This window comes from Salvelinus alpinus, chromosome 23 (assembly GCF_045679555.1).
Source record: "Salvelinus alpinus chromosome 23, SLU_Salpinus.1, whole genome shotgun sequence".
NCBI classification, from domain to species: Eukaryota; Metazoa; Chordata; class Actinopteri; order Salmoniformes; family Salmonidae; genus Salvelinus; species Salvelinus alpinus.
Genome location: NC_092108.1, coordinates 43,957,219 through 44,010,469, shown reverse-complemented (window position 1 = coordinate 44,010,469; position 53,251 = coordinate 43,957,219). Strand labels below are relative to the sequence as shown.

The following is a 53,251-nucleotide window of genomic DNA, read 5'->3' as shown; positions in this document are numbered from 1 at the left end:
AAAAACTGAATATACTAGGTGCATGTAGAATTGTCCACATACTGTTGATAGGTATTTTAAGCATCCCTGTGTTATGTTGCTGTATTAGCATGTACAATAAAAAAAAACATGCAATGAGTGTGGAATTGTATGTATAGGCTACAATATATCTGCTCACAGTCCAAGCTAAAGAGCTAAGGCATCAGAGGACAGAAGCCATGTGACAAAGCAGATGACTGCCAGAGTGCCGGGATTGGCTCAGCGCAGGTGTGACATCAGCAAGCAGCATACTCACTCCCTCCATTGCTCTCTATCTCTCTCAGTCTGCCTCTCTCGCTAGCTTTGTGTTTTTCTCCTTTGCCTCTCTAACTCAGCATCCACCTCTCGTTGATGGCGTGTGTCAGTGCTGTTGGGGCGACTGAGGCCTAACGCGCTGGGCCCTTCCCCCGATTCTCTACACCTTCCCTGGGCCTCTGTCTCTGCCTCTTCCGTCGGCCCGACAGCCTGCCTGGCTACCTCCCCCACCCCCCGTGTGCTGGTGTCTGGGCTCAAGGGGTGGAGGAGGAGGGAGCAACGACGTTCCGCTTCACTTGGGAGCCGTTCGGCAATTAGCAATGCCCTAGACCCGGCATCATTTAGCCACTTGGAATATCTCGGGTTTCTCCATCCGCCTGTCTGTCTCTCTATCCATCTGCTGGTCTCCCTCCATCCGTGGAGGGGACAGAGGAATGAAAATCTGCAATCATGATGGAAGGTAATTATTTGTGCCCCCCCCCCCCCGCTCCTCCTTTTTATTCTCCATCTCCTCCCTCTCTTTTATGCCCTTCTGCAAGGCGGTATTTTGGGAGCTATTGCTTGGTAATAAGCTCTAGTGGGTTTCTAACTATCTGGAGCATCTCTGTGTTTTGGTGCTTAGGCTACCGTACGTTTTTTTGTATCTGTAGTGTGACGTGGCTCTGTCAGATGCCTGTGTGTGTGTGGATTGATTTGTAAGGGAGGGATAGTTGTTCACACCACAGCTGTGTAGCACAATGAGGCAGACGTCCGGCTCGGCAGGGTCGTGTGTGTGTGTGTGTGTGTGTGTGTGTGTGTGTGTGTGTGTGTGTGTGTGTGTGTGTGTGTGTGTGTGTGTGTGTGTGTGTGTGTGTGTGTGTGTGTGTGTGTGTGTGTGTGTGTGTGTGTTTCTCTCTCTCTCGTGGTGGGTGTGTAATTAGTTAATAGACTTGTCTCAAGGTTATACCTACTGAGGTTGTGGCTGATACTATCTGTGCTAGAATTCGGTGAGCTCCAGTGTATTCTATTCAAGTCTTTTGTGTTGGCTGAAATGATGCCAGCTCATTTCAGAATGTGTTTGAATCAGTGGCCCATTCACTGATCACCTATCATATTAAGAGGACATTATCAAAACATTCTGTATGGCGCAAATTAAATAGTGTTTTCATTGTGACATGAGTTGGTCTATTCTCTGGTTGATATGTTTCTTTAAACATTATGTCAACACGGTAGGCGTTGTTAACAAAACACAAAAGCATACATGGTCTAACAATACTTGATTGCGTATGTTTTGTGTTGTCAAACAAATACTGTATTATACTGTATGTTGCTTAGGTTTGCTGAATGAATGGCTCACATTAGAAGTGTACAATGGTCTATTGATACAGATTATTTGGGAAGCTATCGACTGAATCATTTGTAGACGTGCATGCCAAGCTGGCAGCTCTTAGGCTCTAATACAATTGAGATGTTAGGCTTTCTCTCCATTCCTCATTGAGAGCCATGGTAGCGTGAGCCTCAGTGCCCATGTGAATAGCAAGGTGCTCTATGGGATTGAAAGGTCTTAGGTAACAGATAGGCACGCTGGCCAGAAATAGAGATGCTGTGAGATGCATTCTGAAGTAGAGAGAGAGAGAGAGAGAGAGAGAGAGAGAGGGTCTTGCCTAGGGTTTCTCTGAGGCCAGTTGACTGCTATTCAGTGCAGTGTTACTGTACAATGTTTTATTAAGTTGTCCATTAAAGAATCTTGAGTGGAGCGGGTAAGGGAAAACTGGGTGTGTCTCAACAGTCTAAAGCAGCTTCATCCCCATGTGCCCTCACTTTTTTTCACTGGCCTTAAAAAACATTGGACTACTGTGATTATTATTATTTGACCATGCTGGTCATTTATGAACATCTTGGCCATGTTCTGTTATAATCTCCACCCGGCACAGCCAGAAGAGGACTGGCCACCCCTCATAGCCTGGTTCCTCTCTAGGTTTCTTCCTTGGTTTTGGCCTTTCTAGAGAGTTTTTCCTAGCCACCGTGCTTCTACACCTGCATTGCTTGCTGTTTGGGGTTTTAGGCTGGGTTTCTGTACAGCACTTTGAGATATCAGCTGATGTACGAAGGGCTATATAAATAAATTTGATTTGATTTGACATTGGTGAACGCAATGGTGTAGACGCCCAATTCGCCCCACGTGTCCAGCTCTTTCGTGTCAGTGCAAATGAAGGAAAAGAGACAAAGAGAGTAAGCCATGGTAGACTATTGAGATGCATCCCAGAAGTGTCCAAGGTCTGTCCAAGGCTGTTTATGTCTACTTACTGTGCTTGGCATAAATGAGGCCTACATCAAAACAGCTGAATAAAATGTACCTCATGATTCAGTAATACTGTAGTTAAATGATTCATTCCGTTTCCATGCTACTACAGTACTGTCTGCCTACAGGCCCTGTTAAGTCAAACTTGGTTACAGGGTTTTCAAACACAAACACTTCGTCATCGGCTGCATTTGGATTCAATGCACTTAACAAAACTATATTTAGAAGGTAAAAAATAAATATATTAACATGTTACTGGGTGGGACATGTTTTTAACTTCTCCATGAGACCCAGTTACAGGTCACGATTCATAATAATCCCTTAAAGTAACTGTCCAGTCTTTCCAGATTTCTATAAAATAAATGTATTAGGCATGTTAAAAAGCAGCTTTTCTGTGTTGGAATAGTTTGTGTGTACCCCAACAACAGAATGGTGTGGGTGTATACCGGTCATAAAAAAGTATTCATGCAAGTAGACTGCTGATTGGCCAGCTCAGCCAATGAGCCAACATGACATGTTCTATGAGGAAATAGTAAGCATTTTTGAAAAGGTCTGTTTGAGATACAAGTCTGAGTTGGGTTTTTTTTAAGTGGTTTTTTTTTCTACAATTTTGTGCTTTGGCAACAAATACGAGTATAGTCAACAACATTATTTGAAGATGTGTTTGGGTTTTATATAATTTCAGGAAGTAATTTTGAAAGTAGCGCTCACGAGCCAAAATGGGTTCCTGAAAATGGTGCTGATTGAAATCATCAAAGCCTTTTGAAGAGTTGATTATTTGAATCAGCTGTGTAGCGCTAGGGCAAAAACAGAAATGTGTACCCTTTTGGATCCCCAGGACCAGGATTGAGAACCAGTGGTGTAGAACATAATCCATTTCCAATGATACGTTATGTCCTGCAAATATATATATTAAAAAATCCCCCTGCAATTCCAATTCGTACATTCTCGTTAACACAACTTTTACAGCATGGGCCCTAAATGAGAAATTCGGTATTTTCCTGGGACCCAAGCGCATGAAAGCATGCCTCCTTTGTTGGGGCGGGCCTCCATTTCGCAGGCAAAACATTTTTGTTGCCCCCTTCTTGATATCAGTGTAACGATTGTTCTCCTCCTCTTCGTCTGAAGAGGAGGAGCAGGGATTTGACCAAAACGCAGCGTTGTGAAATGACATGATATTTATTAAAGTAAGACGGAAAAACACGAAAAACACTTTAACAAACTACAAAACAACAAACGACGTAGACTGACCTGAACATAAGAACTTACATGACACGAAGAACGCATGAAACAGGAACAGACTACATAAACCGAACGAACAAACGAAACAGTCCCGTGTGGTGCAAACAAACACAGACACAGGAGACAACCACCCACAACAAACAATGTGAAACCACCTACCTTAATATGGCTCTCAATCAGAGGAAACGTAAACCACCTGCCTCTAATTGAGAACCATATCAGGTCACCCATAAACCAACATAGAAACACATAACATAGACTGCCCACCCAAACTCACGTCCTGACCGACTAACACATAAAAAATAACAGAAAACAGGTCAGGAACGTGACATAACCCCCCCCTCAAGGTGCGTACTCCGAACGCACCACCAAAAGTCTAGGGGAGGGTCTGGGTGGGCATCTGACCACGGTGGTGGCTCAGGCTCTGGGCGAGGTCCCCACCCCACCATAGTCAATCCCAGCTTACGTCTCCCCCTCCAAATGACCACCCTCCTATTACACCCACTTAATTTACAGGGTAACATCGAGACAAGGGGCAGCACCGGGACAAGGGGCAGCACCGGGATAAGGTAGCTCAGGACAGAGAGGTAGGTCAGGATAGAGAGGTAGCTCAGGATAAAGGGGCAACTCCGGACTGAAGGGCAGCTCCGGACAGAGAGACAGCTCTGGACTAAGGGGCAGTTCAGGATTAATGGCAGCTCTGGGCTGAGGGGCAGCTCATGGCTGGCTGACGGCTCTGGACGCTCATGGCTGGCTGACGGCTCTGGACGCTCATGGCTGGCTGACGGCTCTGGACGCTCATGGCTGGCTGACGGCTCTGGACGCTCATGGCTGGCTGACGGCTCTGGACGCTCATGGCTGGCTGACGGCTCTGGACGCTCATGGCTGGCTGACGGCTCTGGACGCTCATGGCTGGCTGACGGCTCTGGCAGATCCTGTCTGGTTGGCGGCTCTGGCAGATCCTGTCTGGTTGGCGGCTCTGGCAGATCCTGTCTGGTTGGCGGCTCTGGCAGATCCTGTCTGGTTGGCGGCTCTGGCAGATCCTGTCTGGTTGGCGGCTCTAGCAGATCCTGTCTGGTTGGCGGCTCTGGCAGATCCTGTCTGGTTGGCGGCTCTGGCAGATCCTGACTGACGAATGGCTCTAGCGGCTCCTGACTGACGAACGGCTCTGACGGCTCGGGACAGACGGGCGGCTCTAATGGCTCGGGACAGACGGATGGCTCAAACGGCGCTGGGCAGACGGATGGCTCAGATGGCACTGGGCAGACGGATGGCTCAGATGGCACTGGGCAGACGGATGGCTCAGATGGCGCTGGGTAGACGGATGGCTCAGATGGCGCTGGGTAGACGGATGGCTCAGATGGCGCTGGGTAGACGGATGGCTCAGATGGCACTGGGCAGACGGATGGCTCAGATGGCACTGGGCAGACGGATGGCTCCGATGGCCCTGGGCAGACGGATGGCTCCGATGGCGCTTGGCAGACGGCCAGCTCTGGCCGGATGAGGCGCACTGTAGGCCTGGTGCGTGGTGCCGGAACTGGAGGCACCGGGCTCAGGACACGCACCTTCAGGCTAGTGCGGGGAGCAGGGACAGGGCACACTGAACTCTCAAAGCGTACTTTGGGCCTGGTGCGTGGTACCGGCACTGGTGGTACCGGGCTGAGGGCACGCACATCAGGACGAGTACGGGAGAAGGAACAGTGTGTACAGGGCTCTGGAGACGCACAGGTGGCTTAGTGCGTGGTGCCGGAACTGGAGGCACTGGGCTGGAGACACGCACCATAGGGAGAGTGCGTGGAGGAGGAACAGGGCTCTGGAAACGCACTGGAAGCCTGGTGCGTGGTGTAGGCACTGGTGGTACTGGGCTGGGGCGGGGAGGTGGCGCCGGAAATACCGGACCGTGCAGGCGTACTGGCTCCCTTGAGCACCGAGCCTGCCCAACCTTACCTGGTTGAATGCTCCCCGTCGCCCGACCAGTGCGGGGAGGTGGAATAACCCGCACCGGGCTATGTAGGTGAACCGGGGACACCATGCGTAAGGCTGGTGCCATGTAAGCCGGCCCGAGGAGACGCACTGGTGGCCAGATGCGTTGGGCCGGCTTCATGACATCCGGCTCAACGCTCAATCTAGCCCGGCCGATACGTGGAGCTGGAATGTACCGAACCGGGCTATGCACGCGTACAGGAGACACCATGCGCTCTACTGCGTAACACGGTGTCTGCCCGTACTCTCGCTCTCCACGGTAAGTACAGGCAGTTGGCGCAGGTCTCCTACCTGACTTCGCCACACTACCCTTTAGCCCCCCCCCCCAATAAATTTTTGGGGTTTACTCACAGGCTTCCTACCGCGTCGTCGTGCTGCCTCCATTCGCCGGTATCCCTCCTCGCACTGCGCCAGAGAATCCCAGGCGGGCTCCGGCATTCGCCCTGGGTCGATCGCCCACCTGTCGATCTCCTCCCACGTAGTGTAGCCCAGATCCTTCTCCTGCTTCCGAGCTAGCTCCTCAAAACACCGCCTCTCTGCTTTCGCTGCCTCCAGCTCAGCTTTGGGGCGGCGATATTCTCCTGGTTGAGCCCAGGGTCCCTTTCCGTCCAATATTTCCTCCCAAGTCCACGAGTCCTGTTTTTTTGGCCGCTGCTGCTGGTTCTCACGCTGCTTGATCCTTGTTAGGTGGGTGGTTCTGTAACGATTGTTCTCCTCCTCTTCGTCTGAAGAGGAGGAGCAGGGATTTGACCAAAACGCAGCGTTGTGAAATTACATGATATTTATTAAAGTAAGACGGAAAAACACGAAAAACACTTTAACAAACTACAAAACAACAAACGACGTAGACTGACCTGAACATAAGAACTTACATGACACGAAGAACGCATGAAACAGGAACAGACTACATAAACCGAACGAACAAACGAAACAGTCCCGTGTGGTGCAAACAAACACAGACACAGGAGACAACCACCCACAACAAACAATGTGAAACCACCTACCTTAATATGGCTCTCAATCAGAGGAAACGTAAACCACCTGCCTCTAATTGAGAACCATATCAGGTCACCCATAAACCAACATAGAAACACATAACATAGACTGCCCACCCAAACTCACGTCCTGACCGACTAACACATAAAAAATAACAGAAAACAGGTCAGGAACGTGACAATCAGAGAGAAACATTTTAGTTTTATAGTTAATTTCATGAAATTCTACACATTTGTCACCGACCGGCTCGATTCGGTCTTATGTAGCAAAATTTGAAATGGTGTTTTTTACATTGGATAAAAGTAGAGAGTCAGAGATAGAAAATTGTATATCATACACTACAGTTGAGGAACAATGGGAAAGTAATTGGAAGTTGATAAATTTGTAACACCACTTTGGAGAAAATGGTCCTTGAATATTTTGGTACACCTACTGGAGAACTCTTCTTTGTCTACACCCATTCAGCTTCGTTTACACCCTCTTAAGCATTAGCCCCACCCATTTCTTTAAGGATTCACATGTGAGGCCATGTGCTGATCAGTGAGTATGATAGTGTACGAACAAAGATTTCAAGACTAAAGGCTGGTTTATACTACCTTTATCAACATGTCTGTATGCAGTTGTCGCAGTGACATCATGTACATTCTATTGTCATCCGACATTAAACTTGTCGTTGTCGTTATGAAAAGTATAAACACAAAAACGTCAGACTTCATGACGTCAGTAGCCTGGTGATCCAAAATAGCATTTTAACACCATTAAACCTGTCCCTTTAAAAATGTATTTACTATATGTCAATCTAGCAAACCAGGCAACTAAAAGCAACTTTCTAAACAATGATTTGTTTCGTTTCTAGCTTGTTAGTTAGCTAGCTAACTTTAAGTTAGCTGGCTAGCCAGTTCAAATAATGACCATGTCACATAGCTGACAACATCTTAACTTTAGCTAATTTGTGTTCAATATTACAGGAAAATAAGCTCACAACAAGATCCTTATTTACAAGTTAATGGCGAGCTAATTACAGAAAATATGGTTGCGAGTTTGACGTAATAAAAGCAGGGCATTCTACCGGAGAATTGTAGAACTTGGACAATATCTCGTTGGCCTAACGTTACATCCTAATCTGACTTTGGTGCCGGTCATGTTGTTCTTCACATTACCTTTCTGGGTTATGAATTTGAAACATGTTTTTGAGCACTTATTCATGAACGTGGCCGAAAATACATTTTAGGCCCAATCCGACATGACGCTAGTTCAGCATGACGGCAGACACCGTTTCTGGGTTACGAATTTGAAACCTATTTTTGAGCACTCTTTCATGAACATGGAGGATTTTCTATTTTTTTAGGCCCTGTCGTAACCCAGAAATGTTTGTTTCTGGTATACACATACTATATCAAACAAAATCAAAGTTTATTTGTCACATGCACAGGATACAGAAGGTGTTCAACGGTACAGTGAAATGGTTACTTGCATAGTGGAGTCATTTGTTTTCGACATGTAGCTTGCTAGCCAGCTTTAACTTGCAATGAAAATGACTTTCGGACAAAATTAGAAACGTATAATATCTGAAAATGTAGCTAGCGAGACTATCTTACCCACATACATGAATGAACGCTTCTCCCTCTCTGTCACGGATACCACGGTTGCCCTTAGTTTGAAGATATAATCCGGAGACAGGTGTTTTATACAACAGCCTTCAGTGTTCTCTTTTCAGCTCCCTCCGCATATTTGCAAATCAATCTCAGTCCTCCAGGAAGTGAAGAGCATTAGCAGTTCTTCATGATATCTTTAAAAAAAAGCTGCGTTAGAAAGGATCACCTATTGGGCAGCTCATGTTATAGACACAAGCGTGCTACATAGCAGACCAATCCAAACTCATCTCTCTGCATGTCCAGCCCAGCCATTATCTCAGCCAATCATGGCTAGTGGCAAGGTTCCTGTCTTCCTTTTTACGTTAAAATGCATCTCCTGTGAAATAGTGACACGCGACATATGCCTAGTTTCCTGAAACGAGTCACGTTTTGCCATGAGACTTAGAGAAAATGTTGAGGTTTTAAAGCATATTTCCTGCAATTCTACGCATTATGCCATGAGGCAGAGAAATAGTTTTAGTGGTTTTACAGCTAATTTCCTGCAATTCTACCCAGAAATAGAACTAAAAGGTTCTGTACTGACTCTACTGAGAGAAAAAACACAGAGACCTACTATTCCAGGCCTACGTCTATCATTTACATTTTCATATATTACATTTACAGTCAGTAGCATCAATCAGTACATACACACAATATGATGTCTGAGTGAGAAATCAATGGGGGCCCCCTGGAGGTCAGGGCACCTGGGTCGGCATTAGGCCATGATAGCTGGCTAGACTAATTTACCTACCTTAAAATTGTTAGCTGACATGACTAATTAAGTGACTATCAGTGACTGACATACTGTAACAAGAGAGAAACTGCTGATATACAACCACATTTCGAAAACTGCAGCTTGTGTATTCTACAATTCCCAACAGTAAGTACACTATATACGCTACCATTCAAAAATTTGGGGTCACTAAGAAATGTCCTTGTTTTCCATGAAAACATACATGAAATGAGTTGCAAAATTAATAGGAAATATAGTCAAGATGTTGACAAGGTTATAAATGATGATTTTTAATTGAAGTAATAATTGTGTCCTTCAAACTTTGCTTTCGTCAAAGAATCCTCCATTTGCAGCAATTACAGCCCTGCAGACCTTTGGCATTCTAGTTGTCAATTTGTTGAGGTAATCTGAAGAGATACCACCCCATGCTTCCTGAAGCACCTCCCACCAGTTGGATTGGCTTGATGGGCACTTCTTACGTACCATACGGTCAAGCTGCTCCCACAACAGCTCAATAGATTTGAGATCCGGTGACTGTGCTGGCCAGAATATCAGCTGACTGCTTCTTCCCGAAATAGTTCTTGCATAGTTTGGAGCTGTGCTTTGGGTCATTGTCCTGTTGTAGGAGGAAATTGGCTCCAATTAAGCAGCGTCCACAGGGTATGGCATGGCATTGCAAAATGGAGTGATAGCCTTCCTTCTTCAAGAACCCTTTTACCCTGTACAAATCTCCCACTTTACCACCAGCAAAGCACCCCCAGACCATCACATTGCCTCCACCATGCTTGACTGATGGCGTCAAGCACTCCTCCAGCATCTGTTCATTTTTTTCTGCGTCTCGCGAATGTTCTTCTTTGTGATCCGAACACCTTAAAAGTAGATTTGTCTGTCCATAACACTTGTTTCCAATCTTCCTCTATCCAGTGTCTGTGTTCTTTTGCCCATCTTAATCTCTTCTTTTTATTGGCCAGTCTGAGATATGGCTTTTTCTTTGCAACTCTGCCTAAAAGGCCAGCATCCCGGAGTCGCATCTTCATGGTTGACGTTGAGACTGGTGGTTGAGACTTGCGGGTACTATTTAATGAAGCTGCCAGTTGAGGACTTGTGAGGCGTCTGTTTCTCAAACTGGACACTAATGTCCTTGTCCTCTTGCTCAGTTGTGCACCGGGGCCTCCCACTCCTCTTGCTATTTTGGTTAGAGCCAGTTGTCGCTGTTCTGTGAAGGGAGTAGTACACAGCGTTGTACGAGATCTTCAGTTTCTTGGCAATTTCTCGCATGGAATAGCCTTCATTCCTCAGAACAAGAATACACTGACGAGTTTCAGAAGAAAGTCTTTGTTTCTGGCCATTTTGAGCCTGTAATCAGACCCACAAATGCTGATGCTCCACATACTCAACTAGTCTAAAAAGGCCAGTTTTATTGCTTCTTTAATCAGGACAACAGTTTTCAGCTGTGCTAATGTAACAGTATAACTTTCGTCCGTCCCCTCGCCCCGGGCTCGAACCAGGGACCCTCTGCACACATCAACAACTGACACCCACGAAGCATCGTTACCCATCACGCCACAAAAGCCGCGGCCCTTGCAGCGCAAGGGGAACAACTACTTCAGGTCTCAGAGCGAGTGACGTCACTGATTGAAACGCTATTAGAGCGCACCACCGCTAACTAGCTAGCCATTTCACATCGCTTACTCTAACATAATTGCAAAACGTTTTTTATGATCAATTAGCCTTTTAAAATGATGAACTTGGATTAGCTAACACAACGTGCCATTGGAACACAGGAATGATGGTTGCTGATAATGGGCCTCTGTACACCAATGTAGATATTCCATTAAAAATCTGCCGTTTCCAGCTACAATAGTCATTTACAACAATTAACAATGTCTATACTGTATTTCTGATCAATTTTATGTTATTTTAATGGACAAAAAATTAGCTTTTCTTTCAAAAACAAGGATATTTCTAAGTGACACCAAACTTTTGAACGGTAGTGTATACAAAAGTATGTGGACACCCCTTAAAATGTGTGGATTCGGCCATTTCAGCCACACACTGTGTTGACAGGTGTATAAAATTGAGCACACAGCCATGCAATCTCCATAGTCAAACACTGGCAGTAGAATGGCCTTAATGAAGAGCTCAGTGACTTTCAACAGGGCACTGTCATTGGATGCCACCTTTCCAACAAGTCAGTTCGTCAAATTTCTGCCTTGCTAGACTGCCTCGGTCAACAGTAAGTGCTGTTATTGTGAAGTGGAAATGTCTAGGAGCAACAACGGCCACACAAGCTCACAGAATGGGACCGCCGAGTGCTGAAGCGTGTAGCTTCTGTCCTCGGTTGCCACAGTCACTACCGAGTTCCAAACTGCCTCTGGAAGCAACGTCAGCACAAGAACTGTTCGTTGGGAGCTTCATGAAATGGGTTTCCTTGGCCGAGCAGCAGCGCATAAGCCTAAGATCATCATGCACAATGCCAAGCCTCGGCTGGAGTAGTGTAAAGCTCATCGCCATTGAACTCTGGAGCGGTCTGACGAATCTGCCGAATCTGGGTTTGGCAGATGCCAGGAGAACGCTACCTGCGCGAATGCATAGTGCCAACTGTAGAGTTTGGTGGAGTAGTAATAATGGTCTGGGGCTGTTTTTCATGGTTCGGGCTAGGCCCCTTAGTTCCAGTAAAGGGAAATCTTAATGCTACAGCATACAATGACATTCTAGACGATTCTGTTCTTCGTGGAAACAGTTTGGGTAAGGCCCTTTCCTGTTTCAGCATGACAATGCACCAGTGCATAAACGGAAGTTCATACGGAAATGGTTTGTTGAGATCGGTGTGGATTAACTTGACTGGCCTGCAGAGAGCCCTGACCTCAACCCCATCGAACACCTTTGGGATGAATCAGAACACCGACTCCGAACCAGGCCTAATTGCCCAACATCAGTGTCTGACCTCACTAATGCTCTTCTGGCTGAATTGAAGCAAGTTCCTGCAGAAATGTTCCAACATCTAGTAGAATGCCTTCCTATATCAGCAAAGAGGGAACCAACTCCATATTAATGTCCATGATTTTGGAATGAGATGTTCGACGAGCACTTTTGGTCATGTACTGTATATGTTTTTACTCCCACCATTAACATGTCCGTGACCTATACTGTAAGAAAGGCTGCTTTAACAGAATATAAACTTTTAAAAATGCGATTTTCACTGGACAGTTAGTTTAAAGTGTCTGTACAGAACCTTTGCTTCTGGGGGTGCCCTTGAGCCACAAACGGTACCCTAAATGGACAGAACTATTGTAAAAAAAAAAAGCTGCAGTCCCCAGTACTACGTTTTTCCACCTGTGCTCCAAAGTCACCTTAAACTGTACCAACATGGGATCCCTCCAGGGGACATAGGCCCTGAGCTCTTCGCTGTGCCCACACATTAAACTGTGTCAGGGTGTTGGTTTTTCCAGTTGCCCTGATTACAACACTGTATGATGCCAACTACCAACCCTGGAGGGGGCTTGGCCTCAGTTTTGGCACAGAATGTCCGCCGTAGCTAGATTTCTCACAGGCTCAATGGGGTGTATAGATTGATCCCTACTGCCATTTCTTCCATTTCCATATTGTCTTTGGTTGTACAAATGTGATTGTGTTCCTGTCTTGCAGTTCCTAGTGAAAGTCTGCACACCCTCTTCACATTTTGCTGCCTTCAAATTAAATAGGAAAAAAGCATACTGTACATTTGGATTTTTCTCCTACCGATCTACACATCCTACTCCACATTTTCAAAGTGAAAGAAAAATTATAGAAAGTGTAACGAAAATAAATAAAAATGAAGATGTCTTGATGGCGTATGTTTTCACACCCCAGAGTTAATACTTGGTGGAAGCACATTTGGCAGCCATTGCAGTTGCTAATCACTTATAAGTGATTTGGTAGAATAATATTCTACCAACTTTGCACAACTAGGAAACATTTATCCATTGTTTTGTCATAATCAAATCAAACTTAATTTGTCACATGCGCTGTGAATGGCTTACTTACAAACCCTTAACCAACAATGCAGTTCTAGAAAGAGTTAAGAAAATATTTACCAAATAAACTAAAGCAAACATTTATAAAAAGTAACTCAATAAAATAACAATAACGAGGCTATATACAGGGGGTACCGGTACCAAGTCAATGTGCAGGGGTACAGGTTAGTCGAGGTAATTTGAACATGTAGGTAGGGGTAAAGTGACTTTGCATAGATAATAAACAGCGAATAGCAGCAGTGTAAAAACAAATGGGGGGGGGGGTGTCAATGTAAATAGTCCGGTGGCCATTTGAGTAATTGTTCAGCAGTCTTATGGCTTGGGGGTAGAAGCTGTCAAGGAGCCTTTTGGTCCTTTTTGAGGATCTGGGGACCCATGCCAAACCTTTTCAGTCTCCTGAGGGGGCATAGGTATTGTCGTGCCCTCTTCACGACTGTCTTGGTATGTTTGGACCATGATCGTTTGTTGGTTATGTGGACACCAAGGAACTTGAAACTCTCGATCCACTCCGCGACAGCCCCATCAATGTCAATGTGGGCCTGTTCGGCCCGCCTTTTCCTGTTGTCCACAATCAGCTCCTTTGTCTTGCTCACACATTTGGGAGATGTTGTCCTGGCACCACAGGTCTCTGACCAAATCAAATCAAGTTTATTTTATATAGCCCTTCGTACATCAGCTAATATCTCGAAGTGCTGTACAGACACCCAGCCTAAAACCCCAAACAGCAAGCAATGCAGGTGTAGAAGCACGGTGGCTAGGAAAAACTCCCTAGAAAGGCCAAAACCTAGGAAGAAACCTAGAGAGGAACCAGGCTATGAGGGGTGGCCAGTCCTCTTCTGGCTGTGCTGGGTGGAGATTATAACAGAACTATGCCAAGATGTTCAAAATGTTCATAAGTGACAAGCATGGTCAAATAATAATCATGAATAATTTTCAGTTGGCTTTTCATAGCCGATCATCAAGAGTTGAAAATAGCAGGTCCGGGACAGGTGGCGGTTCCATAACCGCAGGCAGAACAGCTGAAACTGGAATAGCAGCAAGGCCAGGTGGACTGGGGACAGCAAGGAGCCATCACGCCCGGCAGCCCCGACGCACGGTCCCAGGGCTCAGGTCCTCCGAGAGAGAGAAAGAGAGAGAGAAGGAGAGAATTAGAGAGAGCCAAGATTTTCAAAATGTTCATAAATGACAAGCATGGTCAAATAATAATCAGGAATAAATGTCAGTTGGCTTTTCATAGCCGATCATTAAGAATTGAAAACAGCAGGTCTGGGACAGGTAGGGGTTCCATAACAGCAGGCAGAACAGTTGAAACTGGAACAGCAGCAAGGCCAGGTGGACTGGGGACAGCAAGGAGTCATCATGCCCGGTTTGCCGTGACGTATGGTCCTAGGGCTCAGGTTCTCCGAGAGAGAGAAAGAAAGAGAGAACGAGAGAATTAGAGAGAGCATACTTAAATTCACACAGGACACTGGATAAGATAGGAGAAGTACTCCAGGTATAACCAACTGACCCTAGCCCCCCGACACATAAACTACTGCAGCATAAATACTGGAGGCTGAGACAGGAGGGGTCAGGAGACACTGTGGCCCCATCCGATGATACCCCCGGACAGGGCCAAACAGGAAGGATATAACCCCACCCACTCTGCCAAAGCACAGCCCCCACACCACTAGAGGGATATCTTCAACCACCAACTTACAATCCTGAGACAAGGCCGAGTATAGCCCACAAAGATCTCCACCACAGCACAAACCAAGGGGGGGCGCCAACCCAGACAGGAAGATCACGTCAGTAACTCAACCCACTCAAGTGACGCACCCCTCCTAGGGACGGCATGAAAGAGCACCAGTAAGCCAGTGACTCAGCCCCTGTAATAGGGTTAGGGGCAGAGAATCCCAGTGGAGAGAGGGGAACCGGCCAGGCAGAGACAGCAAGGGCGGTTCGTTGCTCCAGAGCCTTTCCGTTCACCTTCACACTCCTGGGCCAGACTACACTCAATCATATGACCTACTGAAGAGATAAGTCTTCAGTAAAGACTTAAAGGTTGAGACCGAGTCTGCGTCTCTCACATGGGTAGGCAGACTATTCCATAAAAATGGAGATCTATAGGAGAAAGCCCTGCCTCCCGCTGTTTGCTTAGAAATTCTAGGGACAATTAGGAGGCCTGCGTCTTGTGACCGTAGCGTACGTGTAGGTATGTACGGCAGGACCAACTCGGAAAGATAGGTAGGAGCAAGCCCATGTAACGCTTTATAGGTTAACAGTAAAACCTTGAAATCAGCCCTTGCCTTAACAGGAAGCCAGTGTAGGGAGGCTAGCACTGGAGTAATATGATCAAATTTCTTGGTTCTAGTCAGGATTCTAGCAGCCGTATTTAGCACTAACTGAAGTTTATTTAGTGCTTTATCCGGGTAGCCGGAAAGTAGAGCATTGCAGTAGTCTAACCTAGAAGTAACAAATGCATGGATTAATTTTTCTGCATCATTTTTGGACAAAAAATTTCTAATTTTTGCAATGTTACGTAGATGGAAAAAAGCTGTCCTTGAAACAGTCTTGATATGTTCGTCAAAAGAGAGATCAGGGTCAAGAGTAACGCCGAGGTCCTTCACAGTTTTATTTGAGACGACTTTACAACCATCAAGATTAATTGTCAGATTTAACAGAAGATCTCTTTGTTTCTTGGGACCTAGAACAAGCATCTCTGTTTTGTCCGAGTTTAAAAGTAGAAAGTTTGCAGCCATCCACTTCCTTATGTCTGAAACACAGGCTTCTAGCGTGGGCAATTTTGAGGCTTCACCATGTTTCATTGAAATGTACAGCTGTGTGTCATCCGCATAGCAGTGAAAGTTAACATTATGTTTTCGAATAACATCCCCAAGAGGTAAAATATATAGTGAAAACAATAGTGGTCCTAAAACGGAACCTTGAGGAACACCGAAATGTACAGTTGATTTGTCAGAGGACAAACCATTCACAGAGACAAACTGATATCTTTCCGACAGGTAAGATCTAAACCAGGCCAGAACTTGTCCGTGTAGACCAATTTGGGTTTCCAGTCTCTCCAAAAGAATGTGGTGATCGATGGTGTCAAAGGCAGCACTAAGGTCTAGTAGCACGAGGACAGATGCAGAGCCTCGGTCTGACGCCATTAAAAGGTCATTTACCACCTTCACAAGTGCAGTCTCAGTGCTATGATGGGGTCTAAAACCAGACTGAAGCATTTCGTATACATTGTTTGTCTTCAGGAAGGCAGTGAGTTGCTGCGCAACAGCTTTTTCAATTTTTTTTGAGAGGAATGGAAGATTCGATATAGGCCGATAGTTTTTTATATTTTCCGGGTCAAGGTTTGGCTTTTTCAAGAGAGGCTTTATTACTGCCACTTTTAGTGAGTTTGGTACACATCCGGTGGATAGAGAGCCGTTTATTATGTTCAACATATGAGGGCCAAGCACAGGAAGCAGCTCTTTCAGTAGTTTAGTAGGAATAGGATCCAGTATGCAGCTAGAAGGTTTAGAGGCCATGATTATTTTCATCATTGTGTCAAGAGATATAGTACTAAAACACTTGAGTGTCTCCCTTGATCCTAGGTCCTGGCAGAGTTGTGCAGACTCAGGACAATTGAGCTTTGGAGGAATACGCAGATTTAAAGAGGAGTCCATAATTTGCTTTCTAATGATCATGATCTTTTCCTCAAAGAAGTTCATGAATTTATTACTGCTGAAGTGAAAGCCATCCTCTCTTGGGGAATGCTGCTTTTTAGTTAGCTTTGCAACAGTATCAAAAAGAAATTTTGGATTGTTCTTATTTTCCTCAATTAAGTTGGAAAAGTAGGATGATCGAGCAGCAGTGAGGGCTCTTCGGTACTGCACGGTACTGTCTTTCCAAGCTAGTCGGAAGACTTCCAGTTTGGTGTGGCGCCATTTCCGTTCCAATTTTCTGGAAGCTTGCTTCAAAGCTCGGGTATTTTCTGTATACCAGGGAGCTAGTTTCTTATGACAAATGTTTTTCGTTTTTAGGGGTGCAACTGCATCTAGGGTATTGCGCAAGGTTAAATTGAGTTCCTCAGTTAGGTGGTTAACTGATTTTTGTCCTCTGACGTCCTTGGGTAGGCAGAAGGAGTCTGGAAGGGCATCAAGGAATTTTTGTGTTGTCTGAGAATTTATAGCACGACTTTTGATGCTCCTTGGTTGGGGTCTGAGCAGATTATTTGTTGCGATTGCAAACGTAATAAAATGGTGGTCCGACAGTCCAGGATTATGAGGAAAAACATTAAGATCTACAACATTTATTCCATGGGACAAAACTAAGTCCAGAGTATGACTGTGGCAGTGAGTAGGTCCAGAGACATGTTGGACAAAACCCACTGAGTCGATGATGGCTCCGAAAGACTTTTGGAGTGGGTCTGTGGACTTCTCCATATGAATATTAAAATCACCAAAAATTAGAATATGATCTGCTATGAATACAAGGTCTGATAGGAATTCAGGGAACTCAGAGAGGAACGCTGTATATGGCCCAGGAGGCCTATAAACAGTGTCTATAAAAAGTGATTGAGTAGGCTGCATAGATTTCATGACTAGAAGCTTAAAAGACGAAAACGTCATCATTTTTTTTTTTGTAAATTGAAATTTGCTATCGTAAATGTTAGCAACACCTCCGCCTTTGCGGGATGCACGGGGGATATGGTCACTAGTGTAACCATGAGGTGAGGCCTCATTTAACACAGTAAATTCATCAGGCTTAAGCCATGTTTCAGTCAGGCCAATCACATCAAGATTATGATCAGTGATTAGTTCATTGACTATAACTGCCTTTGAAGTGAGGGATCTAACATTAAGTAACCCTATTTTGAGATGTGAGGTATCACGATCTCTTTCAATAATGGCAGGAATGGAGGAGGTCTTTATCCTAATGAGATTGCTAAGGCGAACACCGCCATGTTTAGTTTTGCCCAACCTAGGTCGAGGCACAGACACAGTCTCAATGGGGATGGCTGAGCTGACTACACTGACTGTGCTATTGGCAGACTCCACTAAGCTGGCAGGTTGGCTAACAGCCTGCTGCCTGGCCTGCACCCTATTTCATTGTGGAGCTAGTGGAGTTAGAGCCCTATCTATGTTTGTAGATAAGATGAGAGCACCCCTCCAGCTAGGATGGAGTCCGTCACTCCTCAGCAGGTCAGGCTTGGTCCTGTTTGTGGGTGAGTCCCAGAAAGAGGGCCAATTATCTACAAATTCTATCTTTTGGGAGGGGCAGAAAACAGTTTTCAACCAGCGATTGAGTTGTGAGACTCTGCTGTAGAGCTCGTCACTCCCCCTAACTGGGAGAGGGCCAGAGACAACTACTCGATGCCGACACATCTTTCTAGCTGATTTACAGGCTGAAGCTATGTTGCGCTTGGTGACCTCTGACTGTTTCATCCTAACATCGTTGGTGCCGACGTGGATAACAATATCTCTATACTCTCTACACTCGCCAGTTTTAGCTTTAGCCAGCACCATCTTCAGATTAGCCTTAACGTCGGTAGCCCTGCCCCCTGGTAAACAGTGTATGATCGCTGGGTGATTCGTTTTAAGTCTAATACTGCGGGTAATGGAGTCGCCAATGACTAGGGTTTTCAATTTGTCAGAGCTAATGGTGGGAGCCTTCGGCGTCTCAGACCCCGTAACGGGAGGAGTAGAGACAAGAGAAGACTCGGCCTCAGACTCCGACTCGCTACTCAATGGGGAAAACCGGTTGAAAGTTTCTGTCGGCTGAATGAGCGACACCGGTTGAGCATTCCAACAGCATTTCCCTCCAGAAGCCATGAGAAAATTGTCCGGCTGCGGGGACAGTGCGGGGGGATTTATACTAACGTTACTATCTGTACTTACTGGTGGCACAGACGCTGTTTCACCCTTTCCTACACTGAAATTACCCTTGCCTAACGATTGCGTCTGAAGCTGGGCTTGCAGCACAGCTATCCTCGCCGTTAGGCGATCATTCTCCTGTATATTATGAGTACAGCGAATGCAGTTAGAAGACATCATGTTAAAGTTACTACTTAGCTTCGGCTGTTGAAGGTGCTGACGAACCATGTCCAGATAAAGCGTCCGGAGTGAAAAAGTTGAATGAGGGAAAAAAGTTGTGATGGAAAAACTAAAAATATAAACGTAAAGTTGTCAGCTAGCAAAGCAAAGCTAGCAAAGTAAAGTTGGCAACAAAACGCACAGCAACACGTCTGCAAATTCAAGAGGAAGTGACGTGACTATAGTTCAGGACTTCTGACAAATCAGAAGTCAGAAGGACTTCAGGACTTCTGACCAACTCCCTATAGGCCATCTCATCGTTGTCGGTAATCAAGCCTACCACTGTTGTGTCATCAGCAAACTTCTTGGCGCACCGATCCCTTTAGCGGGAACATTTTCGTCAACATCCTGTGAATTGCAGAGCGCCAAATTCAAATTAAATGACAAAAAATATTTAATTTTCATGAAATCACAAGTGCAATATACCAAAACACAGCTTAGCTTGTTGTTAATCCACCTGGCGTGTCAGATTTCAAAAAAGCTTTACGGCAAAAGCAAACCATGCGATTATGTGAGGACAGCTCTCAGTAAACAAAACATTACAAACAGCTAGCAGCAAAGTAGATTTGTCACGAAAGTCAGAAAAGCAATAAAATGAATCGCTTACCTTTGATGATCTTCATATGTTTGCACTCACAAGACTCCCAGTTACACAATAAATGTTTGTTTTGTTCGATAAAGATTATTTTTATATCCAAAAACCTCCATTTGGTTGGTGCGTTTTGTTGAGTAATCCACATTCCATTCCTACGCTTACCACCCGGGGTGGTCCGTCACGAAGTCCAGGATCCAGTTGCAGAGGGAGGCGTTTAGTCCCAGGGTCCTTAGCCTAGTGATTTTTTCTTTTCTTTTTTTTCTTAGGGGTGGATTTGCATAATATTGTGGAAAGATTGTTGATTCCAACAATGTAATTGTCTGCATCATTTCCAATCCCCCATATCTTTTTTGGTGTGTGTATATATATATATATATATATATATATATATACACGTACATATGCATACATAAACAGTCATACATATACACATATATACATACACATACCTATATAGATATACATACTTTTTCTGGAATATACCTTTATTATTCCCCGCAAACCCTACCACCCTTCCCCCAATTGGAGTAAACCAATAAACACTTAGGCTTCTACCTTCAGTTTATATATCTTATACACATTTTACAGACACAATCTATTTTACAATAGATATATTTTGTTTGTTTTTAGTCCTTCCTCTATTTCTGATGTCCATCCAGTTTGATTTCTATTTGTAACTGCTATTTCACAAAATTTCGAAACCTATTTACATTTTACAAACCCCGTATGTTTTACATTGGTTATCTTGTTATTAGTCCCACTCTTCAGCTCCATTCAACCCTTCCCATCTATCTCTTAACACCATCCATTTTGGATTTCTATTTGCCATATATTTTTCAACTGTGCTGTGATGCTTCACAAAAGTACTGAACCATTCTATTCTCATAGCTTCTACAGATTGTAAATTAAAGATAAACATTTTTGCTAAAATAATTATTATATTATTGATTGATTGACAATGGCTTTTCAAATCACTGAGTATTGCTATCTGCAGCTTTAGTTCTAGGCAAATGTTGCAATTCTTCAGCCATTCCTGGACCTTTGACCAAAAATGAGCTACATATGGACAATACCAAAATAAATGATCTAATGTCTCTGCCTCCTCACAGCAAAATCTGCAGAGCTGGGAAGATTATATCCCCCATATACAGTGGGGAGAACAAGTATTTGATACACTGCCGATTTTGAAGGTTTTCCTACTTACAAAGCATGTAGAGGTCTGTAATTTTTATCATAGGTACACTTCAACTGTGAGAGACGGAATCTAAAACAAAAATCCAGAAAATCACATTGTATGATTTTTAAGTAATTAATTTGCATTTTATTGCGTGACATAAGTATTTGATCACCTACCAACCAGTAAGAATTCCGGCTCTCACAGACCTGTTACTTTTTCTTTTAGAAGCCCTCCTGTTCTCCACTCATTACCTGTATTAACTGCACCTGTTTGAACTTGTTACCTGTATAAAAGACACCTGTACACACACTCAATCAAACAGACTCCAATCTCTCCACAATGGCCAAGACCAGAGAGCTGTGTAAGGACATCAGGGATAAAATTGTAGACCTGCACAAGGCTGGGATGGGCTACAGGACAATAGGCAAGCAGCTTGGTGAGAAGGCAACAACTGTTGGCGCAATTATTAGAAAATGGAAGATGTTCAAGATGACGGTCAATCACCCTCGGTCTGGGGCTCCATGCAAGATCTCACCTCGTGGGGCATCAATGATCATAAGGAAGGTGAGGGATCAGCCCAGAACTACACGGCAGGACCTGGTCAATGACATGAAGAGAGCTGGGACCACAGTCTCAAAGAAAACCATTAGTAACACACTACGCTGTCATGGATTGAAATCCTGCAGCGCACGCAAGGTCCCCCTGCTCAAGCCAGCGCATGTCCAGGCCCGTCTGAAGTTTGCCAATGACCATCTGGATGATCCAGAGGAGGAATGGGAGAAGGTCATGTGGTCTGATGAGACAAAAATAGAGCTTTTTGGTCTAAACTCCACTCGCCGTGTTTGGAGGAAGAAGAAGGTTGAGTACAACCCCAAGAACACCCTCCCAACCGTGAAGCATGGAGGTGGAAACATAATTCTTTGGGGATGCTTTTCTGCAAAGGGGACAGGACGACTGCACCGTATTGAGGGGAGGATGGATGGGGCCATGTATCGCGAGATCTTGGCCAAAAACCTCCTTCCCTCAGTAAGAGCATTGAAGATGGGTCGTGGCTGGATCTTCCAGCATGACAACGACCCGAAACACACAGCCAGGGAAACTAAGGAGTGGCTCCGTAAGAAGCATCTCAAGGTCCTGGAGTGGCCTAGCCAGTCTCCAGACCTGAACCCAATAGAAAATCTTTGGAGGGAGCTGAACGTCCGTATTGCCCAGCGACAGCCCCGAAACCTGAAGGATCTGGAGAAGGTATGTATGGAGGAGTGGGCCAAAATCCCTGCTGCAGTGTGTGCAAACCTGGTCAATAACTACAGGAAACGTATGATCTTTGTAATTGCAAACAAAGGTTTCTGTACCAAATATTAAGTTCTTGGCAAACTTCAGACGGGCCTGGACATGCGCTGGCTTGAGCAGGGGGACCTTGCGTGCGCTGCAGGATTTTAATCCATGACGGCGTAGTGTGTTACTAATGGTTTTCTTTGAGACTGTGGTCCCAGCTCTCTTCAGGTCATTGACCAGGTCCTGCCGTGTAGTTCTGGGCTGATCCCTCACCTTCCTCATGATCATTGATGCCCCACGAGGTGAGATCTTGCATGGAGCCCCAGACCGAGGGTGATTGACCGTCATCTTGAACTTCTTCCATTTTCTAATAATTGCGCCAACAGTTGTTGCCTTCTCACCAAGCTGCTTGCCTATTGTCCTGTAGCCCATCCCAGCCTTGTGCAGGTCTACAATTTTATCCCTGATGTCCTTACACAGCTCTCTGGTCTTGGCCATTGTGGAGAGGTTGGAGTCTGTTTGATTGAGTGTGTGGACAGGTGTCTTTTATACAGGTAACGAGTTCAAACAGGTGCAGTTAATACAGGTAATGAGTGGAGAACAGGAGGGCGTCTTAAAGAAAAACTAACAGGTCTGTGAGAGCCGGAAATCTTACTGGTTGGTAGGTGATCAAATACTTATGTCACGCAATAAAATACAAATTAATTACTTAAAAATCATACAATGTGATTTTCTGGATTTTTGTTTTAGATTCCGTCTCTCACAGTTGAAGTGTACCTATGATAAAAATTACAGACCTCTAAATGCTTTGTAAGTAGGAAAACCTGCAAAATCGGCAGTGTATCAAATACTTCTTCTCCCCACTGTAACTCCACTGGTCCTATTTATGATATCATTCACTAAAATTATTATTATTATTATTTTTTTTTTTAAATTTCATCGAAAAATACGTTTTTTTTTAATCAATTAGTGTTTTTGAATTTAACCACAATGTTTGTTGTATTATTTGTTCTGTCTTTTCAGGTGGATTAAACTGAAATTGCAACCAACTTTCTATGGCTTGTTTAAAAAATAAAGATATTTTGCAGATTATTTCCTTTTCAAACAACCGAAAGTGAGCAGGTGTAATCTGAATAAAGGGGAAAAGGCCATTCTTGAACATGGGGAAGACATTCCTACCAATGCTTTAATATTTAATCATTTCTGCCCTCCGAATTCATATTCGTTATATAAATAGGCCCTTTTAATTTTGTCTGGCTTGCCATTCCAAATAAAATTGAATATTTTTTGCTCATATAATTTAAAAAGCTGGTCACTAGGTATAGGCAAAACCATAAGCAAATAGGTAAACTGTGATATGACTAAAGCGTTAATCAGGGTGATTTTTCCACAAATAAACAGGTATTTCCCTTTCCATGGAAGGGAAACTTTCTTTTTTTTTGCTAACTTTCTATAAAAATTTATTGGAGTGAGAATTTCTTTCTTTTGGGATTTGTATACCGAGTATGTCCACATCCCCGTCAGACAATTTTATTGGTAAACTACACGGTAATTAAAAATATGAATTTTTTAGTGATCCAATATATAATATAGTACACTTATAATCATTTGGTTTTAATCCAGAGAGGTTAGCAAAAGTATCTAGATCCTCTATGAGGCCGTGGAGGGATTCTAATTGTGGTTTTATAAAAAAATATGAATTATCAGTGTACAATGACACCTTAGTTTTTAAGCCACAGATTTCTAATCCCTTAATATTATTGTTGGATCTAATGTTAACAGCTAACATTTCGATGGCAACAACCTTGTTTTTACTCCTCTAGACAGTTTAAAACTTTCTGAGATGTAGACATTATTTACTATTTTACACCTAGGGTTGCTATACATAACATTAACCCATTTTATAAGAGATTCCCCAAAATGTAAATATTCTAGGCATTTATATATAAACTCCAGTCATACTTCATTCAAAGCCTTTTCAAAATCAGCTATGAAAACCAGGCCGTTGTTCCCGATATTTCATAGTATTCTATTGTTTCCAGTTCTTGTCTTATATTATCTCCAATGTATCGTCCATGTAAAAAACCTGTCTGATTAGGATGAATAATATCTGACAATACTTTTCTATGCGCCAAGCATTTAGCTAGGATTTTTGCATCACAACACGGAAGTGTAAGAGGCCTCCAATTTTTTAAATGGACTGGATCTTTATATTTACCACTTGGGTCCTGTTTCAGTAATAATGATATCAGACCTTCTTGTTGCGTGTCCGATAATCTACCATTTATATAGGAGTTGCTAAAACAAGCTAATAATGGTCCTGTTTGGTATACTTCTACTGGTATGCTGTCCATTCGGGCTATTCGTTGCTAATGCAGTACGCCACAGGATGTTTTTGTGCTGGTCGAGGGCAGTCAGGTCTGGAGTGAACCAATTGCTATATCTGTTCTTAGTTCTACATTTTTTGAATGGGGCATGCTTATTTAAGATGGTGAGGAAAGCACATTTAAAGAATAACCAGGCGTCCTCTACTGACGGAATGAGGTCAATATCCTTCCAGGATACCCGGGCCAGGTTGATTAGAAAGGCCTGCTCGCTGAAGTGTTTTAGGGAGCATTTGACAGTGATGAGGGGTGGTCGTTTGACCGCGGACCCATTACTGACGCAGGCAATGAGGCAGTGATCGCTGAGATCCTGGTTGAAGACAGCAGAGGTGTATTTAGAGGGCAGGTTGGTCAGGATGATATCTATGAGGGTGCCTGTGTTTACGGATTTAGGTTTGTACCTGGTAGGTTCCATGATAATCAATGTGGATGTTTCCTGTAATCCATGGCTTCTGGTTGGGAAATGTACGTACGGTCACTGTGGGGACGACAAAAAAAGGAGCAAAGCCCTGGTAAAAAGTTAGAGGAAATCCCGCCTCACTCTTCTGAAAACCTATCCCTGGGATAAATTACACAAATGTTAATGCCAAAGACACACCAGAAAAGCTTTCCAATAGATGTTGAGTATTTCTGAAGGGTCCAGTCTCAGTCCTGACTTAAATATGCCTGAGAATTGATGCTGTCCATCAATGTTTCAATGTTTCAAAACCAAATTTACTGAGCTTGAGCATTTTTGACAAAAAAATAAATAAAAATAACGCACCAGGCAACGATTTCAAAGATTTTACTGAGTTACAGTTCATCATATAAGGGCATCAGTGAATTGAAATAAATTAAATAAGCCCTTATCAATGGATTTCACATGACTGGGAATTCAGATATGCATCTGTTGGACAGATACCTTAAAAAAAGGTAGGGACGTAGATCAGAAAACTAGTCAGTATCTGGTGTGACCACAATTTGCGTCGTGCAGCGCGGCACATCTCCTTCGCTTAGAGTTGTTCAGGCTGTTGATTGTGAAGTGCTGTCCCACTCCTCTTCAATGGCTGTGCGAAGTTGCTGGATATTGGCACAAACTGGAACACGCTGTCGTACACGTCGATCCAGAGCATCCCAAACATGCTCAATGGGTGACATGTCTGGTGACTATGTTGGCCATGTAAGAAGTGGGACATTTTCAGCTTACAGGAATTGTGTACAGATCCTTGCAACATGGGGCCATGCATTATCATGCTGAAACATGAGGTGATGGCGGCGGATGAATGGCACGACAATGGCCCTCAGGATCTCGTCACGGTATCTCTGTGCATTCAAATTGCCATCAATAAAATGCAATTGTTTTCGCTGTCCGTAGCTTATGCCTGCCCATACCATAACCCCACCGCCACCATGGTACACTCTGTTCACAACGTTGACATCAGCAAACCGTTCGCCCACACAATGCCATCTACTACTTTTCAATGTCCATTGAAGTCCAGTGTCGGTCGGTGCTAAGTGGGGGAGGATGCTTATTACAGTAAATGGAAAGAGAGGGGGCTCATGGGTAGGTGTTCCTAAGAGCTGGGAGAGGGGATATTAACTGAAGAGAGAGAGAGGCAGAGGGAGAGAGAGAGGGAGGGGTTGCCCAGACTATTATGTTTTCCATTGTAGCCAATTCAATTGCAGTAATTCCGTTACTGATTCTTTAGCAATTACGCCAGTTGGTAACGAAATTACGAGTTTTAATCACTTAATAATTCATGCAAAAATAGATCACTACAACTAATTGGTAAGTCTATCATTACTTGTTACTTCTGTTACTGTTACTTGTTACTTTCATTATCCACCCTCCTCATGAGGGAGACAAATTAGAAAAAGATATGTGGGATTTTAGTAACGGAATTACAAAGCATTAGGCAATATTTCTGAAACTTACAGAAGATAAACAATTTCTCCAAAAGTACATTTTAAGTGTCGATATTAGCTAGCAGGGATCTTTATGTCAACATTATTGTGTATTTCTGATACCTTTTAAGACCTTTTTCTGGAACATGTTTTCCAGAAATCAAAGCCTTTACTTATGCCTACTTTTTAAGATGGTTGTACCTATGCCTTCATTTCCCAAAATATACTCTTAGCTTTCATTTGACACCCAATTTGACATGCTCCTATGAACTTTACATGTTGGTGCTCATGGGTCCTTTTACATGGAAATGCCCATCAGTATTTCCTTACTCTCTCTAATTCACTTTCTCTCCTTCTTCTTCTCTTTCTTCGCTGCTAGGACTGAAAAAACGTACCAGGAAGGCCTTCGGGTTACGAAAGAAAGAGAAGGATACAGATTTCACGTAAGTGTGCACGAGTAGACGGTTTAACATGCAGAATTAAACACCTGGCACCAAGACATTTAAAAACATGACATAATTCAGCAGCTAGATTGACTTTGGTAACACTTACTTGATTGCAAGTCCATAGACATGCAGTTTGCATATTACTGCATGTTGAACGTCTATGAACTATCCAAGTGTTGTTTTTGAAATTTTGGTCTGATAGCTATTTGAGAGGTCATTTAGAACTTCTGAGCTTTCCACTACTATTGTCAAAGTAGTCTTACCTGCTGATTCTGTCCTTTCGTCTCGTGTCTCTCTATACAGGGGCTCACCTGACAAAGATGGAGTAAGTACGAGAAAGGTAGACTACGGGGTAAACAATCTATGTGATGTCCTTGATACCCTTATTTTTCACTCTTATTTTTATTTCTTTTTTTACTTCTCTTTACTTTAGTTGAATGTTTCGCCATTGTGAATTGTGTTTTTTTTCATTTTTTTTCAAGCTATGTGTATTTAAAATATGGGTATGTAAAATGCTTGGTGTTATGAGAGTTTCTCACTCACACGTTCCATTATCACAGAAAAAGACCAACGGGGCTCCAAATGGCTATTATGGGGAGATTGATTGGGATCGATATGTAAGTACATTCATACAGCACAGTGCAATAAGTAATCCCTCTATAGTGTCAGTAATTAGTAGTAATACAGTGGGTTAGTGAATAAGCAATAGCAGGTATAGGGAGCACAAAAAGAAATGGTTGTCAGAACTCGAACTCATGGCGTGACGATAAAAATGAAGACATATTAAAAGTTCAAAACCGTTAATGCAATACTTTGCTAATAATCGGTAGATGTTTCAACCACAAAGGGCAAACCACATTCGAAACTTTACTTCCCTCAACCAGACGTCACTTCTGCTTCTGCTCCCTATAGCTTTCCTGATTACGGCAATCAATCATCCTCATATAACATTGAATTTGGAATCAAAACGTGATCTCTGTTTTCAGAATCGTACATAAAGTTTGTGTGAGTCTGAACAAACAAGCATCTTCAAACATCTTTAGTTATGGAAAAACAGGATTGCGTTTTTTGTGTGCATTTAACCACAAGCATGAGAGAAGTGACTGTGTTCGTTGTCACACAATGTCATAAACCATGAATTGACCACTTAGTTATACATATTTACTTCCTGTTACAGGCAACTCCAGATGTGGATGCTGAGGGCTTCAGTCTCAGACCCGGAGAGGAGGGGGAAAATATCCTTTGATCAGATGTAGCTGATGTAGAATGGCTAGCTAGTTATCGGTGCACTAGTAGTGGGAATCTTGCAAGTGCAGCCACCTGCTCTGAGACCTAGTACTGTTGCTGGGCACCAAGAAATATTTGACATTTTGACATTTTTGTAATTTATCCAGAGCGACTTACATTTGTGCATTCATCTTAAGACAGCTAGGTGAGACAACAACACAACCGTCGCAAGTACAGTTTCCCTCAACAAACTAGTTATCAAATCCAGTCAAACAAATACGACAAATGTAGACCTTACCGTGAAATGCTTACTTACAAGCCCTTAACCAACAGTGCAGTTCAAGAAGTGTTAAGAAAATATTTACCAAATAAACTAAAGTAAAAAATGTATAAAAAGTAACACAAAACATAACAGTAACGAGGCTATATACAGGAGGTACCGGTACCAAGTCAGTGTACAGGGGTACAGGTTAGTTGAGGTAATTTGTACATGTAGGTGGGGTGAAGTGACTATGCATGGATAATAAACAGCAGCACTGTACAAAACAAATGGGGGGGGGGGGGGGGTCAATGTAAATAGTCCGGTGACCATTTGAATAATTGTTCAGCAGACTTATGGCTTGGGGATAGAAGCTGTTAAGGAGCCTTTTGGTCCTAGACTTGGCGCTCCGGTACCGCTTGCCGTGCGGTAGCAGAGAAAACAGTCTATGACTTGGGTGACTAGAGTCTCTGAAAATGTTATGGGCTTTCCTCTGACACTGTCTATTATATAGGTCCTGGATGGCAGGAAACTTGGCCCCAGTGATGTACTGGGCCGTACGCACTGGCCTCTGTAGCGCCTTACGTTCAAATGCCAAGCAGTTGCCATACCAGGCGGTGATGCAACCGGTCAGGATGCTCTCCATGTTGCAGCCGTATAACTTTTTGAGGATCTGGGGACCCATACCAAATCTTTTCAGTCTCCTGGGGGGAAAAAGGTTTTGTCGTGGCCTCTTCCCGACTGTCTTTGTGTGCTTGGACCATGATAGTTTGTTGGTGATGTGGACACCAAGGAACTTGAAACTCCCGACCCGCTTCACTTCAGCCCCGTCGATGTTAATGGGGGCCTGTTTTCCTGTAGTCCACGATCAGCTCCTTTGTCTTGCTCACATTGAGGGAGAGGTTGTTGTCCTGGCACCACAGTGCCAGTTCTCTGACCTCCTCCCTATAGGCTGTCTCATTGTTGTCGGTGATCAGGCCTACCGCTGTTGTGTCGTCAGCAAACTTAATGATGGTTTTGGAGTTGTGTTTGGCCACGCAGTCGCGGGTGAACAGGGAGTACAGGAGGGGACTAAGTACACACCCCTGAGGGGCCCCAGTGTTGAGGATCAGCGTGGCAGACATGTTGTTGCCTACCCTTACCACCTGGGGGTGGCCCGTCAGGAAGTCTAGGATCCAGTTGCAGAGGGAGGTATTTAGTCCCAGGGTCCTTAGCTTAGTGATGAGCTTCGTGGGCACTATGGTGTTGAATGCTGAGCTGCAGTCAATGAACAGCATTCTCACATAGGTGTTCCTTTTGTCTAGGAGGGAAAGGGCAGTGTGGCGCACGATTGAGATTGCGTCATCTGTGGATCTGTTGGGGCGGTATGCGAATTGGAGTTTGTCTAGGGTATGCGGGAGGATGCTGTTGATGTGAGCCATGACCAGCCTTTCAAAGCACTTCATGGCTACCGACGTGAGTGCTACGGGGCGGTAATAATTTAGGCAGGTTACCTTCGCTTCCTTGGGCACAGGGACTATGGTGGTCTGCTTGAAACATGTATTTATTACAGACTCAGTCAGGGAGAGGTTGAAAATGTCAATGAAGACACTTACCAGTTGGTCCGCACATGCTTTGAGTACATGTCCTGGTAATCCGTCTGGCTCCGCGGCTTTGTGAATGTTGACCTGTTTAAAGGTTTTGCTCACATCGGCTACCGAGAGCGTTATCACACAGTCATCCAGAACAGCTGGTGCTCTCGTGCATGCTTCAGTGTTGCATGCCTCGAAACGAGCATAAAGGCATTTAGCTTGTCTGGTAGGCTCGCGTCACCTCTGCAGCTTGCGTCTGGGTTTCCCTTTGTAGGGTTTCCGTAATGGTTTTCAAGCCGTGCCACATCCGACGAGCGTCAGAGCCGTTGTAGTACGATTCGATCTTAGCAAAAGACAAGTGCATTTTTTTATATATTTTTTAAAATTGGTGTGGCTCTTCTAGGTCAGGTATTGAAGGCGCTTCTTTGGGTGGCGAGTGTTGATTGGTGCAGAGGATCCCTGATTCCGGCCAACTTGGGGCAGACAGGGATGGAAGCTATGCTGTGTCTTGGGACACTGACTGTTAAGTTATTGACCTGTTTAGCTAGCTGAGTCATTGGGCCAGTGGAGCTCAGTGTTAAATAGGCCAAATCAATCAGACCACCTCTCTATCTCTCTCTATCTTTATGCTCTACATGTCAGTGACCCTTGCCTGCAGGACCAAAAGAGGGCAAGTAGGTGAAAGGCAGTGTTGGGGAAGCTAGTTTACCAAGCTTCCAATTACTTCACACTGAAAGAAGTTAAGCGACACTAAAGTTACCGTTAAGAAAAATATAGTTTACTTAACCAAAGTTACTTTGAAAAAGTAGTTCACTTCATCTAAACTGTCCTTTCTAAATCTGAAATGTCATAGACTACAAATTGCAAGAATAGATCACTCTGGAGTCAGATGTTAACAGAATGTGTAATTTAGGCTATTAATAAACTCACAAACTATTATTCAAGCAAAAAAATAGGCAGGTCTGATGCGGGAAATGTAAGAAAAGTATTGCCTACATCACCCGTATTTTGTTTAATTTTTGCAAAAAAGAGTTGTGTGTAGTTCCAGTAGTTAGCAAACACCGCTACATGTAAAAAGTAGTAATTAACTACTGAAAACACTACCAAGATTTGAATTTAGTTCAACTACCAACAAGCTACTGCAAATTGTAGTTATATTACCAGTTGAACTAAATGTAGTTCACTACTCCCCAACACTGGTGAAAGGGTAACACAACCTGAACTCAGGGGTAGACGTGATATAGTGAAATTACATTTGTCTCCCTCCATTTTACACCGCTGCTACTCTCTGTTGTTATCATCTGTGCACAGTCACTTTAATAACTCTACCTACATGTAAATATTCACTCAACTTGGCGGTGCCCCCGCACATTGACTCTGTAACAGTACCCCCCTGTATATAGTCTCACTATTGTTATTTTACTGCTGCTCTTTAATTACTTGTTACTTTTATTTCTTATTCTTATCCGTATTTTTTTTTTAACTGCATTGATGGTTAGGGGCTCGTAAGTATGCTGTAAGGTCTAGACTGTAAGGTGTTGTATTCGGCGCATGTGACTAATACAATTTGATTTGATTTAATATCATATGTTACGGTATGGTATGATATGTATGAATTTGTGGATGTCCATCATCCATTTCATATGATATGTTACTTTGCACAATATGTTACAAATTTTCAATACGTATGATGTGTTCCGAATTCCGACGGCTAACGAGAGCTAGCTAGGTGGCTATGGTTAGGGGTTAGGGTTAGCTAACATTGTAAGTAGTTGTGAAGTAGTTCAAATGTAGCTAATTAGCTACAATGCTAAAGTTGTGGTATTCAATGCTAAGGTGCAGTGGTATTCAAACTTTTTCAGCGGGGACCCCATTTTTTTCACAACAATTTCTCACGACCCCACCCTGTCACGAATCCCGCTTCCTGAGTCTGGGTTTGCCTGTGTGTCTGTCCTGGAGTGTGTTTCAGGTGTCCTGGAACGCACCCTGTCTGGTTGCCGGGCGAATTAGCTCATTGGGAGATTGGTTTCACCCGCACCTGTTTCCCGTCAGTAATCTGCACACCTGTCCTGATCATCATCTCTACCCTTCAAAAGCTCTGACCTGACTTCCATTCCCTGCCGGATCGTTAGCCATGAATAGTATGTTGTGCCTGAGTACCAGACTCCAGTTGGATAGAATTTGTTTTGTTGTTTTCATTTACGTATTGCTTGCCTTGAACTTACCTCCGTTTGTTTTGTCTTCAGTTACTCACCTGGATCATTCACTCCATTCCCGCCTGGTTGACAGAGGATTCTGCTACTACATTGGATTCACCTATTTCCTCTCATCTACTCACCACCGCTGCCCGTTACGCCATCTGGATATATCTACCTTTTCACATTTCACTGTAAATAAATACTCACCTTCTTCCTACGCTCCTTGTCCTGGTCTGCTTCTGGGTTCGATCTTGAAAGATCGTGACAGAACGATCCGGCCAGTAATGAACCCAGCGGACCTGGACTCCGTTTGCCATGCCATTACCCTGCAGGAGAAGAAATTGGGACAACACAATACGGCGCTACAGGAGATAGCGAGTTCGATCCAGAATTTATCTGCTAGCTTGACACAAGTCCAGGATCAGCTCAGTTTGCAGGTGATTCATTCACTACCGGTTTCACCCATTTCACCTGCCGTGTCTGAAGCGGTTCCATTTCGTGAACCCAAGGTACCGACGCCTGATAAATATGAAGGGGATTTGGGAAAATGCCGTTCGTTTCTTATGCAGTGTGGGTTAGTGTTTGATCTACAGCCCCATTCTTACGCCACTGACAAGGCTAGGATAGCCTTTGTTATTGAACTGTTGCGTGGAAGAGCTCTGGAATGGGCTTCAGCCGTTTGGGAACGACAGGGAACCTGCACGGCTTCATATCAGGAGTTCACGGGAGAGATGAGGAAGCTTTTTGATCATCCAGTCCGAGGTAAGGACGCAGCTAAACGTTTGTTCTCTCTTCGCCAAGGAGATCGCAGGGTGGCAGATTTTATGATTGAGTTCAGGACATTGGCTGTGGAGAGTGGTTGGAATGAGGAGTCACTACAAGCGTTTTTTTACAAGGGGTTGTCAGATGAACTTAAGGATGAGCTGATTTCTTATCCAGAGCCTAGTGACTTAGACAGCTTGGTCGCTTTATCTATTCGGGTTGATAATAGAGTCCGAGAGAGAAGGAGGGAGAAGCAGTGGGGTCTATCCAATCAATCTGTAACTCGGTTACCATTCGGTTCAGGAGGTGAACCAGGACGTATTGATCGTTATTCTCCACAAGGGATTAGTGGAGGAGTCTTGCCACCAGATTCTGAACCAATGCAAGTGGGGCGACACGGGCTAACTAAGGAGGAGCGCCAAAGTAGACGTGAGACCAATAGCTCTTTCTACTGTGGTAGATCGGGACATTACAACTCCGCTTGTCCACAGCGCCCGTTAAACTGCCCGGCTCGCTAAATTTGGGAGGAATTTTAGCGAGCCAGTCTCAATCTCTCAAGGATCTTGTCAGACCCCGTTTTCCTGCGACCCTTATGAATAAGGATCAGAGTTTTGACCTGAACGCTTTTATCGATTCAGGTGCCGATGGCAACTTTATGGATGCCGACTTGGTGGACCAGCTGGGGCTTTCCAAGGAGCAATTGCCGGAAGCCATTGAAGCAACCACTCTGAACGGCAGTAGTCTGGCACGGATCACTATGAGGACTGAACCGGTTAGGATGTTGGTGTCGGGAAATCATTCAGAGTTTATCTCTTTCTTCATTTTGTCCTCGCCCCATGTTCCTCTGGTTCTTGGTTACCCCTGGCTGAAGGAACACAATCCCTCGTTTGATTGGGTGACAGGGAAGGTAACTAGTTGGAGCATTGAGTGTCATGCTAACTGCCTTAGGACTGCCTGTTCTCCTGCTGTTTCCAGTCAGGTCAGTGACTCTGCTCCTCCTGATTTGTCCCTGGTTCCAGAAACATATCACGAGTTGGGTGAGGTATTCAGTAAACAGAAGGCTCTGTCTCTTCCTCCCCACCGACCTTATGATTGTGCGATTAATCTGTTTCCTGGATCTGCCTTTCCCAAGGGACGGTTATACAGTATCTCCCGACCGGAACGTGAGGCCTTGGAGACCTACATCAAGGAGTCTCTAGCTACAGGTCTCATTCGGCCATCGTCATCACCTTTGGGAGCAGGATTTTTTTTTGTGAGCAAGAAGGATGGTTCTCTTCGACCGTGTATTGATTATCGGGGTTTGAATGAGATTACGGTTAAGAACAAGTATCCCCTGCCCTTGATGAGCTCGGCTTTCGATTCCTTACAGGGTGCTACGGTTTTTACGAAGCTTGATTTACGTAATGCTTATCATTTGGTTCGGATCAAGGAGGGGGACGAGTGGTTGACTGGGTTCAATACTCCGATGGGACATTTTGAGTACCAGGTGATGCCGTTTGGACTGACCAACGCTCCGGCGGTGTTCCAAAGTATGGTGAATGACGTTTTGAGAGATATGATTGGGATTTTTGTGTTCGTTTACCTGGATGATATCCTCATCTTCTCAAAGGAGCTTTCTAGCCACGTTCTGCATGTCAAGCAGGTCCTGCAGCGGTTATTGGAGAACCGTCTGTTCGTGAAGGCGGAGAAGTGTGATTTTCACGCCCATACAACGTCCTTCCTCGGGTACATCATATCCAGGGGAGAGATCAAGATGGACCAAGAGAAGGTTCGGGATTGGGTCCAGCCCGGTACAAGATTGCAGCTCCAGAGATTCCTGGGGTTTGCGAATTTTTATCGGAGGTTTATCCGTGACTACAGCCGGGTGGCTGCACCTTTAACTGCCCTGACGTCTTGCACCAGAAAGTTCTGTTGGACTCCTGAGGCAGACCGAGCATTTCTGGACTTGAAGAGCCGATTCACCAACGCCCCGATTCTCTCTCAACCTGACACTTCCCGTCAGTTCGTTGTGGAAGTGGATGCTTCTGATGTGGGTGTGGGCGCCATCCTGTCCCAGCGTAGCTCCACTGACGGTAAACTCCATCCCTGCGCTTTCTACTCTGGTCGTCTTTCTCCAGCTGAAAGAAATTACGATGTGGGTAACCGGGAGCTTCTCGCTGTGAAGCTTGCCTTGGAGGAGTGGCGGCACTGGTTGGAGGGAGCGGAGCAACCGTTTGTGGTCTGGACTGACCACAAGAATCTGGCTTACGTACAATCGGCTAAACGTCTCAACGCCCGTCAGGCTAGGTGGGCCTTGTTTTTTGGACGTTTCAATTTTTCCCTGACATTCCGACCTGGGTCTAAGAACGGGAAGGCGGACGCCCTGTCCCGGATGTTCTCTAAGACGGAGGAGAGTGGGGTCAAGACTGAGACGATTCTTCCCCAGAATGTTGTCGTGGGAGCCGTTACATGGAGGATAGAGGAGGATGTGATGGCGGCCCTTCGGACGCAGCCCGGCCCCGGTAACGGTCCACCCGGTCGGTTGTTCGTACCCGAGTCGGTCCGTTCTGATGTCCTTCAGTGGTCCCACGCCAGCAAGATAGCTTGTCACCCTGGCGTTGCTCGGACTATGGCACTACTGCGCAGACGTTTTTGGTGGCCTGCCATGGGAGAAGATACCCGGAGGTTTGTTGCCGCATGTCCTGTTTGTGCCCAGAACAAGAGTACCAATCGGCCCAGCTCTGGGCTTCTTCATCCCCTACCTATTCCTCGGCGACCTTGGTCGCATCTGGCCCTGGATTTTGTCACGGGATTGCCCCCTTCTGTTGGGAACACGGTCATTCTGACCATTGTGGACAGATTCAGCAAGTTTGCTCATTTTGTTCCTCTCTCCAAGCTTCCATCGGCTACGGAGACGTCCGAGATCCTGGTCAGGGAGGTTTTCAGGGTTCACGGATTGCCCAGTGACATTGTGTCTGACCGTGGTCCTCAGTTTACCTCTGCTGTCTGGAAATCCTTCTGTTTGGCCATTGGAGCTACAGTCAGTCTCACTTCCGGATTTCACCCACAATCTAATGGTCAAGCGGAGAGAGCCAACCAGAAGATGGAGTCCACGCTGCGTTGTCTTGTCTCCTCTGATCCCACCTCTTGGTCATCTCAATTACCCTGGGTTGAGTATGCCCATAATACCCTTCCTTCATCTGCCACTGGGATGTCCCCCTTCCAATGCCTTTACGGATACCAACCTCCTTTGTTTCCTTCTCAGGAGAGGGATCTCTCGGTTCCTTCTGTCCAGACCCATATTCGTCGTTGCCACCGGACCTGGCATCGGGCCAGGAAGGCTCTCCTTAGAGTTTCTGACCGGTATCAGATACAGGCGAACCGTCGCCGTATTCCTGCCCCAGCTTATACGGTTGGAGATAAGGTTTGGTTGGCTACACGGGATCTTCCTCTACGGACGGAGTCAAGGAAGTTGTCACCTAAGTTCATTGGTCCGTTTGTAGTGGAGAGAATCATAAATCCTGTGGTGGTTCGACTCAAGTTGCCTGCAACACTTAGAGTGCATCCCACTTTTCATGTCTCCTGTCTCAAGCCGGTTCACCTCAGTCCTCTGTTGCCTCCTCCTCGTCCTCCTCCTCCTCGGATGATCGGAGGTGGTCCTGTCTACACGGTGCGCCGCATCATGGACTCCAGACGGCGGGGTCGAGGGTACCAGTTTCTAGTGGACTGGGAAGGATATGGTCCAGAGGAGAGGAGTTGGATTCCTCGGCGACAGATTCTGGATGACGACCTGATTCGTGACTTCTACCGCCTCCATCCTGGCGCTCCAGGTAGTCCGCCCGGTGGCGTTCGTCGGAGGGGGGGTACTGTCACGAATCCCGCTTCCTGAGTCTGGGTTTGCCTGTGTGTCTGTCCTGGAGTGTGTTTCAGGTGTCCTGGAACGCACCCTGTCTGGTTGCCGGGCGAATTAGCTCATTGGGAGATTGGTTTCACCCGCACCTGTTTCCCGTCAGTAATCTGCACACCTGTCCTGATCATCATCTCTACCCTTCAAAAGCTCTGACCTGACTTCCATTCCCTGCCGGATCGTTAGCCATGAATAGTATGTTGTGCCTGAGTACCAGACTCCAGTTGGATAGAATTTGTTTTGTTTTCATTTACGTATTGCTTGCCTTGAACTTACCTCCGTTTGTTTTGTCTTCAGTTACTCACCTGGATCATTCACTCCATTCCCGCCTGGTTGACAGAGGATTCTGCTACTACATTGGATTCACCTATTTCCTCTCATCTACTCACCACCGCTGCCCGTTACGCCATCTGGATATATCTACCTTTTCACATTTCACTGTAAATAAATACTCACCTTCTTCCTACGCTCCTTGTCCTGGTCTGCTTCTGGGTTCGATCTTGAAAGATCGTGACACACCCCACGCCAAATCTAATGATACAACCTTCAAATCTGTACATTTAGATTTTTACATCAACAAATAACATTCAATTCATTACATTTTCATCTCTTGAAAGGAAACCAATAAATACATTTACTCAATACATATTTTTTTTCAAATTATCTTTCTCAAAAGAAATGGTATATTACCCATAAAATAATCTGCACTCATAATTTTTTGTTCCCAATAATTTTTTATTTTATTTTATTGACCCCACTGCAGTTTCCCCGTCGCGTCCCCGACTTTGAACACCACTGTCGTGGTGTGATTCGAACACGCAACCTTTGGGTTGCTAGATATTGGCGTTATACACACACCTATCCTCCCTGACCAACCTCCCTCATTTTGTTCCTGTCTTAAATAACCTTCTGTCTTATGTAACCATACGTAACATAACATACTAATTGGACCGATACAAATGTACTACTATTTTACGTCTAGTCAGAACGGCCAGGCTGGGTAACAGAGCAGAGTCAAATAAGAGTAGCCACGGTGTTCCCATTGTCGATCTCTGTTGCATCCCACCTAGAAAGTTTTCAATACCATTGAAAATGTATGTTTGTAGTCACTGGCCCAGGATCAGATTAGCAATTGAGCCTTTGGAAAAGGTTAGGGGTAGGGCAATATTCAGTGACATCTTCTACCATCAGCAGTGAGATATAACAATTAGGATTTGGGGTAGGATAATCTGATCCTAGATCAGGGACAACAGCAGGTGGAGTATAGTAAACTGGTCCACACCAGACGGAGTCAGACAGGCGTACTGTATATCGCTGCACCATTTGTGCTCCAGCGACTATTGGCTTTCTGGCTGACAAAGTATCTATTTGGCCCAATTCTGATATTTTGCCACAAATTGATATTTTGACCAATCAGATCAGATCTTTTGCCAATAATTGGGTAAAAGATCAGAATTGTGCTGCTGTAGTAAATGCACCCTTTGTGTCTTTGGAACGGATGTATGCTTACGCTAATTATACATTTTGTGGCAAGGGAAATTGATAGGCACTTGGCTCGATATGGTCCAGAGTATGTGTGTCACGACTTCAACCGAGGCAGGCTCTCCTTCCCGTTCGGGTGGCGCTCGGCGGTCGTCGTCACCGGCCTACTAGCTGCTACTGACTCTTTTTCCTCCCCCTCCTTATGTGTTTATGGTTATCACCTGGTTTGAGGGAATTAGCAATCAGGGTGGCTTTATTAGTCAGCCAGCCTGTCTGCTTCTTTGTGCGGGATTGTTCGTCTGTTTCTTTGGATTTCGGGAGTGGTTCGTGTGTGTGTACTGGTTTTGTCTTCATGTTGGAAGACAGGTGTTTATTTGACACCCAGTAGTCCGGTTTGGACATTGTTTGTGTACGAGTTGGGAATTAAACTCAACCTATTGAAGCTCTGCTGTTCCTGCGTCTGATTCCACAAACACCCCGACACCTAGAGCGTTACAATGTGTGAGGATTGGTCTTTGATGCCCTTAATTTCATTTAGGGATCAAATTACACTTTGTGGTCCCCGAAAGATAGGGAGTGGACAATCTTTAGTCATTTAGTTTATTAGAAATGCATTTGGTGCTCCTTTGTCTACCCTCTCTCATGGACAAATCAAATCAAATTGTATTGTCACATGCGCCGAATCCAACAGGTGTAGACCTTACAGTGAAATGCTTACTTACAAGCCTGTACAGACGTACGTAACATAAATGCATCTAAACATAATGGAGAAGGTCACACAGTAACGCAAGATTTTTGTTCTGGGTTTCCAAGATTAGGTTATGGGTGCCAAGATTACCCCTGTGCACCTCTGTAATGTGACTCTCTGTAAAAAATATATTGTTCCTTAACGAGTGTTCACCAGCTCCCAAAGGCAAGCAGCACTTCTTCTCCTCCAGCGACTCGGAGGACGAGGACGACAAGAGGAAGTTCAAGATCAAGATCAAGCCGTTGCCTGCCGACACTGCCAAGTGTGCCGTCCCATCTATGGACCAACTGAAAGCTTCAGTTGGGGGCTTGGCTCTATCTCCCTCTCTGGTGAGCCCTTGGTGTTATATCTGTATGTAATTGAAGTAGGATGAAGTTATCCCAAGACGCTGCTCTTGGGTTAGTTTAGCATATTTCCCACTAATGGTTAAGGATAGGATTGGGGGAGGGGATGTTGACCTTAGATTTGTACCTAGTAAAGTAGGTTAAGGTGCAATGTACCTGACCAGGGCTTGAACTCGGGTTGCTATGACCAAAGGCCACGGCCGTAACTCAGTCTCTCCAGGATTTAGCCGGGTTTTTTGATGTTGTGATATTTGCTGTCAAAAATACTTAATTTTGCCGCTGCAATTCGGAAATTTTATAAGGCAATATGCAACGATTTTGTCCAATTTGTTGCGAAAATGCGCTGACGAGGGAAAAGGTTTGTAGACGTGTGGCTTGATTGAACCATATTATGCAGCAAATGTGCGGTGATTGGGTGAAATTGCAAGCTCTCTTTTTGTACTGCGGTGATGGGTCAGTTTTATGTGATCATATTGCGATGATTGAACTGTTTTATGCGGAAATAGTGCTGTGATCATTTAAATTTGCAGGCCCTCACATAAATTTGCAGAAAATTGCTAGCTCTCTTTGGCGTTTTATATAAAGTATTACTGTATATGAATCTGTTTGTTGAATCTTGAGACCGCTACAGCAAATTCTAGCCGGTGAAATGATCGTGAATGTACTGAACATCTGAATATCTTTCCCTCCTCTCACTTCCTCTCCCTCTTCCCTTTCTCTTCCGTCTCTCTGTCTCTTCCATCTGTTGCTCTTGTAGCGGAGAAGTCCGGTAAGCCAGTCTTTTTTTCCATATCTGTTTCACTGTAAAGAAAGAGCATGACATGGATTCATTTGGCTGTGGATTCTCTTCTCACGTGGATTCTCTTTCCCATACAGAGGCAAAAAAAAATCCCAAGCAGGCAAAATGTTGCATGTGATGTGACATCACTTTCTTTTGTTAGAAACTGATTTTCAGATTCAGAATACTTCATATCACCAGATTATAACCAAGCAACCTCTGTTTTCATGATGAAATCAAGAAAGACGTCATATATTGGTTCTCATCTGGTCAGGTGTAACCCGATTACAACTAGATGAAGATCTAAATGTATTTTTGTAAAAAATACATTTACTAAACGTTCTTTTACAACCTTAATGATGTCATTGATGTCATTGCAACCAGTTTTGCCCGCTGGGATTGGCTCTGGTATTTGAGTTGTTTAGTTATTCTAATTCCTCTCTCTGCATATTAGATATGTTTTATAATATTAACTATTTCCCAATGCATGCCTTTAGCACATTTTAAAGAGTATCCTCGGTTAGAATTTTGTTGAAGTTTTATTTTAGTTGAAAACTTTACTTGAACTTCCCTTGCAAGGCTTACATGGTACATAATGCACAATTCTTTACATAACACCTGTTGATAGCCCATTGATTCTGTTTGACCAAAGCTAATTGGTAGGCTAACAAACGGGATCACGTGTGCAACTTTGTCAATTAAATTTACATTTACATTTACATTTTAGTCATTTAGCAGACGCTCTTATCCAGAGCGACTTACAGCAGGGTCTTGTTCATAGGCACCAAATGGAAGAAAACAAACTGAAGCAGGGAGGGTCTAAATGGAAATGTCCAATATGAAACCCTTTTTAATTTACCGTTGCAAAATGTAAAAATATATATTTTCCGTTCTCTGCCCTAAAGTGCACGACCCAGGCCTATGATAATAACGTAACCTACCAGGTGCTATGTTGTATTGCTGCATTACCGTATGTACAGTAGGCTTTATGGCACTGTGCTGAAGTAAAGGGGTGCTACATTCTTTTCCGTTCCATTTGACTGATTTGTCACTCACTCTCTGACCAGGTCTGTTCTCTCTTCCTTTTTGCTGGTCTCAGAGACGCAGCCCGGTAAGTCGCCACCTGGTGGCTCATTTTAAAAGTGTCTGCACCCAAAACACTTGCAGGGAAATGAATGAATTATTGAAGATTATCTTTTGGTGCTGTCCATTTTTTTATTTTCTACATACCCAAACGCGGCCTTTCAACACCTATTCTCCAGTCCAGCAATATGAAATGTACTGATGGCCTCAAAAAATGTGGTCTTTTGTCAGTGTCCATACATACAGTTAGTTCCTCACTCTATTCATTCACATTAGCAGGGAGACTCATCTGGGGAAATCAATTATCAGTTGAACTGTTTATCATCATGTTTCTCATGTGAGGTTATTCCTTTTTACTGTTATACTGAAATTGACTTTATTTTCGTTGCAGGGCTCGATAAAGAGACACCTGTCTTGTAAGTACATTGTTTGTGGAAGCAGTGTAATGCTATTTGTAATTTGTTTGACATCATGTCAGTGTCAACTACCTACACGTACAGTATCATTTCATAGTTCTACACCATCAGTTAAACAATTTGCTTAGGGTTGGAATACATATTGTAGTTACAATAGTTTGAGTGGCTGTCACATAATTTGAAGACCTCCCGTATACATATAATAATATATGATATAATGTTATGATTTATAATATTGTTCTTTCCAGGTGAGGAGATTGCCAGACCCAGACGTTCCACCCCTACGCCAAGCCCCGCCCCCGAGACGCAAAGGTCAAAATTCAAACCCGTGCTAATGCTAACAATGCAAACAGGCTAGCATATTAATTAACATACTGTATTGTTAGAATTCTGCTAAATGTTATCTTTGGGGAAAATAAAGCTGTTAAATTAAATTTCAACGACACACTACAAGAAAATCGATGCAATCTTGAATATCAGAGTCGTAACATCATATTTATGGAAGTTGACTTTATCATCTCTTGCAGTGAGAGAGTATCCCAGAGTCGCAGAGCATCCCCAGCTTTCTTCGGGCTTCCCCCGGAGACGACCTATGAGACACACAGATATGATAGTAACAGAAATGATGGTAACTCTCACAAGAATAGTCTTTCTGACTGCATATGTGTGTTTGTGTTGCATGGGGTTTTTAGCTTAGTGTTAGTACAGTATGTTGGTTGATTGCCCCTAATCATAATAATGCTATCTGTAGCTGTATTATCACCCGTGCTTGACTTGGACTGAAATAGGTGCCTGTGCTCATTTCGAGTGCCGGTACTCTTCATATTCAGGTGCAGGAACCACAATACTTTTGAGCTATTCTATAAGAGATGCAGGAACTCAATCAGTGAATACATACATATACATATAATAATATATGATATATAATATTAGTGGTATTGGGTTGTTCCTTTATTATTATTGATGCATTTATTGTTGTAATGGTTTAACCCCCCCATATAGAGAATCATTACTGAACTGGCTACTGTTTTAGCTGGACTGGGAGTCAATGTGTGAGTTTTGGTCGCCCATTTGCCTGCCATTGTACTGTAAGCCTACCTAAACCTCTACCAGATCATCTGCATGATAAGAAATACATGGAGTTAGCAGTGTGTGTGATCAGGGCTCTAAAATGCGACCAGTTCAGTCGCATATGCAAGGAAATGTTCTGCTGTACAACCATGGGTTTTATTTTGGGAGCAATGTGCGACTAGGATTGTTGTAATGCTGAGGCTCCGCGCTGTACCAGTGTTTTTTAGTTTTTAGTTTTTTTCTTCTCCATACTTTTCTCTGCCTACCCTACCATCCCTCCCTAATTGGGGTAAACTAACGGACAACAATACATCTACTGCTACTTACAGCTATTTTGCGCACATCTACGGTACCTGTAGTTAAGTAATTATACATATATTCTTAATTGCCTCTTTTTCAAGTGCTGGATTTTCACCCACAGCGGCCAATCCACCATTCTTTCTGATCTTAACTCCCAAACCCTCCGATGTTCACGGATGAACCTATATCTCCCAGTATAATCCCATTTTGCTCTTTCCTTTTGCAATACATCCTTCCATATTGGGTTGTTCTTTCCAGGTGAAGAGATTGCCAGACCCGTACGCTCCACCCTTACGCCAAGCCCCGCCCTCGAGACGCAAAGGTCAGAGTTCAAACCCGTGCTAATGCTAACAATGCAAACAGGCTAGCACATTTACATACTGTATTGTTCGAATTTGCGATGGGTCTGCTAAATGTTATCATTGGCAAAAAAATAAAGCTGTTGAGTTCAATTTAATAACACACGACAATAAAATGAAGGAAATCTTGAATATCAGAGTCATAAAATCATATTTGTGTATGTTATCATCTCTTGCAGTGAGAGAGTATCCCAGAGTCGCAGAGCATCCCCAGCTTTCTTCGGGCTTCCCCCGGAGACGACCTATGAGACACACAGATATGATAGTAACAGAAATGATGGTAACTCTCACAAGAATAGTCTTTCTGACTGCATATGTGTGTTTGTGTTGCATGGGTTATTAGCTATGTGTTAGTACAGTATGTTGGTTGATTGCCCCTAATCATAATAATACTACTAGCTGTATTATCACCCAACAGTGCCTGGTCTGGCTGTGTGTGATATATTTGTGCATGATACTGTAGTTCGATAAACTTTTGATCAAGTTTGATATCATGTCTTGCTTTATCATAGTGGTCTGTATAGAGGCCGACGCATGGTGTGACTCCAGACCATACCCTGACTCCCCTCTGACCAGATCCTTTCCCACAGGAGGTAAGCCCAAACGATCATTCATCAGTCATGTTTGTGATTTTAGATTACTACATTTCTAAGACATCTACGGGCCATTAAATCGGCTTGTGGTCCGCATCTGGCCCGCCAGTTTGAGGCAAGCGTTTATGTCAATTGTGTTACTAAGTGTTATAGTAAGTCTATAGACTGACCTAGTGTCACACTCTCTAGTGCCGTAGTACTGTAGACTAACTATTGTACAAAATGCAAGTCCTTTGACCAAGTGTCACTCTCGTTGTAGCTCCTCCTCCACTGCCTCCCAAGAACATCCCAGCAGCTAGTCAAGGCTATTCTTTGACTGATTCCTACGGTAATATTATTCTGCCAATGACCATAATTCCCATATCGAAGCAGATTCATTCCAAAACTTAAATGGTTTTATTTGTATTTGTTTTGGAATGAATTAGCTCCCATATTCCCATGCCTCGTGCACAGTTGTCACCGTGAATCGTTGTTCTTTGGACAGCATTGATAGAAGGGCCGCTTTAAGTCAGCAAGATCTCTGAACTATTTTTTTTCCACAGCTGATTTACCCAATGGGAGAATAGTCCCAAGCCCCAACCCTATCTACCTGAATGTCCAATCCCCAGCCTCGTACAGAGGTTCCCCTGTGCCTGACCTGGAAAACGTGTTCGGCCCCATGGAATCTTCCCAGACCAGTGAGGACAGGGCCTCGCCCCGATGGATCAGCTTCAACAGCGAGAGACCGCCCCCACCAGACGAACCGGCCCCGCCTCCGCCCTCTGCCTCTCCTCCTTCCGACTCGCCCCACTCCCTCCCCTCCACCCCAGACTCCCCCTGCCTCTCCCCGGGCCCCCCTCCGGATGAGCCTCCCCCCTCCCCGCCGCCCTTCTCCTCTCCCCCCGACTCTCCCATCTCCATTATCTCTATTCCTCCTCCAGATGAACCCGTTCCTCCCCTGCCTCCTGACTTCTCCCCCCCGGACTCTCCGCCATGCATCGGCATCGATCCTAGCCTGTTTTTGGATGATGAGATACTGGGGTACTCCCCTGCTCCCTCTGGCTCACTGGGGTACTCCCCTGCTCCCTCTGGCTCACTGGAGTACTCCCCTGCCCCTACCAGTCCCATCCCTCCCCCCCTGCCTGTGGAGCGCTACCCTCGGGCGGGTGTCCCTTCCCCTCTGGCGTTCCTGAGGGAAGAGCAGCCTGACTATATGGCCTCGCCTCTTGGGCTGACCCCGGGCTTCAGGGGCACGCCGCCCCCACTCCCCCCGCTCACCTACAGGTCCATGGTGTCCTCCCCCGGACCCTGCCCAGGCAGCGGTGAGTACCACTGTAGGAAAAACATAGATAGAGTGGGTAGATTACCACTGTAAGAAAACATAGAAATCCAATAATTGGAATGGGTAGTGCGATCGTAGTGAAACTGGAATTTGTTGGACATCTATTACTTGGAGTCAATTGCTATCGGATCTAGATGGTCATGTACTCTATATAGTGTAAGTCATAGCTGATCATAACACTTCTTAATAGGGGCCATTTTTCCTCATGTCACATGCCTTTCAGGCTCCTCCTCTCCAGCTCGTCCTTCCACGCCCCTGTCAGGAGGCAGTCCAATCCCTCCCCCTCTTCCTACAAGGCCCTCCTCTCGACCCAAACTGCCCCCTGGGAAACCAATAGGAGACCTGGTATGGCACCTACAGTATACTCTTACATGTGTTAGACTTCTGATCGATACCATTAGAATTTATTAGACTTCTGATCGATACCATTACAATTTATTAGACTTCTGATCGATACCATTAGAATTTATTAGACTTTGGATCGATACCATTAGAATTTATTAGACTTCGGATCGACACCATTAGAATTTGTTAGACTCTCATTATTCGTTTTTTTTATTCAACCAATTTCCACAAAGTTAGAGGTACTACTTAACCTAACTGCGGTTACTATGCTAACATTACAATGTGTTTCAAAAAGTTTGGTACAGGAGCGGGCTACTGATATTCTCACCCCCTCCCCCAGACTCGACCCTTCAGCCCCCCAGTCTCCGGCAGCCCTCCTCCCTTCGCCCCCCTGGCCCGGGCTGAGAGTTCCTCCTCAATCTCCTCCATCACCTCACTGAGCGCAGCCTCCACCCCCACCCTGGGGAGAGAACTCAACATATCCACCACAGGTACTACCATCCTCCATAAAAACCTCCTTCACCTGTGTACGCTGAGAATACCAAACATTAGGAACACATTCCCAATATTGAATTGCACCCCCCCTTTTGCCCTCAGAACAGCCTCAATTCATCGGGGCATGGACTCTACAAGGTGTCGAAAGCATTCCACAGGGATGCTGGCCCATGTTGACTCCAATGCTTCCCACAGTTGTGTCAAGTTGGCTGGATGTCCTTTGGGTGTTGGACCATTCTTGATACACACGGGAAACTGTTGAGAGTGAAAAACCCAGCAGCGGTGCAGTTCTTGACACAAACCGGTGCGCCTGGCAACTACTACCATACCCCGTTCAAAGGCACTTACATTTTTTGTCTTGTCCATTCACCCTCTGAATGGCACACATACACAATCCATGTCTCAATTGTAATAGGGCTTAAAAATCGTTCTTTGCACTGATTTAAGTGGATTTAATAGGTGACATCAATAAGGGATCATAGCTTTCACCTGTTCTTAATGTTTTGTATACTCAGTGTATGTCTCTGGTGTTAATACATTCAGTGTTCATCATAATGAACTGTTCATTGTTTTGTCATTTTGTGAGTGGTGGTATGCTCAAATTTGAAGCATAAAATTTGACTTTTGTGGAACAGGTATTTTGACCATAATAGGACAGGCCTTTTGACCATAACGGGACAACCTGGTTAAATACTGTGGAGAATGGAAGCATGTACCCTGTACAGAATGATGCATACATGCACACCCCTTGTCATCTTCACCCTCCTAAACACACAATGGTATACCATGCACAATCTGATGTTCTCTCACTTTCTATCTATCCATCACGCAAAAGCTCCCTCTGGCCTTGCCCTCAGTGTCTTGTGATGGGTCTACACCTCCAGTAACTCATTCACCTCTTCTTCTCTTCCTCTCCTCCTGCCTGCCTCTCCCCCATGTCCTCTAACCCTCCCCGCACACACAGAGGAAAAACAGCCAGCCATGGTATGGTTTGACCATGGCCGGTTTTATTTGTCTTTCGAAGGTGAGTCGTACCAGGGTCGTATTCATTAGGGTACACTGCAACAACAAAAAAAAGAAGTGCAACGGAAAAGGAAAAATAGCATGTCTTATTGGACAAGTCTCTTTCAGTCCGTTTGGTTCCTAATAAATATGACCCAGTACCAGTGTATGGAGGCTACTGTATTGTACTGCACTACTCTGGTTGTCCATGTTATTCCAGTCTCTTTAAGCATCCTCTTCATTCGTCATTTTATCCCTTTCTATCTGTCCAATCGTCTTTCTTGCCATTTCTATGCTCTTTCACCATGCTCTTCCCATCTCCCCTTCCTTACGCATGTCTGCTCATTTGACCATGTCAGTAGGCTGTTACAGACACAGGAAGTGCTAAAAGTACTGAGCTAGTGTCTTTCTATAGTAATCAACTGTGTGTGTGTGTGTGTGTGTGTGTGTGTGTGTGTGTGTGTGTGTGTGTGTGTGTGTGTGTGTGTGTGTGTGTGTGTGTGTGTGTGTGTGTGTGTGTGTGTGTGTGTGTGTGTGTGTCAGGATGCTCCAGAGGACCCAGCCCACTCACCATGGGAGCCCAGGACACTCTGCCTGTGGCGGCTGCCTTCACCGAGACCATCAACGCCTACTTCAAAGGAGCCGACCCCAGCAAGTAAGACTAGCATTCCTCTCAATGCTAGGCTAATGGTAACACAAGTAGCAATAGAAATAGGCTTACATTCTCATTTCAATGCTAGGCTAATGCTTACACAAGTAGCAACATTGATACTATTATCGCTAACAACATTGATGTGAATCAAAGTCAATACTGATGTGAATGCAAATTCATGACAACATGATGTTTCAGCCGGCAAAGCGACCCTCATCAGAATAAATGCAACAAGTAAGATGGCTATGATATTGTTGTTGATATATATTATCACCTTGCAGCTATGCCTATTTATTGTCCCCTTTTGCTGTGCCCACAGGGACATTCATTTTTTTGCCTAGATTGTTCTGAGAATGTGGATATTTTGTAGTGAAATGTAGTTTGCTTGTTTGTGGCATCCCTAGGGATTCTGGGTACTGCAGTTTTTGTCTTTTTCTTTTCTTTTTTGTCTTGACCCATTTCTGAGCACTGAGGTGGCTCTATTCTCCGTTTTTCAGGTGTGTGGTAAAGATCACTGGGGAGATGGTGCTGTCTTTCCCTGCGGGCATCACCAGGCACTTTGCTAGCCACCCGTCTGCCCCTGTGCTCACCTTCAGCATCAGCAACTACAGCCGGCTTGAGCAGGTCCTCCCCAATCCACAGCTACTGTGCTGGTAAGGCTTACTATACCATACACTGACTCACTAATTTGTTTTGGGGCAAAGATTATAAAAATGTAAAAAATGTAGCATGGATTGTGGCCAAATAAAAAATGCTCACGTCATGTATTTCTTTCCAGTGACACCACCATGTCCAATGTGGACACCAAGGAATTCTGGGTAAATATGCCAAACCTGATGAGCCACCTGAGGAGAGTGGCTGACCAGAAGCCTCAAGCAACCTACTACAATGTGGACATGATCAAATATCAGGTGAGACCATCTGCATAGTACATATTATTACATATACTGTATATAGTCACAATTGCATATAATTGTTAAACAAATGCAAAATACTGTGTGTGTGAGTTTCTGTCTCAGGTGGCAGCCGATGGGATCCAGTCGACTCCCCTGAACCTGGCATTGAGTTGGCGTGGCGACGCCACCAGCACGGATCTCAGGATAGACTACAAATACAACATGGAGGCCATGGCCGCCCCCTCGCCCCTCCACAACATCCACTTCCTGGTCCCTGTGGACGGGGGCGTGCACAAGCTCCAAGCCATGATCCCCACTGCTACCTGGTAAGGATGCTGAATTGCTGACCTGAAATTCTTTTAAAATGTATTTAATCTTAGAATTGTTATTTAATTGTTGTTTTTTTAAATTCAGGTTAATGTACTTGAAATAATAATGGCAAGTAGGCAACTATAACTATTTTGTTTTCTCTCTAAGGAAACCAGAGCAGCAGAAAATTCTATGGAAGATACCAAGCCTTTCCCAGAGGTCTGAAAATGGAGGTAGGTGATCTTCCTTTCTCTCTTCCTCATCCTCTTCCTCCTCTTTCACTTTTCCTGTCTTCCTCCTCCTTCTCCTATCCTGTCTTCCTCCTCTTCCTTATCGTCTTTGTTTTCATCTGCCTCAACTTTATCGTCATAATCTGAATTATACTCTTCGTCGTCATCATCATCATCATCCTCTTTCCTATAGGAGTGGGGGCTCTACTGGGTAGGTTCCAGTTGACAGAGGGTCCCAGTAAGCCGTCCCAGTTGGCGGTGCATTTCACCAGCGAGGGCAGCACTCTGTCAGGCTGTGACATCCAGCTGGTGGGGACCGGCTACAGGCTCTCGCTGGTCAAAAAGAGATTTGCAGCAGGTCAGTGTCTGTGTGTGAGGGAAGCATGAAAATACTGTCCTGATCCCAGATCTGTTTGTGCTGTCTTGTCATCTCCCATGGTCATTGTCACACATTTTGGGATGCCAATCTTGGGCCCTTATTTGAAACTGAATTGAAATGATACCGTTCCTAATCCTGAATGTAACATTGTTGCCTGACCATGCAAACAAGGCAAGACAACACTTTGGCAATAGTTGAAATTCCCTTGATTGAAACCTCTGTGTTTCTTTACAGGGAAATATCTGGCGGACAACTAGTCACCACTGTTGTAAAATGACACCCTTTCACCCATACAATGGCTTTTGATTGTGAGGATGATGAGAGTCTACTACGGATTCTTCATTCAGGCTACAAGCTACCAACTGGAAAAACAACTGAAACTTTACACTTGAGCCGGGAACGGTGGATGATGGGATAGAAGCAACAACAGGATGTGATGTAATTCACAAAGTTCACCAGGGTATCACTTTGTTTTGACACGCTCAACACAGTAGTCTCTCACTGTTGGGGTTAATGCAAGTAGTACAGCCTTTTCCCGTTCTGTGCACCTTGAGGGTTGTCGAGACAAAGATAATGAATTCAACACGTACGTTTATCAAAGTCATTTATCATTGGCACCACATACAGTAATCCAATTTTTTTTTGTGAGAAGAAATGTGTGAATGGGTGATGATGGAAGATTCACTGGACAGATTTATGTGAAAAGATATAGATACTGTTAACATTCATTGATAATTCAATAGATTATGAAAATAATTCCATTCGCTATGATGACGTTTAGATTGTATTATTTGATGCTTTTTTTTTTTCATTTCTCGGGTTGGTAAAACTAATATGGCACCAGTTGGTACTGTACCAGCAGGTTGAGGCCCACAACTTGGAGTCAACGTGGAGACAACATTATGTATGAGGTGGTTGTGTGTTTGCTGGGAGGTCAAGTGGTTAATGTAATGGTTCACATTGTTTACCTGATTGTGGATGGCAAAAACAAAGCAGGCTGCCTTACAGGCTGGATAGTAGAGTTGCCTTGGACCAGATAAATGACTGATCTGTTTGTCCCTTAGAGTTGTGTCCATCTCCAGGAGGCTTAACCAAGCAAAACTGGTTGAAATGACATCATTACAATGAGAAACTGTTTGAAATTCGTTCTTTATGGCGTCAATTCAACCAGTTTGAACCAGTTTGGCCCACTGGGAAATATAACCGGAGGACATCAACGAAGATGAAAAAGTGCTACAATAATTATTTATCTAAAATAGAATACTAATGTACGTATATGTAATGGAAGCCCCTAATGTTATGTTTCTTTTGTTGTTTTTCCACCGTGTGGAGTAAATAGGTGTTTTATCATTTTCTAATAGCAATATATTCAAAATCAATTTGTAAAAAAAGTGTAAATATGAAAGATGTTTCCCTTTGGACATATGGATGTTTCTGTGTATTGTCAAATAAGAGTTATGCTATACGGTGGTGTTAGCCTTCACAATACATAACCATTTTAAAAAATGATAATTTCAAGTTTCATTTCTAACATGGATTTCCTGTAATATACTGTGACTGTCCATGGTTAAAAAAAAAAAAAAGAAAATCTCAAAAGGTACAGCATGAAATCTGCGTTACTCAAGAAGTTGTTTTTGGTACATTTTCCTCTAACACGATACTATTTATTTCAAGACATTTAGGACGCACAGCAGTACACAATATGGAGTCGAAGAAAAAATATCCATCAAGAGTCACCTCCTTATCCAATGCTATTCCAACCTAGCCTGGTTAAACCAAACAGTAGTGAACGTAGCATTCAGTCTAGTTTCACCAGGCTAATTCAGACCTACGCCTTTTTATAAAGTAAGTGTACTGTGATTGCCTTCACTGTAACCTTTAGTCACTTCATCGTGTTTGACCGTTCACCTAAAGCGTTGACCTTTGGCATAAACTCCAACAACATTACCACACTTCCATGATATATTGCAGTTAGTCCTCTTATGTTTTCTCCTGATTACAGTACATGGGATGTTCCAGGTGAACAACAGGGAGAACAGTCATTGATCATATCAATCAAAATCATTTTGGTTTATTACAAGAATTCAGGGAGAACATCTCCAGAGCAGAAGCCAAGAGACATTTCTAATTCCCCCTTCTCTAAGCAGACCCTTACATTCTAATCTGGTAGCGCCGATGTTCTCTAAACATGTCATCAATATAATATCTGTGTGTCCTCGGCTCAGTGTACCTCCGGTCTGACGTCAATCATTGTCAACAATATGAGTTTCATACATAACATAGAGCATCCAGTCTAGTGACCATCAACCTGTGATACAAATGAGTGTCACAAATAGAATACTTGAAATCATGTGTATTACATAAAAAGGCAACATATAAATATGCTAAGAATTGTGTTAATTACTCTTAACTGAATATTAACTTTATTACACCAACAACAAATTATTTTGCATAACTATAATTGTTATGCTCTTGCCCATCTCAAGGAGAAAATGTTTCGTGTATTATTTTATGCATTTTCACATCATTATAATGTTAATAGCCTTACATTACCTCAGATGTTATTACTAATTTCCAAATTAACATATTCAAAAGGAGTCACAAACAATGACAAACATCGCTTTTTGTCCTTGATATTATCACTAACTATGGTACTATGACTCTTTTGTCCTGGTTGCAAACTTTTATTTCTTTGTTTGAGCCTTACTGGTCCTTAAAAAAGAACGCACAAATATCAAACTTCTCTCCAGATATGTAGAAGCAGCAATTTATAAAGGTTTCAATAATGCTTACATGGTTTATTATTTGCCTTATTCTGGATTAGCATATTTCCAGCCAGTAAGAGACTTTCTGTATGTTTTTGTTCTATGAATTTTATGTTTTTCTGTCTGTATTTTATTCACTGCATAGGACACATTTCATGTAAATTTCCCATCCAAAGATTTTAAGAGTGAAAATATTTAAAAAATGAATATAATGTGATAACTTTACCTGGTTTACTTGGTAATAAAGAATGGGAGATTATTGGAAATCAAAATTGTCTTTATTTTTTATATTTACCAATATTACAGGTGAAGATGAATATACACTACTCTTTTGGATAGGTTATTGAATGTGCATTGCTGTTGCAATGTTGTTGTTGTTGGCAGATGCATTGTTACACACCAAACTGTACAGGGTCCCTTTAAAAACCTATGCATACAGTTGGTGCAGGATATAAAACCCTTCGTTCAAAACTGATGGTTGACAGGAAAACAGAATGCTCTGGATGACTACAATATTTCCTTTGACTCGTGAAATTCTGATTTAGGTAAGAGTGTTGTTATTTTGAGCTGAACAAAAATGGTACAATTTGCAATGTATTTGCAACTTTGGGGACTTGTCTGTTGCGCGCTCTACACTGTGTGTTGGTCTTTGGAATTGACAAATTGCAACCATAGACTTAGATAGGCATTGCATCATTGTATCTGTCAATTTCCTGTCAGACCCTGACTGTTTCACCTGTCTTTGTGCTTGCCTCCACCCCCCTCCAGGTGTCTCCAATCTTCCCCATTATCC

The 53,251-nt window shown here is 44.0% G+C and overlaps 1 protein-coding gene and 1 long non-coding RNA gene across 2 annotated transcripts; both read left to right on the top strand.

Annotated features, from left to right (window-relative positions):
* Nucleotides 1–257: 257 nt before the first annotated feature.
* LOC139551110 (SH3-containing GRB2-like protein 3-interacting protein 1) lies at nt 258–51,281 on the top strand. Its single transcript, XM_071362514.1, has 26 exons — nt 258–733; nt 26,921–26,984; nt 27,291–27,312; nt 27,548–27,604; nt 28,165–28,222; nt 39,274–39,449; nt 40,222–40,233; nt 41,342–41,353; nt 41,717–41,741; nt 41,990–42,053; nt 42,269–42,369; nt 43,371–43,434; nt 43,651–43,751; nt 43,984–44,064; nt 44,324–44,392; nt 44,607–45,365; nt 45,609–45,730; nt 46,071–46,221; nt 47,190–47,249; nt 47,771–47,882; nt 48,377–48,532; nt 48,658–48,790; nt 48,899–49,101; nt 49,253–49,317; nt 49,508–49,672; nt 49,928–51,281. Exons 1-26 carry the CDS (start codon nt 724–726, stop codon nt 49,948–49,950), a joined length of 2,865 nt encoding a protein of 954 aa, XP_071218615.1. The 5' UTR covers nt 258–723; the 3' UTR covers nt 49,951–51,281.
* On the top strand, nt 31,952–32,459 carry LOC139551111 (uncharacterized). The gene is made up of 2 exons (XR_011670203.1): nt 31,952–32,185; nt 32,291–32,459. It is a non-coding gene; the product is annotated as an uncharacterized lncRNA (long non-coding RNA).
* Nucleotides 51,282–53,251: the final 1,970 nt, after the last annotated feature.

Coding starts and splice junctions, on each gene's coding strand:
- LOC139551110 (XM_071362514.1), top strand. Junction 28,223..39,273: donor ACCCGGAGAGGAGGGGGAAA/ATATCCTTTGAT, acceptor ACGAGTGTTCAC/CAGCTCCCAAAGGCAAGCAG. Junction 41,742..41,989: donor GATAAAGAGACACCTGTCTT/GTAAGTACATTG, acceptor TGTTCTTTCCAG/GTGAGGAGATTGCCAGACCC.